Below are 72,089 nucleotides of genomic sequence, written 5' to 3'. Positions count from 1 at the left end.
TGTAAAGTTTCATGCACTTTGGACTGAATTGAAGCATGTTTACAGCACGTTTAAGCACGTTTAATGCAACTTCCTGTTTCATGGCGCGTCAAAAAAACTTTGAGGGGCCAGCAGACCCACGCCACATCGACGAAAAGTCAACAAAAAATATGCTCATGTTCATCAAGTGTTCAACTACCTAATTCCATAGTTTTTGAAGTCTATCTGATAGGTTTAATTCATCAAGTGTTCAACTACCTAATTCCATAGTTTTTGAAGTCTATCTGATAGGTTTAATGCCTTAAAAAAAAATGATGATTAATTCCAATTTTCTCCAATTTTCTCCAATTTTCACACTTTTAATCAAAATAGCAGACTTCCTGTTGGGTTTAGAATATGGCTCCAAGAGACTTTTTTGTGCGTCCTGGGATGTTACATATACGTGACATATTTCCAGATTTTTAGACGCAACGGGCTTCGGGGGCTGGTCCGTAGAAAATCCGTAGGTGGCGCTATAGAGCCATTTTGCCACGCCCATGCTCGAGGCCCTGATACATTTAAGTTTTCGGGCGAACGAATCTTTCCGCCAATTGTCAGGACTTTTCGTGCATGTTTAGACACCGAAACGATTTTTTAAAAATCCAAAGAATAATAATAATAATAATAATAATAATAAACAGTACGAAAACAATAGGGTCCTTGCACTTCGTGCTCGGGCCCTAATTAAAGCTGCAAGCAGCGTTGAACGGGCCCTCGCAATCCACGCCAGTCGGCGTCCGGCAAGGACGGGGTCGCCGCAGATCTCAGGGGAAACAGTGGAGTAACAGTGCACCGTGGCACGATAGCTAACAGTTTTCCAAAGCAGTGTGAACATGTAGACCGCAGTGGTGCGTTTCTTTGTATTGATATATGGAGACTTGGAGTTGTAGTCCAGCTGCATAGTTGTTGACTGGCTCTGTAAAGAGATAAAAGAAGAAGAGGTTTAAGTAAGTGTGTAGTTGTGAATAGATATATCAGTTACTGTACTGAAAGTGGGCAGAGGGAAATGGTGATGGCTGTATAGTGTTGTGAGAGGATGGGAAACCTGGGTATGGATATGAAGATGTTCTGTAGAGCAGCGTCTTGAATGCAGCAGTACCTGTAGTGAGCAGGAGAGTTAAGTAAGCGAGAATGTAGCTTAAATCTAACAAGTACAGAAGACAAGACATGTGATGAAGGACATTGTCATGAAAGGTAAAGTGATATTGTCAGTTGTTATGGATAAGGAGGGGCAGGTAGTGGCAGTGTTGGACGTACCTTGCAAAGTGTTATAGTGCTTGGCAGGATCAGGAGACATGAGCATGTTGATAGTTGCAGTCGTGTCTTGAATCTGTAAGAGTATCATAGAGTACAGTAGAGTAATGGAGATCACAGTACAATATATGTTAAGGCAGGTATAATTGTAAAGTACTGGTGTAGAATAAAGTGTAGAGATTAAGTTAGTTGTTGGTAGATGTATGAATCGCTCTTAGTCTGGCCCCTCCCCTGGTTGCAATGTGCCATGCTATACCCCTACAGGGGTGTATGGTTTTGACAACACAGCTTTCAGGTTCACAAGGGCACGCAAACCCCTCCACCACGGTAAGGTGGCGATTCTGGGAGGGGAGCATGCAAGAAATTGAAAGTCGGTTAGTAATATTAAGCGTAGTGGAAAAAGAAGTGTTGACACAAGGGTTTAATGGGCATGCAAAGCTGTTAGGTGAAGTGTTGTTTGTTAGGTAGGTCAGGCAGTGAGTAAAGTCTGTGTAGGACACAGTAGTTAGAAGAGCAGATGTGCTAATATGTTACATGATTGTATAGGTAAGTATTCAGTTTACAAGGGCATAGGAGCAAAAGCACAATGTATAGATTGAGACTGTGGAAACTTGTTAGAGTGGATGAGTTATGTAGCGTGCCTGAAACAGAAAGACAGGGTTAGTGCATACAATGGGATAGGTGTGAAATATGTGAAATCATGCAGTGTAGTTTTGTATGTGATTGCAGCGTTTTTGCGTGCCAGCGATGGAACACTGCACGAACTGTACGTATCAGAGCACGCGTTACGGTTGTTTCCAACTCGCCTTGTGCCTCAGATGAAAAAGTACAGCAGGACCAAAACGCATAAGCTGTTGGTGTAGTGGATCAGCAGGTGGTGTTCAGCAGTGCAAGAGATGCAGCAGTAGTGAGTGTGCGTGGTGTTGGAACTTGAAGCGTTTTTACGTGCCAGCGATGGAACACTGCACGAGCTGTAAGTATCAGAGCACGCGTCACGGTTGTTTCCAACTCGCCTTGTGCCTCAGATGAAACAGTACAGCAGGACCAAAACGCATAAGCTGTTGGTTTAGTGGTTCAACAGGTGGTGTTCAGCAGTGCCAGAGATGCAGCAGTAGTGAATGTGCGTGGTGTTGGAACTTGAAGCGTTTTTACGTGCCAGCGATGGAACACTGCACGAGCTGTAAGTATCAGAGCACGCGTTACGGTTGTTTCCAACTCGCCTTGTGCCTCAGATGAAACAGTACAGCAGGACCAAAACGCATAAGCTGTAGGTGTAGTGGTTCAACAGGTGGTGTTCAGCAGTGCCAGAGATGCAGCAGTAGTGAATGTGTGTGGTGTTGGAACTTGAAGCGTTGTTACGTGCCAGCGATGGAACACTGCACGAGCTGTAAGTATCAGAGCACGCGTCACGGTTGTTTCCAACTCGCCTTGTGCCTCAGATGAAACAGTACAGCAGGACCAAAACGCATAAGCTGTTGGTTTAGTGGTTCAACAGGTGGTGTTCAGCAGTGCCAGAGATGCAGCAGTAGTGAATGTGCGTGGTGTTGGAACTTGAAGCGTTTTTACGTGCCAGCGATGGAACACTGCACGAGCTGTAAGTATCAGAGCACGCGTTACGGTTGTTTCCAACTCGCCTTGTGCCTCAGATGAAACAGTACAGCAGGACCAAAACGCATAAGCTGTAGGTGTAGTGGTTCAACAGGTGGTGTTCAGCAGTGCCAGAGATGCAGCAGTAGTGAATGTGTGTGGTGTTGGAACTTGAAGCGTTTTTACGTGCCAGCGATGGAACACTGCACGAGCTGTAAGTATCAGAGCACGCGTCACGGTTGTTTCCAACTCGCCTTGTGCCTCAGATGAAACAGTACAGCAGGACCAAAACGCATTTGTTGTCGGTGTAGTGGTTCAACAGGTGGTGGTTGGCATTGCGTGACATACAGCAGCAGTAGTGAGTGTGTTTGGTTTTGGAACCTGAAAGTTTTACGTGCTAGGGATGAAACATTGCATGAGCTGTAAGTAGCAGGGCACCTGTTGTGGTGTGTTTAAAGTAGCCTTGTGCCTCAGATAACATTGTACAGAAGGTTCAAAGCGCGTTTGAGAATTCATAGTGAAAGCTTTGTCAATCCCTAAAGGGCAATTCAGTTTCTACAGTACAAGATGTAAATATACAAGCATAAACACAACAATAGTTCATAGCAGGAGTAGCATGATATGGCCTGGGTGTCCAAGTACAATTAATAAGTAAAAATCAATAGAAGCGAAATAAATAATGATAAAAATAATACAAATAAGTGCTTGTGCTGATAAAGAATAAAGTAGGATAAAAATATGATATAAATAAGATATAAATAGCTGCCAATAGTAAAAGGTAATGCGTGCTTATTAAAAACACAATAATAATTTTAAAATAAATTGCTAAAAAAAGTCATAAAAACAGTGGTGGCACTTCGAAAAATGCAGCAGTAGTGAGTGTGTGTGGTGTTGGAACTTGAAGCGTTTTTACGTGCCAGCGATGGAACACTGCACGAGCTGTAAGTATCAGAGCACGCGTCACGGTTGTTTCCAACTCGCCTTGTGCCTCAGATGAAAAAGTACAGCAGGACCGAAACGCATAATCTGTTGGGGGAGTGGTTCAGCAGGTGGTGTTCAGCAGTGCAAGAGATGCAGCAGTGGTGTTGGAACTTGAAGCGTTTTTACGTGCCAGCGATGGAACACTGCACGAGCTGTAAGTATCAGAGCACGCGTCACGGTTGTTTCCAACTCGCCTTGTGCCTCAGATGAAAAAGTACAGCAGGACCAAAACGCATAATCTGTTGGTGGAGTGGTTCAGCAGGTGGTGTTCAGCAGCGCCAGAGATGCAGCAGTGGTGTTGGAACTTGAAGCGTTTTTACGTGCCAGCGATGGAACACTGCACGAGCTGTAAGTATCAGAGCACGCGTCACGGTTGTTTCCAACTCGCCTTGTGCCTCAGATGAAAAAGTACAGCAGGACCAAAACGCATAATCTGTTGGTGGAGTGGTTCAGCAGGTGGTGTTCAGCAGCGCCAGAGATGCAGCAGTGGTGTTGGAACTTGAAGCGTTTTTACGTGCCAGCGATGGAACACTGCACGAGCTGTAAGTATCAGAGCACGCGTCACGGTTGTTTCCAACTCGCCTTGTGCCTCAGATGAAAAAGTACAGCAGGACCAAAACGCATAATCTGTTCGTGGAGTGGTTCAGCAGGTGGTGTTCAGCAGCGCCAGAGATGCAGCAGTTGTGTTGGAACTTGAAGCGTTTTTATGTGCCAGCGATGGAACACTGCACGAGCTGTAAGTATCAGAGCACGCGTCACGGTTGTTTCCAACTCGCCTTGTGCCTCAGATGAAAAAGTACAGCAGGACCGAAACGCATAATCTGTTGGTGGAGTGGTTCAGCAGGTGGTCTTCAGCACTGCAAGAGATGCAGCAGTGGTGTTGGAACTTGAAGCGTTTTTACGTGCCAGCGATGGAACACTGCACGAGCTGTAAGTATCAGAGCACGCGTCACGGTTGTTTCCAACTCGCCTTGTGCCTCAGATGAAAAAGTACAGCAGGACCGAAACGCATAATCTGTTGGTGGAGTGGTTCAGCAGGTGGTGTTCAGCAGTGCCAGAGATGCAGCAGTGGTGTTGGAACTTGAAGCGTTTTTACGTGCCAGCGATGGAACACTGCACGAGCTGTAAGTATCAGAGCACGCGTCACGGTTGTTTCCAACTCGCCTTGTGCCTCAGATGAAACAGTACAGCAGGACCGAAACGCATAAGCTGTTGGTGGAGTGGTTCAGCAGGTGGTGTTCAGCAGTGCAAGAGATGCAGCAGTGGTGTTGGAACTTGAAGCGTTTTTACGTGCCAGCGATGGAACACTGCACGAGCTGTAAGTATCAGAGCACGCGTTACGGTTGTTTCCAACTCGCCTTGTGCCTCAGATGAAACAGTACAGCAGGACCAAAACGCTCTAGTTTTGTAAGGGCTGTGTTAGTCTGTGATATTGGAAAAAGTACATAAGATGCTATAGTGGTCAGTGAAGTATGTAGCGCGAACGACAGTGGCCACTCGGTGAATAGAGCTTCTGACGTATACATGGTCGATGAGTGTGCCGGAATCTGTGGTCGGGTCAGTCACGTGCTGAGTGAAGCCACGGCCAGCCATGAAGGTGGGAATGGAAGATGTTTTGAGGATGTCCTCGTTGAAATCTCCCATGATGGCGATAGTAGGTGTCCGGTTTTCCAGGAAAGTCAGAAGTCTGTCAAGGTTCTGCTTGAACAAAGACATGGGGTAGGCAGGTGGGCGATAAATGGCAGCCAACACAATGTTGTGGTACGGATTGTGGCGAATAATGCACTCCATGTTAATGTTTGGAAACTCTACGTCATGAAAAGAAACAGAGTCTGTGCAGTAGATGGCAACGCCGCCATGTTGTTGTTGTTGAATTTCCTGCAGCGTGGGGTTGTTGCTACTGTAAGCCTGACTCCGAGCAAGATGGTGCAAGGTGTATCCCTTGAGTTGTACGGAGTCAAGCATGGAAGCTGCAGACAGCCATGTCTCAGTGATTGCAATGCAATGTGGTTGCAGCGGCTGTGTGCACAAATCCAAGTCTTGTGAATGCGCGTGCAAGCCTTGGGCATTCAATAAATAGATGGTGAAAGCATTTGAAGGGCAGGCAAGACAGGAGGTATCTTCCAGGGGGAAGCGAGACATGCCAGTCAGTGCCTCTTGGATGCTGTCCTTGCAGTAAACGGCTTTCTCAGCAAAGTTTTGAATGACCAAGCCAGACAAGCTGCTAACACGGCTTAGTGCAACGTAGGCTTGCCCAGGTGCAAAGATCCTAGACAGGCATACTACTGCTTTGTCAACAGTCATTCCCTGAACTTTGTGGACAGTGCACGCCCAAGCCAGTTTTAAGGGGAACTGTCTGCGTCGGCCACCTGTACCTGTCACTGTTTCCTCTGCGGGGTCAATGCCTGTTGACGTGGTAGCAGGAGGGTAAGGATGCCGCTTGCGTTGTTGTGTGCCAATGCGGTGGTCATCAAAGAGGACATAGACTGTTTTCGGGAAGGCAGAAGAGGTTGGTGCATGGACAATGTCAGTCACAGTGCCGCAAACCCCGTTGACCAAGCCGTCACAGATGTCCACATTTTTGCAAAGCATGACGCGGGCACCCTGTCCTAAGAGCAGCTCTTCTTCCAAAGTGGTATTGTGCGTGTTAGAATGGTGGCCACGCATCAATTGCAGGTTACCAGTTGTCTTGTTGGAAATGAAGTCCTGGGCTGGCACGCGAGTGAAGTCTGGGCAGGTGGCAGTGAGGCGAAGGATGTTGTGCGTTGAAACCTGTTTGTTTGTGGGAAAAATGTGCAGCGCAGAGCTGTCTTCCCCAGTTTCGCATGCTTGGAGGACTTTGAGGTCGTCAATCAGTAAATGGGAGCCTTTAGAATGTTTTCTGAGGCGGTTTAACAGAGATGCAAATGCAACGTCCTTCTGGCGCATGATGCTGGTCAGCTCCACAGTTTGAAAGGTGCCAGTCCACAGATCAGCGCCCACGTTCTGGACGTACAGTGGTTTGCCTCTCACAGGGGGCAGCTGAAAAAAGTCACCCACAGCAATGACTGTGATGTTTCCAAACAGGGAGGTGTCGCCAGATTGTTTTATTTGACGAAGGCGTCCATGGATGTATGCCAGCAGGTTGTGGTTGACCATGGAAATTTCGTCAATGATCAGTATTTTTAAGCTGGCATATTTGACGCGCAAAGTATTTAGTTTGTCCTCACCCAACGGCGTGTAGGGAAGGCGGACGTTCTTTCCGATGCTAAATGTTGTGTGGATTGTTGAAGCGTGCAGGTTGTAGGCGGCGATGCCTGTGGGCGCTGTAAGCAAGACAGTGATGTCGTCAGGGTGCTGAGCCACCGGTGCCAGTAACCGTTCAGCTTCATATTGGATGGCTTTGATGAGGTGGCTCTTACCAGTGCCTGCACCTCCAGTAATGAAAAGATGAACGGGTGGTGGCTTTTCTCCGCAAAGTACACGGACACACCACTGTCTGATATGAAAGAAAATGCTCTGCTGCGTTGGGTTCAGGGTGCGTAGTAGTGTCAAGCCGTCAGCCCTGCTCAGAGCACTTCTTTTTTTCTCTAATTCATGAGTGCGGGTTGTGGCAAGGTCAGGGATGGCGGCAAGGGGCTCGTTGTCAATGTTCTGTGTGTTGCTGGCAAGCTCTGCGCACTCCATGCGGTCCAGTTGTTGTTCAGGACACATCTCGCACCAAGCGTCCTCAAGGACACCCTGCTGGTCGATGGAGTTGTGGATGTTGTCTAAAGTGTCAGCATCCTTCTCAAAGTGACAGCGATTGTTGTCAACGACGGACTTAACAGAATGTAGCAGACCGTCCGCTGACTTAACAGTGCCAGATGAGTGGAAGAGCTCGTAGGTAGGGAAAGTAGCAGGCTTCAAGTCTACGTCGCAGCGATATGGCATGAAAAGTTCCAAGATGCTGCGGTAAAACTGCTCAGGCTGTTGGTTTTCTGAAAAACGAGCGTAGCGGATGACGGCAGGTTGTGTGCGTGTGCGTTTGACTATGAAGCCATTGTCGTGTTCCAGTGCAATCTTGTTCCACGTGGGTTCGTGTTTAGACACAATGCGATATTGTGACGCAAATGTGGCCATACACATTTCGTCAAAGGGGGCGTGGTGTGGGCGACTCTTGTACCGGTCCACAAGACTAGTCATCCACATGTCATCTGTGATGAGTTGTGTTGCAGCGGCTTTCTGCCTAAGCACGCTCAAGGGCAGGCTCATCTTGATAACGTTATCCCCAGTTGGAACAAAGACGACCTTTCGTGAACACTCCTTTAAGTGACTGTTTGTCAATCTGTATACGGCTTCTTGAGCACAGACATCCCTGTTGTGCAAGTAGACGCTTCCCAGGTTCTTCATTGCGTCTTTAGCGCTGGTGTTGGCTTCTTTGCTGGCCTCGCGGTGGGCATTTTGGAGAAGAAGACCCATCTCTCTTTCAGCCTTTGAAATGTATGATATGATGTACACAACACAAGCATACGCGTCGACCACATACTGGATGTCAATGTTAGCATTCCAGCATTTTAACAGTGGTTTGCTGTATTGATTGATCCATACCTCGTCAGCTTGACGCTTTAAGATCACTTGGGTTTTGCGAGCGCAGCATGTGTAGGCTTCCTCAAAGAGGCTCTGGGTGATGCTCAAGTGACTGAATAACTGATCCACGGTGGTGAAGTTGCTGTTGGTATCCGAAAGAGCAGCTTTAATTTTGCTCACGATCTTACCTGCCTCCTCTTTTGTCATACCAGTAGCAGCTTCACAAGAGCAAGCTGCTGGCTGCGTTTGCAGGTTGGTTTGACAGTCACACGTGGCCACGTCATCAGAGGTCTGGCGACAAATGAAAGTGCGAGCAGAAGGGGGTCTGGGAAAGTTGAAACGACAGATTGTTTTGTGTTTTTTGCAGGTTTTGGAGTGGCGGCGTGAATGCTGTTGCACTGAGGTCACAGTCTCGAGTAAACTTTGGTCATGCGTTGGCAACTCACAAGTCACGTATTTGTCGATAAACTTTGTGACTTCTTCGTCTGTGTTCTTGTTGATGAGTGGCGCGTCCTCAATCCAAAACAGACAGTGAACATGCGGCGAGCCGCGCTGCTGGAATTCCACGCGGTAATAGTAATCCCGGATCTTGCCAATGGGATTAGCTGGGGACATGAGAACCTCCTTTAAGAAGACATGCCAGCGAAAATCAAACATGCGAGCAGCCGTGACAGGATTACGCCGCAGAAGCTCGCATCTCTGTGCCCAGTCCAAATCGTCGGCAGTTTGTGCGCGGCCTTCCTGCTTCAGGATCGTCTGCAGAAGATTTGCCCATCGCATGTCTGCTGAGGAAAAGGAACAGAACCAGGTAGGGATACCAAGCTGTCGTATACAGGCCATCAGGTCACGCTGCGCCACTTGCCAGAAAGCTGGAGTGCCACGGATAGGCTTAAGAAAACGGTATCCTTGGTCAAAATCAAGCAGTTTCTTAAAGGACTCCTCTGTACTAAGTGTGTCATTTCCAAGCACCTGTGAAGCAGAGTGTGTGTGGCCTTTGCGCAAGGCTATGGACACACTGGATAGCACTTGCTGAACCTCACACATGTACTGCGCAAAGAAAATGTACTCCACATTCCTACTGAATCTGTTGTCTGCATTCATAATCCTGTTGTTGAAGTAACGCGACAGGGTGAGGTGATGCGGCCTGCTGTCGTGGTATGTAGGGCTGCCTTGTGGGAAAAGAACTGGAAAGCACTTAGCCTCATTACTTGAATCTGATAACAGTCTAACTGGAGAGTTACCTTCAGCAGGAGCAATGTTCAAAGTATGGTCAAAGTACTGGTCAAGAGCCTCTTGTCCAATATCGACCGGCATGAGACAGGTGTCTTGGTACATACAATGTGTCTGTCGATCATGCAGTAGCTCCTCCTGAGCATGTTCATCTACAACTGGACTACCAGAGTCAGCAGCCTGCAGTGGTTGCTCACTAGCAGAATCAGGACAGTACTCATTAACCCATGTGTTGTTAAAAGTTACATCTTTGTAATGCGTGTTGCTTGTTTTCAGATAGTGCAAGGCTTCTCTGATGTTACCTGTATTTACGTACTGGTATTCATAATGCCCTTTGTAAGTCAACTTGCGCTTCAGCTTAACAGGCAACAGGGATCCTTTGTCGTCTGTACGTGGCAGCAAGTTGGTGGTCTGTACAATGTTTGCTGGGACACAAGTCACTGGCCCATGAGCCCCGTTTTGGCCGCCTTTGGGCAAAGCTAACATTTTCATGAATGGTATGTTTAAAGCAATGAGATGCTGTTCTAAAGAATTTAATGATGACAATTCCTGAGGGATAGGGTGCAGTGCCAAGTTGTTCTCTGAGCTCTCAGGTGGCATATGACCTTGGCGAATTTTCCTGTGACAGGTAAAACATATCCACTGCTTACCCCTGGCAGAATTTGCCAGGACACACGGGTTATTGCAAGCGGAACCACAGCTATGAACATACGTGTCTGTAATGCATTGGTTTGCGATTAGAGCAGTGATGCGACTTTTCCTGTACACGTCTTTCTTACACAACAGCACCTGCCGTTTAAATAGGAGGCGGTGACACACACAACACACAAACTCTGGGCCGTCTTTCACCATTTCCATAAACTTTGTCATAGCAACGTCAAACTTTTCACTCTGTTGCCTCTGTTGCTGGCGTTTCAACAAAATGTGTGCAATGAGCCGTTTTCTCAATTCTGGATTGCTGTGATAACGTTCTTTACTCTGGCCTTTCACTGTCTGCCTGTGTTTTGGATTTAGTTGATATTTGTTAGTGCTGTGTTTTTTAACCCTGTTTCTATGAGCAACATTGGTGAGATATTTATTTACACTTAATACCTTGACTCTGGCTCTATGCACAGTATTGGTCCTGTATTTAGTTTTGCTCATAAGCTTCACCTTTTCCCTATGCTGTCTATTTTGCATGTATTTAGTTTTGCTGTATGTCCTCACATATTCTCTGTGGTTGGCATTTTGTTGGTATTTTCTTCGGCTCATGTTTTTAACACTTTCCCTGTGGCATTCATCTTGTAGATATTTTGATCGGTTCATGTTTTTAACTCTTTCCCTGTGGCATAGATTTTGATGATATTTTGTTTGGCTCATGTCTTTCACTTTTTCCCTGTGACATTGATTTTTCTGGTATTTTGTACGGCTCCTGTCTTTAAGTGTGTCCCTGTGGCTTTGATCTTTTCGATATTTTTTTTGGCTCATGTCCTTAAGTCTGTCCCTGTAGCATTCATTAGTTTGATAAGACATTTTGGCTTGCTGTTTTTTTTTCTTTTTCAAATGTTTAGATAATGCATTACTGTGCCGGGCAGTGTACGTGGTGTCAGTATTGTCTGTTTCTTTGTGCAATGCTCTCCTAGTCATATATTGTGCGTCAGCGTTTCTATGAATTGTGCATATGTTCAGACAACGTGTCTGATCAACACTGTGCACGCAAACAACAGGCTCAAAGTGGGCTACTTCCAGCTGTTCTAAGTATATGCTGCCACTGGTTACTTTGGCAAACATAGAGGTGTACTTGTGCCACATTTGAGCTGTACATATATGTATGTCCACTCCTAAAGCATCAGCTGTTGCCTGAATTTCAACATCTGATGAACATGTGTCAACATATCGCATGCGTGAAGCCGTAATGTACTGACTAACAGACGAATAGTTCTCTCCAATGATTTTGTCGTAATTGCTGCTGTGAACTTCCATATGCTTTACAACTGCAAGCCTAATGTTGCGATGGTTTTTTTGGGAACCACTGACACAATGTGCAATAGCTTTAAAAAAGCTACTGCTGCCCTTCAACACCTTTTCAGTCAAACAAACAGCACCTAGAAAATCAGACACATGTGATATGTTTGTATCCTGCTTTTCATAATCCATGTTATACGTACTGCAAATTGCCCTGCCCATGTCATTTGATAGTGGTGTAAATTTGTATGACATGGGACTTGGTTCTCGATCAACGTCTTTAAAGGTAGTGTCACTGCAGGGAATGTCATGAACAATATCAATGTCAGTATTTGTGGTATTTGCAGAAATGCTTGATTCCACAAAGGGGGTTACATATACAGCAGGTGGCAGTGTCTGCGACTTAGCTGTGGTGTGTGATTTGGTCTGCCCACGTCGTGTTTGCACACCACACGACGTAGAAGACTCCTGATGGGTACACAGACCATAACAGCTACTGCCATGTTGATGGGCAACACAAATGACAGTTTCAAAGTGGTTGTTGCAGTTTTCTAAATAGATAGCTTGATTTGATACTAGCTTCTCCTTGCTACTATATTTCAGCCACTTTTGGTCATAGTATGTACACACATGTACACCAAGATAATCAGCTAATGCTTGAATTTCCAACTCTGTTGCCCAACTATGAAGTTTGTGCATGTTAGACTGTTTAATGTATTCTGGGACTGATGTGTATTCAGGTCTCAAATAAGTAGCGTAATGTTGTGCATTGCTTTTTAGTTGTTTAACAACAGCAAGACGAATTTTCCTGTGATTCTTTTGTGTGCCACTCACAGCCTGAGATACAGCCCGGAAAAAACAATTACCATCTGGCACGATACTGTGCTTTTTGCATGGTTTTCCCAACACACCACTTACTGTAAGAACTGCCATGTCTTTATGCTCAAATTCAACATGCATGTGCTTACATAAAACTTGAGCAGTGTCTCTATCAAGAGGGGCAAACTGAAAATTCTCACTGGATACAGTGCCAACCACCTTAATTTCAGATCTAGCTTCTTCAACATTGTGCCTGCTGACAACATCATGTGTCTCACAACTCTTGCGCTTAATGCCTGTTTTCCTGAGTTCAGCAATTTTCTGACATGGAACACTTTTGCAAACATCAACATCTGGGTACGTCTCCTTGACAAGTGTTGGACACATAGGGTTTGAGTTGATTTTTTGTGTGTCTGCATAAGTAACTGTTACACCAGCTATCTCAAATGCATTTGTCTCACTGCCAAGTGATAAAGCCAACGTGCAGATATACTTATGTAAATCTGTAAGACTATGCAGAACCACAACTACACTCTTGCCATCAACATCCACAATGCCAGCCTCACTGCGGGCATGAGAATCAAACACAGCAAAGTTATTGTCATGGCAAACAATTGCATTGCTGGCACTGCCAACAGTCAGTAAACACGTGTCATACATTCTAAACATGTACTTCAAACCTTGGCTGAGAGAAACGTGAACACCAGCTCTGATAAGGTCACCATCAACTACATCAACTTGTCCACACACATGCTGGCCATAGTTAAAAAGGACTAACTGTTCATCAAAGACAAGCTGTGTGGGTAGATCAGGAACACACAGCAAGTTGCTGTTACCTGATATCGTGCCATTACTCATCAAACTATGATACAATTTGTCTCCTAAAACTAGCACTTCATCTAAGTGTGATGTGTTCCATGAGCACATTGGCAGAATGGAGTGTTTGGCAATACTCACTAACGCAATGGCCATACACTGAACACCTGGCGTAGCAAATCGTTCATCTCCCTGATGAAAAGATCCTTGCACGCTCCTCAGGATTTGCACACAATTGTCACGTTCTGGTTGAAGAGCAGTATCCATCCCTCGTTTCTGCAATCTCTCCATTATTTATAGTGGGGAAGTTCTCCTTGACGTAATCACACAAGATGAGCTAAAATAGAGATACAATGTATAAGTATATGTGGCAATAACAACAAAAAATAGGTGCTTAAAAGGAAACTACTGTTTTTTTACAACCTGAACTGTATTTCTAGCATAAAATACAGTGGTATAAGTTTTGTGTAATTTGCGCTTGTTTAGGAAATAACTCAACCAACGTATATCCATATAGCATCTGCTGCAAACGTCCTTCGTTTTGCAAATAGTTTTTTATGATATGCTAATGCTATTTTCTGCTAGCATCCTATGGGGACTGTAGATTGACCAACAAACCTCAGATAATGTCTTCTGTTCTGAACTATGTCATGTGACTTGCAACGGTCAACTTGTGTACTTGTGATTTGCTACTGCTAGTTTTTTGCAAAATGACTGAATATTGTTATGATTCTGCGTCGCACTGCTGTGCCACTCCTACTATATGGATATACATTGATGTTATTTCCTCAACGACTGCACATGACACAAAAGTAATTGGATGATGCTGATTAAATTATCTCCTGACCAAGTGCAAATGAAACAAAAGTGATATTGGTGAGCAAACGAATGTATTCTGTGCTAGAAATAAGGTTCGGGTTCTTAAATGCAGTAGTAAGCCTTTAACTTGGCTTAGCAAGAAGGTAACAAAGTACCAAAAAGTTGCATGTGTTGATTAATTCATAAAAGGAATTTAAACTGAACATAACCACATACATACAAAAGTAGAGGTGAAAATTACTATGAAATGCTTGGCCTGGCAGCCTTAGTGTATTCTATACAAAAGCTTCAACTGCAAAGATGTTGTGTATGCAGTGCACTACTACAAACTCCATAACCCTATCAAAGATGACAGAAAATGACGGCGTTTATGCAAAGAGCACAGAATGATTAACAGCATATGGTACTGATGTGTCAACATACAAAACATGGTGTATATGATATCTTGGTTGTCACAGTGCATGTATGTTCACACAACATATATAGAATAATGTAACACTGCCGCACATATAGAAAAGTGTGTTTAAGCTTTCTACAACTACTGACAGAAAAACTCTCTCTGGATTGTCCATTGATCACACAATCCATGTAAAATCTGATATTAAACAAGACATTGTTCCGACCAAATGATCTCATTGGGCACTGTTTAGCATGTGCTCAAACCAGCATGACAGCACACCTTACTCATCACGAGTAATATTACTGCACCATTTATATTGTACTGTTTTGGTGATAGACACATATATATAGATGTTGCTTGACTGCTGTACTGTATGTCACTGTCAACAACATTTTAGAGGATGCAACTCTGTCACAAACTAATAGGAGTCCACGGAATGCACTTTAGTAAGCACCTTTATTAAGTGTTATGAGTTCATGGTTCTTATTTACCCAGACACACATGAACATATATATTCATACCTGATTAGAACCAACAACAACATCTGCAACATTTTCTGATGACTATGAACATTAACTACCCCTTCTGTGTTGAGTGTACATGTGGCCACCAAACCACTGGATGTATTTCTATAATGTTTCCTATAGTGTTTACAGCTGTTACTGTGATGATACATGACATTTAAATATGGAATCTGTTTTTATAATACCCAGACCTAAAGTCCTCAACAAAATCTATATATCTATATCTGTATATCTGTATCTATATATGCAGAAGAAACTATGTCACTATTTAATAAGTGAATGAAACAAGTGAATGAAATGATAAATACATTTGTTTTACATCAAATTTAAGAGTACAGTTTAGACCTGCTCAATGCAAAAGCCAGTCAGGCAGTTGCAGTGTGTAATTATGGTTTGCTGTCTTTGTTACTGTTCTTGTCCCTGTGATTGTGAATACTAGTTGTTACAATCACTGGATATAAAAACGATTAATCAGAGTCAGTAACATGTAACGCTGGGGCTGTTACTTAAAAGTCTCATTTGCATGCCAGGATCTGCTTTTTGTAGACACAGATTGAATATTTTACTGTCAAGTACCATCACAGTAACAGCATGACCTACACTAGCAGCCGTAAACTCTCGTGAAAACATTATATAATACTACATTCAGTGGTTTGGTGGCAACCAAAGGAAGGAGTAGTTCACATAGTTTGTGTGTAGGCAGTACAAACTGTTCACATGTAGTTCACGGTCCTTGTATTGTTTGTTCCTGGGGAACGTACATTAGAATGTTGCTGTAGCAACGCGGCCCACTTCTACACACAGGTAATTGCAATCAAACTAACGGTCTTAGACAATGATTCAACCGGTAACTCCGGTTACTTGAGCACATTGTTTGGCTATTATAACTGCGTGTTTTCTTGTTTAGTGTAAACATTCCTGTGATGAGCAATGATAGAGGCCTAACATAAGCACGAACAGAATCAATAGCCTGCCGCACAAATAAACTTGGCTCTTTGTTGCGATACGTCACCGACGCCATATTGGAAGAGGCAGCTCTGTCCCGCGAACTAATACGAGTCAACGGAGCGAACTTTATTAAACGTTTTCTACAAAGTGTAATAGCCTACTTCAAATCATCCAAAAACCTTACAGACGTAGTTTTTGGTTCCTATCGATTTCTTAAATATACGTTCGTGTGTGCTTGTGTAAGTGAGACGAATAACCGTATTACACTTTGTAGAAAACGTTTAATAAAGTTCGCTCCGTTGACTCGTATTAGTTCGCGGGACAGAGCTGCTTCTTCCAATATGGCGTCGGCGTCGGTGACGTATCGCAACAAAGAGCCAAGTTTATTTGTGCGGCAGGCTATTGATTCTGTTCGTGCTTATGTTAGGCCTCTATCATTGCTCATCACAAGAATGTTTACACTGTTCGGTGCGTGTTCGCCCCCCCCCCCCCCCCCCCTTAATATAATACTAAATAATATATATATATATATATATTTATATATATATATATATGGGAGTATTTGGCCGCTATTCGCGGAGAATTTAGTAAGTCAATGATTCTGATAAGCTCAGGCCGGTCGCGTTCGCCTCGCGGCCGCTCAATTTGTGATCCGCTGCGTAAATCCTTCGGCCGGCCGACCGGGAAACTTTTCCCGGCCACTTCGCCCCTGCGTCAGACGCTATCAGTGTTAGGGCAAACAGTTCTGTCCACGGTTCTGAATCAACCGCTTTTAGGCTTACCAACTCAGTGAGAAGTTCAAGTGGTGACGTAAACGTGGTGATTTGAGTGCAGCGCCGCCACGCATGGATGGTCACAACAGGAGACACAGCATTGCATTTATTAGTGGAGACAGATGTTCGGAAATAGTAATGTAATGAGCGAATAAACACACAACATTGACACATTTTACTATTATTATTTATTTCAGGAACCTTAATGTACAGAAAATCAAAATCTATATGCGACACAAAAATGGAGAGTTTTTTAGAGCTCCCCCTAACTGTCTCAAAGTAGGCTTTCAGGGGAGCCCAGGTCCTTTTCAGGGGAGCCGAGCTCCCCTTAGCTCCCCCGTAATTCGAACCCTGGTCACTGCCATTTCTTATGAACGCATGTTGGTTTCTTTTATTTTTCATCGCAAGAGGTCTCCCTTTAACCACCATTATAGCCATTATAACGATTTCTTCTTCTCATGGCCCTGTACCATACCTGTAGTAATCATACATATTTCTCTGTAATTCCGTAAACAACGCAAAACTGTTGGACGTTGTAAAAAGGATGCCACATGTACCAATACTCTGTCAAAGGTGACCGCCATCACATCTACATAAATAAATAGGCTACAGTATGCGCCAAATGTAGACAGTGTACATGTAGTTAACGTTACATTTTCTTTTACTTGTTTCAGTAGCCTATATGGTTACAAAGACTTTGCTAACATACACAGACAAGGCATATAGCTTACGTGGCTTGGAGGAGCATATTTAAGATGATACTTTTAATACACACGCATGTCCAAAATACACACTATTTATACCAGCTCTGTTGATGCCATCACTGTACAAAAACAACCTACCATTTTCCGTACTTGCACATGCTACAATTCACACAACCTTTGCCTCATCCTGTTTGTCACACACACACACATTCAGCAATTCCATTGGCTGTACCTGTTACATTATTTCTATTTACTCTTTTTAATCGTTTTAAGGACTTTTTCTATATACCTCGACATTTACAATTTCTAAGCATCAGTAAGGGCTGTGACATCCCACGCACTTGTTTCCCTACCTTTAATGTCAATCAACTCATTCACTATTATAACCTCTTCCTACACTGGCTTTCCTCTTGACTTCATCCTCATTCCAATAATAATTTAAAAACAATATATAACATAACATTTGTTTATGTAAATAAATACAAAACAGGAAACGTCTGTCTGTTTGTCAGTGGGCGTGGTCTCAGGTGTGGACGGGTAACGCTGCCGATCGCCTCCATCCTCTTCATCAGTCTGTCAGATGTCATCTGCTACATTCAACTGTCCTTAGAAAAGTTGTTTTTGTGCTTTTTTACGCTACACTGCTCTTTCTCTGCTGCGTCACTTCTAATCAATAGCCTATATGAAAAGGAAGGCACATCCTACAAAAACACATGGACTTCATAAACATGTTTATACTTTATTAGTTTACACAGAACCTGCTACTTCTGTGTATTAAATGTTATGTATGGTAAATGGTAAATGGCCTTGCTTTTATACAGCGCTTTTCTACCTCAAAGCGCTTTACAGTCATAGACGCATCTACCCATTCGCTCACACAAGCACACACTGGAGGTTCAGTGTCTTGTTCAAGGACACTTCGACATGTGGCACATTCCGGGGATCGAACCGCTAACCCTCTGTTTCGTGGACAACCCGCTCTACCTACGGAGCCACATGCTTTGTCTTCAGTTGCTTGTCTTGAAAGTTCCCTTGAACTGATGCACACGTGCAGACATCACAACATCACTAACGCCACTTTGATTACACATACTCATTTACAATACAATACCTGATCTTAACTAGCACCTCCAGTCAGAGACATCCAGTCTGTACCCATTTCTCACTAAACATCCATCCTCTCAATACACTATGTACACATTGACCAATTAATTATCATGTCTGCCCTGAACTAACACAATGCTACTGCTCCATTCAAACATTTATACACTTCGTTTTCCCCTTACAGCACCAGAAACTCAGCATGGCACTAAAAAAGGTGCTTGCATTAACACTTAACTTTCAATGCAACATAAAAAATGTGTTACACCCAGGGGTGTAGATCCGATGTCAGGATTGGGGGGGACACATAAGTGATTTTTGTTTTTTGTCGGTATGCAACTCATACCATGGCACCATACCAATCATTTCTTTTTAGATGTGAATCTAAAATGTGAAGAATGTGAAGTCTGAAAATACATTTGTTCAATTTTGAATAATTTTTATTGGGGGGGACAATTCATGTTTTTCACAAATTAGGGGGGACATGTCCCCCCCATCCCCCCCGGGATCTGCACCCATGGTTACACCTAAACACACTCTTAACAAAACATTACATTTCTCAATACTAATACTTTGCTAATATTTCACACATCATACAGATTCCATACTAGAGCTCATAACAACATATACGACGGATAATCTCCGCTAGCTTAATGCTAATGTATAATGCGAAACACCATAGACAGGCTAACGGAACTAGCATCGCCATAGCGGCGGCCACATCAAACGACCGCGACCTTATAAAACAGCTGTTACACCAACACACATGACTACGCATTTATAATACTCACAGACGTATGTTCTCTTAAGTCCTGAAAGATCGGTAAGGCTGAAGTTTAGCTGCAAAACGACTTCTTCTCTTGAAACTACTACAATTGCAATCGCCACACTGCCACCCTCAGGTGGAGACGTGCATGCCAGAAGCGGCAGCCCAGATAGTCTCGGCTCTGATGTAGTCTATATTTTTATTTTTATTTTATTGTATTTCTCTATCGGTGTACATTACACTTATATTGCTTACCTTGTGTGTACTGTTTACTGTAGTAGTACTTATATATATATTTTTTTTTAACTACTGGCTGTAGGTACAACAATACATTTCACTGTGCATTGTACTATGTATAACTGTGCATGGGACAAATAAAACCTACCTATCTACCTATCTATTTACCTATCTATCTATCTACCTATCTATCTATCTATCTATCTATCTATCTATCTATCTATCTATCTACATATCTATCTATCTCTATCTATCTATCTACCTACATATCCATCTATCCATCCATCCATCTATCTATCTCTATCTATAACAACGATGAATAAACTCCGCTAGCTTAATGCTAACGTACAATGCGAAACACCATAGACAGGCTAACGGAACTAGCATCGCCATAGCGGCGGCAACACCAAACTCTTTTGAATGTATTCTCTCTGTGGCATCAACAAACAGTTGTATAATTATTCTCTCTGTGTCATCAAAGTATGTTAAAACAGCCTCACCAATCATTAGAAGTTTAACCAACACACACACACACACTGACATTCAGCCAGCAGAGAGAAATGATTTGGCTCCATCTGCTGGACAAAGTAGCGAACTACGTGTGCACTGATGATGAAATGAGGGAGAAAGAGCAACTTTTCACTTTCACTACCATAACAGGCCCTAAAGTTTAACGAAAACTCACAATCTTCGCAGGGAGTGACCATGAAGATCATAAGTATGTCGTGATAACATCTGAAGACAATAAAAATCATCCCGACAGGAATGGCAGCTCATACAACAGACTCTATTTAAATCAGCCCACAATAGGTGGCGCTACAACAATTGCATGAATATTGACATATGGATGTGTTCAGTTAGGGACCAGTAACAATACTGTAAAGTTTCATGCACTTTGGACTGAATTGAAGCATGTTTACAGCACGTTTAAGCACGTTTAATGCAACTTCCTGTTTCATGGCGCGTCAAAAAAAATTTGAGGGGCCAGCAGACCCACGCCACATCGACGAAAAGTCAAAAAGAAAATATGCTCATGTTCATCAAGGGTTCAACTACCTAATTCCATAGTTTTTAAAGTCAATCTGATAGGTTTAATGCCTTAAAAAAAATGGATGATTAATTCCAATTTTCTCCAATTTTCTCCAATTTTCACACTTTTAATCAAAATAGCAGACTTCCTGTTGGGTTTAGAATATGGCTCCAAGAGACTTTTTTGTGCGTCCTGGGATGTTACATATACGTGACATGTTTCCAGATTTTTAGACGCAACGGGCTTCAGGGGCTGGTCCGTAGAAAATCCGTAGGTGGCGCTATAGAGCCATTTTGCCACGCCCATGCTCGAGGCCCTGATACATTTAAGTTTTCGGGCGAACGAATCTTTCTGCAAATTTTCAGGACTTTTCGTGCATGTTTAGACACCGAAAGGATTTTTTTAAAAATCCAAAGAATAATAATAATAATAATTAAAGCTGCAAGCAGCGTTGAACGGGCCCTCGCAATCCACGCTTGTCGGCGTCCGGCAAGGACGGGGTCACTGCATTTCTCAGGGGATACAGTGGAGTAACAGTGCACCGTGGCACGATAGCTAACAGTTCTCCAATGACAGGCAAAGTCTTCTTGCTTCAAGGATTTATTTTGTCACTCCTAATTTAAGTTTAATATAAATAAAACCCATCTATCCATCTATCTATCTACCTACACATCTATCTATCTATCTACCTACCTATACATCTATCTATCTATCTATCTATCTACCTACATATCTATCTATCTATCTATCTACCTGTACATCTATCTACCTATCTACCTGTACATCTATCTATCTATCTATCTATCTATAACAACGAAGGATAATAATCTCCGCTAGCTTAATGCTAATCTACAATGGGAAACACCATAGACAGGCTAACGGAACTAGCATCGCCATAGCGGCGGCAACACCAAACTCTTTTGAATGTATTCTCTCTGTGGCATCAACAAACAGATGTATAATTATTCTCTCTGTGTCATCAAAGTATGTTAAAACAGCCTCACCAATCATTAGAAGTTAAACCAACACACACACACACTCTGACATTCAGCCAGCAGAGAGAAATGATTTGGCTCCATCTGCTGGACAAAGTAGCGAACTACGTGTGCACTGATGATGAAATGAGGGAGAAAGAGCAACTTTTCACTTTCACTACCATAAAAGGCCCTAAAGTTTAACGAAAACTCACAATCTTCGCAGGGAGTGACCATGAAGATCATAAGTATGTCGTGATAACATCTGAAGACAATAAAAATCATCCCGACAGGAATGGCAGCTCATACAACAGACTCTATTTAAATCAGCCCACAATAGGTGGCGCTACAACAATTGCATGAATATTGACATATGGATGTGTTCAGTTAGGGACCAGTAACAATACTGTAAAGTTTCATGCACTTTGGACTGAATTGAAGCATGTTTACAGCACGTTTAAGCACGTTTAATGCAACTTCCTGTTTCATGGCGCGTCAAAAAAACTTTGAGGGGCCAGCAGACCCACGCCACATCGACGAAAAGTCAAAAAGAAAATATGCTCATGTTCATCAAGGGTTCAACTACCTAATTCCATAGTTTTTAAAGTCAATCTGATAGGTTTAATGCCTTAAAAAAAATGGATGATTAATTCCAATTTTCTCCAATTTTCTCCAATTTTCACACTTTTAATCAAAATAGCAGACTTCCTGTTGGGTTTAGAATATGGCTCCAAGACTTTTTTGTGCGTGCTGGGATGTTACATATACGTGACATATTTCCAGATTTTTAGACGCAACGGGCTTCGGGGGCTGGTCCGTAGAAAATCCGTAGGTGGCGCTATAGAGCCATTTTGCCACGCCCATGCTCGAGGCCCTGATACATTTAAGTTTTCGGGCGAACGAATCTTTCCGCAAATTTTCAGGACTTTTCGTGCATGTTTAGACACCGAAAGGATTTTTTAAAAATCCAAAGAATAATAATAATAATAATAATAATAATAAACAGTACGGAAACAATAGGGTCCTTGCACTTCGTGCTCGGGCCCTAATTAAAGCTGCAAGCAGCGTTGAACGGGCCCTCGCAATCCACGCCAGTCGGCGTCCGGCAAGGACGGGGTCACCGCAGGTCTCAGGGGAAACAGAGGAGTAACAATGCACCGTGGCACGATAGCTAACAGTTCTCCAATGAGAGGCAAAGTCTTCTTCCTTCAAGGATTTATTTTGTCACTCCCAATTGAAGTTTGTCGTAAAACTGAAATACATACAACAAAAGATGATGAAATATAAAATTAAGAATACATCTTAAGTATCTCTAAGTGTCTCTTACTTCCCTTTACATCTAGTAAAGACTGACAAATACTGTAAATTTATGTACATATACAACTATCCCCCCCTTTAATTTTACCAGTCTAAATTTTTATTTTTATTTCATTTTATTTCTCTATCGGTGTACATTACACTTATATTGCTTACCTTGTGTGCAAACTACTGTTTACTGTAGTAGTTATATATTTTTTTTTTAGTACTGACTGCAGGTACAACAATACATTTCACTGTGCATTGTACTATGTATAACTGTGCATGTGATAAATAAAACCTACCTATCTACCTATCTATCTATCTACCTACATATCTACCTATCTATCTACCTACCTACCTACCTATACATCTATCTATTTATCTATCTACCTACACATACATCTATCTATCTATCCAGCTCTCTCTCTATCTATCTATAACAACGAAGAATAAAGTCCGCTAGCTTAATGCTAACGTACAATGCGAAACACCATAGACAGGCTAACGGAACTAGCATCGCCATAGCGGCGGCAACACCAAACTCTTTTGAATGTATTCTCTCCGTGGCATCAACAAACAGTTGTATATCTGTGAAGTCCAGTTGCCTTTTTAAACCATTTTTAGATAAACAGTTGTATAATACAATAGGGTCCTTGCAACTCCGTTGCATGGCCCAAAATAAACTCCGCTAGCTTAATGCTAATGTACAATGCGAAACACCATAGACAGGCTAACGGAACTAGCATCGCCGTAGCGGCGGCAACATCAACCGACCGCGACCTTATATACGCAGGTTACAGCAACACACATGACTACGCATTTATAATACTCACAGACAAATGTTCTCTTAACTCCTGAACGATAGGTAGACTGAAGTTTAGCTGCAAAACGACTTCTTCTCTTGAAACTACTACTATTGCAATCGCCACACTGCCACCCTCAGGTGGAGACGTGCATGCTAGAAGCGGCAGCACAGATAGTCTCGGCTCTTTTGACTGTATTCTCTCTGTGGCATCAACAAACAGTTGTATAATTATTCTCTCTGTGTCATCAAAGTATGTTAAAACAGCTAAAATCATCATTACACGTTTAAACAACACACACACACACACACTGAAAGCCAGCCACCAGAATGAAATACTTTGGCTCCATCTGCTGGACAAAGTAGCGAACTACGTGCAATCATTATGGAATGAGGGAGATGGTGACACTCTTCACTTTGAGTAAAAATAAAAGGCACTAAAGTTTAACGAAAAGTCCCAGTTTTCGCAGGGAGTGATCATTAAAGACACAAGTATGACCTGACACAATCCAAACATCCTGACAGGAACAGCAGCTCATACAACAGACACCTGAAAAAATCAGACATTTTCTGTACACAATAGGTGGCGCTACAATAATTGCATGAATATTGACATACACATGTGTTCAGTTAGGGACCAGTAACAATACTGTAAAGTTTCATGCACTTTGGACTGAATTAAAGCACGTTTAAAGCACGTTTAATGCAACTTCCTGTTTCATGGCGCGTCAAGAAAACTTTGAGGGGCCAGCAGACCCACGCCACTTCGACGAAAAGTATATGCGCCTTTTTAGTTTTTGTTCATCTAGCCTCCAACTACCTAATTCCATAGTTTTGAAGTCAATCTGATAAGGTTTAATACCTGCTTTTACAAACTCTAAAAACACCACGTTTTTGTCCAATTTTCACACTTTTAATCAAAATAGCAGACTTCCTGTTGGGTTTAGAATATGGCTCCAAAAGACTTTTTTGTGCGTCCTGGGATGTTACATATACGTGACATATTTCCAGATTTTTAGACGCAACGGGCTTCAGGGGCTGGTCCGTAGAAAATCCGTAGGTGGCGCTATAGAGCCATTTTGCCACGCCCATGCTCGAGTCCCTGATACATTAAAGTTTTCGGGCGAACGAATCTTTCTGCAAATTTTCAGGACTTTTCGTGGATGTTTAGACACCGAAAGGATTTTTTAAAAATCCAAATAAGAATAATAATAATAATAATTAAAGCTGCAAGCAGCGTTGAACGGGCCCTCGCAATCCACGCCAGTCGGCGTCCGGCAAGGACGGGGTCACCGCAGATCTCAGGGGAAACAAAGGAGTAACAATGCACCGTGGCACGATAGCTAACAGTTCTCCAATGAGAGGCAAAGTCTTCTTGCGTCAAGGATTTATTTTGTCACTCCCAATTGAAGTTTTCCGTAAAACTAAAACACATACAACAAAAGATGATTAAATATAAAATTAAGAATATATCTTAAGTATCTCTAAGTATCTCTTACTTCTCTTTACATCTAGTAAAGACTGACAAATAGGCCGACTGTAAATGTATACATATACAACTACTCCCCCTTTAAGTTTACTAGTCTATATTTTTATTTTTATTTTATGTTATTTCTCTACCAGTTACACTTATAGGCTATTGCTTACCTTGTGTGCAAACTACTGTTTAATGTAGTACTTATATATTTTTTTTTACTACTGGCTGCAGGTACAACAATACATTACACTGTGCATTGCACTATGTATAACTGTGCATGGGACAAATAAAACCTATCTATCTATCTATCTATCTATCTATCTATAACAACGAAGAATAAACTCCGCTAGCTTAATGCTAATGTACAATGCGAAACACCATAGACAGGCTAACGGAACTAGCATCGCCGTAGCGGCGGCAACATCAAACGACCGCGACCTTATATAAGCAGGTTACACCAACACACGACTACGCATTTATAATACTCACAGACAAATGTTCTCTTAACTCCTGAACGATCATTAAGGCTGAAGTTTAGCTGCAAAACGACTTCTTCTCTTGAAACTACTACAATTGCAATCGCCACACTGCCACCCTCAGGTGGAGACGTGCATGCCAGAAGCGGCAGCACAGAGAGTCTCGGCTCTGATTTAGTCTATATTTTTATTTTTATTTTATTGTATTTCTCTATCGGTGTACATTACACTTATAGGCTATTGCTTACCTTGTGTGCAAACTACTGTTTACTGTAGTACTATATATTTTTTACTACTGGCTGAGGGTACAACAATACATTACACTGTGCATTGTACTATGTATAACTGTGCATGGGACAAATAAAACCTACCTATCTACCTATCTATCTATCTATCTATCTATCTATCTATCTACCTACATATCCATCTATCCATCCATCTATCTATCTATCTCTATCTATAACAACGATGAATAAACTCCGCTAGCTTAATGCTAACGTACAATGCGAAACACCATAGACAGGCTAACGGAACTAGCATCGCCATAGCGGCGGCAACACCAAACTCTTTTGAATGTATTCTCTCCGTGGCATCAACAAACAGTTGTATAATTATTCTCTCTGTGTCATCAAAGTATGTTAAAACAGCCTCACCAATCATTAGAAGTTTAACCAACACACACACACACACACACACACTGACATTCAGCCAGCAGAGAGAAATACTTTGGCTCCATCTGCTGGACAAAGCAGCGAACTACGTGTGCACTGATGATGAAATGAGGGAGAAAGAGCAACTTTTCACTTTCACTACCATAAAAGGCCCTAAAGTTTAACGAAAACTCACAATCTTCGCAGGGAGTGATCATGAAAATCATAAGTATGTCCTGATAACATCTGAAGACAATAAAAATCATCCCGACAGGAATGGCAGCTCATACAACAGACCCTATTTAAATCAGACATTTCCTGCCCACAATAGGTGGCGCTACAATAATTGCATGAATATTGACATATGGATGTGTTCAGTTAGGGACCAGTAACAATGCTGTAAAGTTTCATGCACTTTGGACTGAATTAAAGCATGCTTAAAGCACGTTTAATGCAACTTCCTGTTTCATGGCGGGTCAAAAAAACTGTCAGGGGCCATTAGACCCACGCCACTTCGACGAAAAGTATATGCGCCTATTTTAGTTTTTGTTCATCGAGATTCCAACTACCTAATTCCATAGTTTTGAAGTCAATCTGATAAAATTTAATACCTCATTTACAATCTCTAAGAAACGCTGTTTTTGTCCAATTTTCACAAATTTTCACACTTTTAATCAAAATAGCAGACTTCCTGTTGGGTTTAGAATATGGCTCCAAGAGACTTTTTTGTGCGTCCCGGGATGTTACATATATGTGACATATTTCCAGATTTTTAGACGCAACGGGCTTCAGGGGCTGGTCCGTAGAAATTTTGTAGGTGGCGCTACTGAGCCATTTTGCCACGCCCGAGCTCGAGGCCCTGATACATTACAATTTTCGGGCAAACGAATCTTTCTGCCAATTTTCAGGACTTTTCGTGCATGTTTAAGCGGCGTAGGATTTTCCAAAGTTCCTGACAAAGAATAATAATAATAATTAAAGCTGCAAGCAGCGTTGAACGGGCCCTCGCAATCCACGCCAGTCGGCGTCCGGCAAGGACGGGGTCACCGCAGGTCTCAGGGGAAACAGAGGAGTAACAATGCACCGTGGCACGATAGCTAACAGTTCTCCAATGAGAGGCTAAGTCTTCTTGCTTCAAGGATTTATTTTGTCACTCCCAATTGAAGTTTACCGTAAAACTGAAATACATACAACAAAAGATGATGAAATATAAAATTAAGAATACATCTTAAGTATCTCTAAGTATCTCTTACTTCCCTTTACATCTAGTAAAGACTGACAAATACTATAAATTTATGTACATATACAACTATCCCCCCCTTTAAGTTTACCAGTCTATATTTTTATTTTTATTTCATTTTATTTCTCTAACGGTGTACATTACACTTATAAGTATGCTTATAAGTATTGCTTACCTTGTGTGCAAACTACTGTTTACTGTAGTACTTATATATTTTTTACTACTGGCTGCAGGTACAACAATACATTACACTGTGCATTGTACTATGTATAACTGTGCATGGGACAAATAAAACCTATCCATCTATCTATCTATCTCTATCTATAACAACGATGAATAAACTCCGCTAGCTTAATGCTAACGTACAATGCGAAACACCATAGACAGGCTAACGGAACTAGCATCGCCATAGCGGCGGCAACACCAAACTCTTTTGAATGTATTCTCTCTGTGGCATCAACAAACAGATGTATAATTATTCTCTCTGTGTCATCAAAGTATGTTAAAACAGCCTCACCAATCATTAGAAGTTAAACCAACACACACACACACTCTGACATTCAGCCAGCAGAGAGAAATGATTTGGCTCCATCTGCTGGACAAAGTAGCGAACTACGTGTGCACAGATGATGAAATGAGGGAGAAAGAGCAACTTTTCACTTTCACTACCATAAAAGGCCCTAAAGTTTAACGAAAACTCACAATCCTCGCAGGGAGTGATCATGAAAATCATAAGTATGTCCTGATAACATCAGAAGACAATAAAAATCATCCCGACAGGAATGGCAGCTCATACAACAGACTCTATTTAAATCAGCCCACAATAGGTGGCGCTACAACAATTGCATGAATATTGACATATGGATGTGTTCAGTTAGGGACCAGTAACAATACTGTAAAGTTTCATGCACTTTGGACTGAATTGACGCATGTTTACAGCACGTTTAAGCACGTTTAATGCAACTTCCTGTTTCATGGCGCATCAAAAAAACTTTGAGGGGCCAGCAGAGCCACGCCACATAGACGAAAAGTCAAAAAGAAAATATGCTCATGTTCATCAAGGGTTCAACTACCTAATTCCATAGTTTTTGAAGTCTATCTGATAGGTTTAATGCCTTAAAAAAAAATGATGATTAATTCCAATTTTCTCCAATTTTCTCCAATTTTCACACTTTTAATCAAAATAGCAGACTTCCTGTTGGGTTTAGAATATCGCTCCAAGAGACTTTTTTGTGCGTCCTGGGATGTTACATATACGTGACATATTTCCAGATTTTTAGACGCAACGGGCTTCAGGGGCTGGTCCGTACAAGGTCCGTAGGTGGCGCTACTGAGCCATTTTGCCACGCCCATGCTCGAGGCCCTGATACATTGCAATTTTGGGGCAAACGAATGTTTCTGCCAATTTTCAGGAGTTTTCGTGCATGTTTAGGCATGCGTACGATTTTCCAAAGTTCCTGACAAATAATAATAATAATAATAATAATAATTAAAGCTGCAAGCAGCGTTGAACGGGCCCTCGCAATCCACGCCAGTCGGCGTCCGGCAAGGACGGGGTCACTGCAGGTCTCAGGGGAAACAGAGGAGTAACAATGCACCGTGGCACGATAGCTAACAGTTCTCCAATGAGAGGCTAAGTCTTCTTGCTTCAAGGATTTGTCACTCCCAATTGAAGTTTACCGTAAAACTGAAATACATACAACAAAAGATGATGAAATATAAAATTAAGAATACATCTTAGGTATCTCTAAGTATCTCTTACTTCCCTTTACATCTAGTAAAGACTGACAAATACTATAAATTTATGTACATATACAACTATCCCCCCCTTTAAGTTTACCAGTCTATATTTTTATTTTTATTTCATTTTATTTCTCTAACGGTGTACATTACACTTATAAGTATGCTTATAAGTATTGCTTACCTTGTGTGCAAACTACTGTTTACTGTAGTACTTATATATTTTATATATTTTTTACTACTGGCTGCAGGTACAACAATACATTACACTGTGCATTGTACTATGTATAACTGTGCATGGGACAAATAAAACCTATCTATCTATCTATCTATCTATCTAACGACGGACAATCTCCGCTAGCTTAATGCTAACGTACAATGCGAAACACCATAGACAGGCTAACGGAACTAGCATCGCCATAGCGGCGGCTACACCAACTCTTTTGAATGTATTGTCTCCGTGGCATCAACAAACAGTTGTATAATTATTCTCTCTGTGTCATCAAAGTATGTGGCTGCAGGTACAACAATACATTTCACTGTGCATTGTACTATGTATAACTGTGCATGAGACAAATGCAACCTGTCTATCTACCTATCTATCGATAACAACGAAAAATAATCTCCGCTAGCTTAATGCTAACGTACAATGCGAAACACCATAGACAGGCTAACGGAACTAGCATCGCCATAGCGGCGGCAACATCAAACGACCGCGACCTTATATAAGCAGGTTACAGCAACACACATGACTACGCATTTATAATACTCACAGACAAATGTTCTCTTAACTCCTGAACGATCATTAAGGCTGAAGTTTAGCTGCAAAACGACTTCTTCTCTTGAAACTACTACAATTGCAATCGCCACACTGCCACCCTCAGGTGGAGACGTGCATGCCAGAAGCGGCAGCACAGATAGTCTCGGCTCTTTTGACTGTATAAACAGTTGTATAATTATTCTCTCTGTGTCATCAAAGTATGTTAAAACAGCTAAAATCATCATTACACGTTTAAACAACACACACACACACACTAAAAGCCAGCCAGCAGAGAGAAATACTTTGGCTCCATCTGCTGGACAAAGTAGCGAACTACGTGTGCACTGATGATGAAATGAGGGAGAAAGAGCAACTTTTCACTTTCACGACCATAAAAGGCCCTAAAGTTTAACGAAAACTCACAATCTTCGCAGGGAGTGACCATGAAGATCATAAGTATGTCGTGATAACATCTGAAAACAATAAAAATCAGCCCGACAGGAATGGCAGCTCATACAACAGACTCTATTTAAAATCAGACATTTCCTGCCCACAATAGGTGGCGCTACAATAATTGCATGAATATTGACATATGGATGTGTTCAGTTAGAGACCAGTAACAATACTGTAAAGTTTCATGCACTTTGGACTGAATTAAAGCACGTTTAAAGCACGTTTAATGCAACTTCCTGTTTCATGGCGCGTCAAAAAAACTTTGAGGGGCCAGCAGACCCACGCCACTTCGACGAAAAGTATATGCGCCTTTTTAGTTTTTGTTCATCGAGATTCCAACTACCTAATTCCATAGTTTTGAAGTCAATCTGATAAAATTTAATACCTCATTTACAATCTCTAAGAAACGCTGTTTTTGTCCAATTTTCACAAATTTTCAAACTTTTAATCCAAATAGCAGACTTCCTGTTGGGTTTAGAATATGGCTTCAAGAGACTTTTTTGTGCGTCCTGGGATGTTACATATATGTGACATGTTTCCAGATTTTTAGACGCAACGGGCTTCAGGGGCTGGTCCGTAGAAGGTCCATAGGTGGCGCTACTGAGCCATTTTGCCACGCCCATGCTCGAGACCCTGATACATTACAATTTTCGGGCAAACGGATCTTTCTGCAAATTTTCAGGACTTTTCGTGCATGATTGAAGCCGTTAGAATTTTTAAAAGACGCTGAAAAGAATAATAATAATAAAAAGAAACAGTACGAAAACAATAGGGTCCTTGCACTTCGTGCTCGGGCCCTAATTAAAGCTGCAAGCAGCGTTGAACGGGCCCTCGCAATCCACGCTTGTCGGCGTCCGGCAAGGATGGGGTCACTGCATTTCTCAGGGGATACAGTGGAGTAACAGTGCACCGTGGCACGATAGCTAACAGTTCTCCAATGACAGGCAAAGTCTTCCTGCTTCAAGGATTTATTTTGTCACTCCTAATTTAAGTTTAATATAAATAAAACCCATCTATCCATCTATCCATCTATCTATCTATCTATCTACCTACCTACACATCTATCTATCTATCTATCTATCTACCTACCTATCTATCTATCTATCTATCTACCTACCCATCTACCTACCTACCTACCTATACATCTATCTATCTATCTATCTACCTACCTACATATCCATCTATCCATCCATCTATCTATCTATCTCTATCTATAACAACGACGAATAAACTCCGCTAGCTTAATGCTAACGTACAATGGGAAACACCATAGACAGGCTAACGGAACTAGCATCGCCATATCGGCGGCAACATCAAACTCTTTTGACTGTATTCTCTCTGTGGCATCAACAAACAGTTGTATAATTATTCTCTCTGTGTCATCAAAGTATGTTAAAACAGCCTCACCAATCATTAGAAGTTTAACCAACACACACACACACTCTGACATTCAGCCAGCAGAGAGAAATACTTTGGCTCCATCTGCTGGACAAAGTAGCGAACTACGTGTGCACTGATGATGAAATGAGGGAGAAAGAGCAACTTTTCACTTTCACTACCATAAAAGGCCCTAAAGTTTAACGAAAACTCACAATCTTCGCAGGGAGTGACCATGAAGATCATAAGTATGTCGTGATAACATCTGAAAACAATAAAAATCATCCCGACAGGAATGGCAGCTCATACAACAGACTCTATTTAAAATCAGACATTTCCTGCCCACAATAGGTGGCGCTACAATAATTGCATGAATATTGACATATGGATGTGTTCAGTTAGGGACCAGTAACAATACTGTAAAGTTTCATGCACTTTGGACTGAATTAAAGCACGTTTAAAGCACGTTTAATGCAACTTCCTGTTTCATGGCGCGTCAAAAAAACTTTCAGGGGCCAGCAGACCCACGCCACATCGACGAAAAGTCAACAAAAAATATGCTTATGTTCATCAAGTGTTCAACTACCTAATTCCATAGTTTTTAAAGTCAATCTGATAGCTTTAATGCCTGAAAAAAAAATGATGATTAATTCCAATTTTCTCCAATTTTCACATGTTTAATCAAAATAGCAGACTTCCTGTTGGGTTTAGAATATGGCTCCAAGAGACTTTTTTGTGCGTCCTGGGATGTTACATATACGTGACATATTTCCAGATTTTTAGACGCAACGGGCTTCAGGGGCTGGTCCGTAGAAGGTCCGTAGGGTCCGTAGGTGGCGCTACAGAGCCATTTTGCCACGCCCGTGCTCGAGGCGCTGATACATTACAATTTTCGGGCAAACGAATCTTTCTGCCAATTTCCAGGACTTTTCGTGCATGTTTAGGCATGCGTAGAATGTTCCAAAGTTCCTGGAAAATAATAATAATAATAATTAAAGCTGCAAGCAGCGTTGAACGGGCCCTCGCAATCCACGCCAGTCGGCGTCCGGCAAGGACGGGGTCACCGCAGATCTCAGGGGAAACAAAGGAGTAACAATGCACCGTGGCACGATAGCTAACAGTTCTCCAATGAGAGGCAAAGTCTTCTTGCTTCAAGGATTTATTTTGTCACTCCCAATTGAAGTTTACCGTAAAACTGAAATACATACAACAAAAGATGATGAAATATAAAATTAAGAATACATCTTAAGTATCTCTAAGTGTCTCTTACTTCCCTTTACATCTAGTAAAGACTGACAAATACTGTAAATTTATGTACATATACAACTATCCCCCCCTTTAATTTTACCAGTCTATATTTTTATTTTTATTTCATTTTATTTCTCTATCGGTGTACATTACACTTATATTGCTTACCTTGTGTGCAAACCACTGTTTACTGTAGTACTTATATATATATTTTTTTAGTACTGACTGCAGGTACAACAATACATTTCACTGTGCATTGTACTATGTATAACTGTGCATGGGACAAATAAAACCTATCTATCTATCTATCTTTCACAACGAAGAATAAACTCCGCTAGCTTAATGCTAACGTACAATGCAAAACACCATAGACAGGCTAACGGAACTAGCATCGCCATAGCGGCGGCAACACCAAACTCTTTTGAATGTATTCTCTCTATCTATCTATCTATCTATCTGTCTACCTACCTACATCTAGTAAAGACTGACAAATACTGTAAAGTTATGTACATATACAACTACCCCCCCTCTGAGTTTACCAGTCTATATTTTTATTTTTATTTCATTTTATTTCTCTATCGGTGTACATTAAACTTATATTGCTTACCTTGTGTGCAAACTACTGTTTACTGTGGTAGTTATATTTTTTTTACTACTGGCTGCAGGTACAACAACACATACTGTGCATTGTACTATGTATAACTGTGGATGTGACAAATAAAACCTATCTATCTATCTATCTATCTATCTATAACAACGGAAAATAATCTCCGCTAGCTTAATGCTAATGTACAATGCGAAACACCATAGACAGGCTAACGGAACTAGCATCGCCATAGCGGCGGCAACACCAAACTCTTTTGAATGTATTCTCTCTGTGTCATCAAAGTATGTGGCTGTAGGTACAACAATACATTTCACTGTGCATTGTACTATGTATAACTGTGCATGGGACAAATGCAACCTATCTACCTACCTATCTATAACAACGACGGATAATCTCCGCTAGCTTAATGCTAATGTACAATGGGAAACACCATAGACAGGCTAACGGAACTAGCATCGCCATAGCGGCGGCAACACCAAACTCTTTTGAATGTATTCTCTCTGTGGCATCAACAAACAGTTGTATAATTATTCTCTCTGTGTCATCAAAGTATGTTAAAACAGCCTCACCAATCATTAGAAGTTTAACCAACACACACACACACTCTGACATTCAGCCAGCAGAGAGAAATGATTTGGCTCCATCTGCTGGACAAAGTAGCGAACTACGTGTGCACTGATGATGAAATGAGGGAGAAAGAGCAACTTTTCACTTTCACTACCATAAAAGGCCCTAAAGTTTAACGAAAACTCACAATCTTCGCAGGGAGTGACCATGAAGATCATAAGTATGTCGTGATAACATCTGAAAACAATAAAAATCATCCCGACAGGAATGGCAGCTCATACAACAGACTCTATTTAAAATCAGACATTTCCTGCCCACAATAGGTGGCGCTACAATAATTGCATGAATATTGACATATGGATGTGTTCAGTTAGGGACCAGTAACAATACTGTAAAGTTTCATGCACTTTGGACTGAATTGAAGCATGTTTACAGCACGTTTAAGCACGTTTAATGCAACTTCCTGTTTCATGGCGCATCAAAAAAACTTTGAGGGGCCAGCAGACCCACGCCACATAGACGAAAAGTCAAAAAGAAAATATGCTCATGTTCATCAAGGGTTCAACTACCTAATTCCATAGTTTTTGAAGTCTATCTGATAGGTTTAATGCCTTAAAAAAAAATGATGATTAATTCCAATTTTCTCCAATCTTCTCCAATTTTCACACTTTTAATCAAAATAGCAGACTTCCTGTTGGGTTTAGAATATGGCTCCAAGAGACTTTTTTGTGCGTCCTGGGATGTTACATATACGTGACATATTTCCAGATTTTTAGACGCAACGGGCTTCAGGGGCTGGTCCGTACAAGGTCCGTAGGTGGCGCTACTGAGCCATTTTGCCACGCCCATGCTCGAGGCCCTGATACATTGCAATTTTCGGGCAAACGAATCTTTCTGCAAATTTTCAGGACTTTTCGTGCATATTTGAAGTCGTGAGAATTTTTTAAAGACCCAGAAAAGAATAATAATAATAATAATTAAAGCTGCAAGCAGCGTTGAACGGGCCCTCGCAATCCACGCCAGTCGGCGTCCGGCAAGGACGGGGTCACTGCAGGTCTCAGGGGAAACAGAGGAGTAACAATGCACCGTGGCACGATAGCTAACAGTTCTCCAATGAGAGGCTAAGTCTTCTTGCTTCAAGGATTTGTCACTCCCAATTGAAGTTTACCGTAAAACTGAAATACATACAACAAAAGATGATGAAATATAAAATTAAGAATACATCTTAGGTATCTCTAAGTATCTCTTACTTCCCTTTACATCTAGTAAAGACTGACAAATACTATAAATTTATGTACATATACAACTATCCCCCCCTTTAAGTTTACCAGTCTATATTTTTATTTTTATTTCATTTTATTTCTCTAACGGTGTACATTACACTTATAAGTATGCTTATAAGTATTGCTTACCTTGTGTGCAAACTACTGTTTACTGTAGTACTTATATATTTTATATATTTTTTACTACTGGCTGCAGGTACAACAATACATTACACTGTGCATTGTACTATGTATAACTGTGCATGGGACAAATAAAACCTATCTATCTATCTATCTATCTATCTAACGACGGACAATCTCCGCTAGCTTAATGCTAACGTACAATGCGAAACACCATAGACAGGCTAACGGAACTAGCATCGCCATAGCGGCGGCTACACCAACTCTTTTGAATGTATTGTCTCCGTGGCATCAACAAACAGTTGTATAATTATTCTCTCTGTGTCATCAAAGTATGTGGCTGCAGGTACAACAATACATTTCACTGTGCATTGTACTATGTATAACTGTGCATGAGACAAATGCAACCTGTCTATCTACCTATCTATCGATAACAACGAAAAATAATCTCCGCTAGCTTAATGCTAACGTACAATGCGAAACACCATAGACAGGCTAACGGAACTAGCATCGCCATAGCGGCGGCAACATCAAACGACCGCGACCTTATATAAGCAGGTTACAGCAACACACATGACTACGCATTTATAATACTCACAGACAAATGTTCTCTTAACTCCTGAACGATCATTAAGGCTGAAGTTTAGCTGCAAAACGACTTCTTCTCTTGAAACTACTACAATTGCAATCGCCACACTGCCACCCTCAGGTGGAGACGTGCATGCCAGAAGCGGCAGCACAGATAGTCTCGGCTCTTTTGACTGTATAAACAGTTGTATAATTATTCTCTCTGTGTCATCAAAGTATGTTAAAACAGCTAAAATCATCATTACACGTTTAAACAACACACACACACACACTAAAAGCCAGCCAGCAGAGAGAAATACTTTGGCTCCATCTGCTGGACAAAGTAGCGAACTACGTGTGCACTGATGATGAAATGAGGGAGAAAGAGCAACTTTTCACTTTCACGACCATAAAAGGCCCTAAAGTTTAACGAAAACTCACAATCTTCGCAGGGAGTGACCATGAAGATCATAAGTATGTCGTGATAACATCTGAAAACAATAAAAATCAGCCCGACAGGAATGGCAGCTCATACAACAGACTCTATTTAAAATCAGACATTTCCTGCCCACAATAGGTGGCGCTACAATAATTGCATGAATATTGACATATGGATGTGTTCAGTTAGAGACCAGTAACAATACTGTAAAGTTTCATGCACTTTGGACTGAATTAAAGCACGTTTAAAGCACGTTTAATGCAACTTCCTGTTTCATGGCGCGTCAAAAAAACTTTGAGGGGCCAGCAGACCCACGCCACTTCGACGAAAAGTATATGCGCCTTTTTAGTTTTTGTTCATCGAGATTCCAACTACCTAATTCCATAGTTTTGAAGTCAATCTGATAAAATTTAATACCTCATTTACAATCTCTAAGAAACGCTGTTTTTGTCCAATTTTCACAAATTTTCAAACTTTTAATCCAAATAGCAGACTTCCTGTTGGGTTTAGAATATGGCTTCAAGAGACTTTTTTGTGCGTCCTGGGATGTTACATATATGTGACATGTTTCCAGATTTTTAGACGCAACGGGCTTCAGGGGCTGGTCCGTAGAAGGTCCATAGGTGGCGCTACTGAGCCATTTTGCCACGCCCATGCTCGAGACCCTGATACATTACAATTTTCGGGCAAACGGATCTTTCTGCAAATTTTCAGGACTTTTCGTGCATGATTGAAGCCGTTAGAATTTTTAAAAGACGCTGAAAAGAATAATAATAATAAAAAGAAACAGTACGAAAACAATAGGGTCCTTGCACTTCGTGCTCGGGCCCTAATTAAAGCTGCAAGCAGCGTTGAACGGGCCCTCGCAATCCACGCCAGTCGGCGTCCGGCAAGGACGGGGTCACTGCAGATCTCAGGGGAAACAGAGGAGTAACAATGCACCGTGGCACGACAGCTAACAGTTCTCCAATGACAGGCAAAGTCTTTTTGCGTCAAGGATTCATTTTGTCACTCCCAATTGAAGTTTACCGTAAAACTGAAATACATACAACAAAAGATGATTAAATATAAAATTAAGAATATATCTTAAGTATATATAAGTATCTCTTCTCTTTACATCTAGTAAAGACTGACAAATACTGTTAATTTATGTACATATACAACTACCCTCCCTCTAAGTCTGTATTTTTATTCAGTCTATATTTTTATTTTTATTTTTTTTTATTTCTCTATCGGTGTACATTACACTTATATTGCTTACCTTGTGTGCAAACTGCTGTTTACTGTAGTACTTATATATATTTTTTTTTTACTACTGGCTGCAGGTACAACAATACATTACACTGTGCATTGTACTATGTATAACTATGCATGGGACAAATAAAACCTATCCATCTATCTATCTATCTACCTATCTATCTACCTATAAGAACGAAGAATAAACTCCGCTAGCTTAATGCTAATGTACAATGGGAAACACCATAGACAGGCTAACGGAACTAGCATCGCCGTAGCGGCGGCAACATCAACCGACCGCGACCTTATATACGCAGGTTACAGCAACACACATGACTACGCATTTATAATACTCACAGACAAATGTTCTCTTAACTCCTGAACGATAGGTAGACTGAAGTTTAGCTGCAAAACGACTTCTTCTCTTGAAACTACTACAATCGCAATCGCCACACTGCCACCCTCAGGTGGAGACGTGCATGCCAGAAGCGGCAGCACAGATAGTCTCGGCTCTTTTGACTGTATTCTCTCTGTGGCATCAACAAACAGTTGTATAATTATTCTCTCTGTGTCATCAAAGTATGTTAAAACAGCTAAAATCATCATTACACGTTTAAACAACACACACACACACACACTGAAAGCCAGCCACCAGAATGAAATACTTTGGCTCCATCTGCTGGACAAAGTAGCGAACTACGTGCAATCATTATGGAATGAGGGAGATGGTGACACTCTTCACTTTGAGTAAAAATAAAAGGCACTAAAGTTTAACGAAAAGTCCCAGTTTTCGCAGGGAGTGATCATTAAAGACACAAGTATGACATGACACAATCCAAACATCCTGACAGGAACAGCAGCTCATACAACAGACACCTGAAAAAATCAGACATTTTTTGTACACAATAGGTGGCGCTACAATAATTGCATGAATATTGACATACACATGTGTTCAGTTAGGGACCAGTAACAATACTGTAAAGTTTCATGCACTTTGGACTGAATTAAAGCATGTTTAAAGCACGTTTAATGCAACTTCCTGTTTCATGGCGCGTCAAGAAAACTTTGAGGGGCCAGCAGACCCACGCCACTTCGACGAAAAGTATATGCGCCTTTTTAGTTTTTGTTCATCTAGCCTCCAACTACCTAATTCCATAGTTTTGAAGTCAATCTGATAAGGTTTAATACCTGCTTTTACAAACTCTAAAAACACCACGTTTTTGTCCAATTTTCACACTTTTAATCAAAATAGCAGACTTCCTGTTGGGTTTAGAATATGGCTCCAAGAGACTTTTTTGTGCGTCCTGGGATGTTACATATACGTGACATATTTCCAGATTTTTAGACGCAACGGGCTTCAGGGGCTGGTCCGTAGAAAATCCGTAGGTGGCGCTAGAGAGCCATTTTGCCACGCCCATGCTCGAGTCCCTGATACATTAAAGTTTTCGGGCGAACGAATCTTTCTGCAAATTTTCAGGACTTTTCGTGCATGTTTAGACACCGAAAGGATTTTTTAAAAATCCAAATAAGAATAATAATAATAATAATAATAATAATAATAATAATAATAATAATAAACAGTACGAAAACAATAGGGTCCTTGCACTTCGTGCTCGGGCCCTAATTAAAGCTGCAAGCAGCGTTGAACGGGCCCTCGCAATCCACGCTTGTCGGCGACCGGCAAGGACGGGGTCACTGCATTTCTGAGGGGATACAGTGGAGTAACAGTGCACCGTGGCACGATAGCTAACAGTTCTCCAATGACAGGCAAAGTCTTCTTGCTTCAAGGATTTATTTTGTCACTCCCAATTGAAGTTTACCGTAAAACTGAAATGCATACAACAAAAGATGATGAAATATAAAATTAAGAATACATCTTAAGTATCTCTAAGTGTCTCTTACTTCCCTTTACATCTAGTAAAGACTGACAAATACTGTAAATTTATGTACATATACAACTATCCCCCCCTCTGAGTTTACCAGTCTATATTTGTATTTTTATTTCATTTTATTTCTGTATCGGTGTACATTACACTTATATTGCTTACCTTGTGTGCAAACTACTGTTTACTGTAGTACTTATATATATATATTTTTACTACTGGCTGCAGGTACAACAAAACATTTCAGTGTGCATTGTACTATGTATAACTGTGCATGTGATAAATAAAACCCATCTATCCATCTATCTATCTACCTACCTATCTATCCATCCATCTATCTATCTATCCATCCATCTATCTATCCATCTATCTATCTATCTATCTATCTACCTACCTATACATCTATCCATCTATCTATCTACCTACCTACCTATACATCTATCCATCTATCTATCTATCTACCTACCTATACATCTATCTATCTACCTACCTACCTACATATCCATCTATCCATCCATCTATCTATCTATCTCTATCTATAACAACGATGAATAAACTCCGCTAGCTTAATGCTAACGTACAATGCGAAACACCATAGACAGGCTAACGGAACTAGCATCGCCATAGCGGCGGCAACACCAAACTCTTTTGAATGTATTCTCTCCGTGGCATCAACAAACAGTTGTATAATTATTCTCTCTGTGTCATCAAAGTATGTTAAAACAGCCTCACCAATCATTAGAAGTTTAACCAACACACACACACACACACACTGACATTCAGCCAGCAGAGAGAAATGATTTGGCTCCATCTGCTGGACAAAGTAGCGAACTACGTGTGCACTGATGATGAAATGAGGGAGAAAGAGCAACTTTTCACTTTCACTACCATAAAAGGCCCTAAAGTTGAACGAAAACTCACAATCTTCGCAGGGAGTGAACATGAAGATCATAAGTATGTCCTGATAACATCTGAAGACAATAAAAATCAGCCCGACAGGAATGGCAGCTCATACAACAGACTCTATTTAAAATCAGACATTTCCTGCCCACAATAGGTGGCGCTACAATAATTGCATGAATATTGACATATGGATGTGTTCAGTTAGGGACCAGTAACAATACTGTAAAGTTTCATGCACTTTGGACTGAAATAAAGCACGTTTAAAGCACGTTTAATGCAACTTCCTGTTTCATGGCGGGTCAAAAAAACTGTCAGGGGCCAGCAGACCCACGCCACTTCGACGAAAAGTATATGCGCCTATTTTAGTTTTTGTTCATCGAGATTCCACCTACCTAATTCCATAGTTTTGAAGTCAATCTGATAAAATTTAATACCTCATTTACAATCTCTAAGAAACGCTGTTTTTGTCCAATTTTCTCCAATTTTCACACTTTTAATCAAAATAGCACACTTCCTGTTGGGTTTAGAATATGGCTCCAAGAGACTTTTTTGTGCGTCCTGGGATGTTACATATATGTGACATGTTTCCAGATTTTTAGATGCAACGGGCTTCAGGGGCTGGTCCGTAGAAGGTCCATAGGTGGCGCTACTGAGCCATTTTGCCACGCCCGTGCTCGAGGCCCTGATACATTACAATTTTCGGGCAAACGGATCTTTCTGCAAATTTTCAGGACTTTTCGTGCATGTTTGAAGCCGTTAGAATTTTTAAAAGACGCTGAAAAGAATAATAATAATAAAAAGAAACAGTACGAAAACAATAGGGTCCTTGCACTTCGTGCTCGGGCCCTAATTAAAGCTGCAAGCAGCGTTGAACGGGCCCTCGCAATCCACGCCAGTCGGCGTCCGGCAAGGACGGGGTCACTGCAGGTCTCAGGGGAAACAGAGGAGTAACAATGCACCGTGGCACGATAGCTAACAGTTCTCCAATGAGAGGCTAAGTCTTCTTGCTTCAAGGATTTGTCACTCCCAATTGAAGTTTACCGTAAAACTGAAATACATACAACAAAAGATGATGAAATATAAAATTAAGAATACATCTTAGGTATCTCTAAGTATCTCTTACTTCCCTTTACATCTAGTAAAGACTGACAAATACTATAAATTTATGTACATATACAACTATCCCCCCCTTTAAGTTTACCAGTCTATATTTTTATTTTTATTTCATTTTATTTCTCTAACGGTGTACATTACACTTATAAGTATGCTTATAAGTATTGCTTACCTTGTGTGCAAACTACTGTTTACTGTAGTACTTATATATTTTATATATTTTTTACTACTGGCTGCAGGTACAACAATACATTACACTGTGCATTGTACTATGTATAACTGTGCATGGGACAAATAAAACCTATCTATCTATCTATCTATCTATCTAACGACGGACAATCTCCGCTAGCTTAATGCTAACGTACAATGCGAAACACCATAGACAGGCTAACGGAACTAGCATCGCCATAGCGGCGGCTACACCAACTCTTTTGAATGTATTGTCTCCGTGGCATCAACAAACAGTTGTATAATTATTCTCTCTGTGTCATCAAAGTATGTGGCTGCAGGTACAACAATACATTTCACTGTGCATTGTACTATGTATAACTGTGCATGAGACAAATGCAACCTGTCTATCTACCTATCTATCGATAACAACGAAAAATAATCTCCGCTAGCTTAATGCTAACGTACAATGCGAAACACCATAGACAGGCTAACGGAACTAGCATCGCCATAGCGGCGGCAACATCAAACGACCGCGACCTTATATAAGCAGGTTACAGCAACACACATGACTACGCATTTATAATACTCACAGACAAATGTTCTCTTAACTCCTGAACGATCATTAAGGCTGAAGTTTAGCTGCAAAACGACTTCTTCTCTTGAAACTACTACAATTGCAATCGCCACACTGCCACCCTCAGGTGGAGACGTGCATGCCAGAAGCGGCAGCACAGATAGTCTCGGCTCTTTTGACTGTATAAACAGTTGTATAATTATTCTCTCTGTGTCATCAAAGTATGTTAAAACAGCTAAAATCATCATTACACGTTTAAACAACACACACACACACACTAAAAGCCAGCCAGCAGAGAGAAATACTTTGGCTCCATCTGCTGGACAAAGTAGCGAACTACGTGTGCACTGATGATGAAATGAGGGAGAAAGAGCAACTTTTCACTTTCACGACCATAAAAGGCCCTAAAGTTTAACGAAAACTCACAATCTTCGCAGGGAGTGACCATGAAGATCATAAGTATGTCGTGATAACATCTGAAAACAATAAAAATCAGCCCGACAGGAATGGCAGCTCATACAACAGACTCTATTTAAAATCAGACATTTCCTGCCCACAATAGGTGGCGCTACAATAATTGCATGAATATTGACATATGGATGTGTTCAGTTAGAGACCAGTAACAATACTGTAAAGTTTCATGCACTTTGGACTGAATTAAAGCACGTTTAAAGCACGTTTAATGCAACTTCCTGTTTCATGGCGCGTCAAAAAAACTTTGAGGGGCCAGCAGACCCACGCCACTTCGACGAAAAGTATATGCGCCTTTTTAGTTTTTGTTCATCGAGATTCCAACTACCTAATTCCATAGTTTTGAAGTCAATCTGATAAAATTTAATACCTCATTTACAATCTCTAAGAAACGCTGTTTTTGTCCAATTTTCACAAATTTTCAAACTTTTAATCCAAATAGCAGACTTCCTGTTGGGTTTAGAATATGGCTTCAAGAGACTTTTTTGTGCGTCCTGGGATGTTACATATATGTGACATGTTTCCAGATTTTTAGACGCAACGGGCTTCAGGGGCTGGTCCGTAGAAGGTCCATAGGTGGCGCTACTGAGCCATTTTGCCACGCCCATGCTCGAGACCCTGATACATTACAATTTTCGGGCAAACGGATCTTTCTGCAAATTTTCAGGACTTTTCGTGCATGATTGAAGCCGTTAGAATTTTTAAAAGACGCTGAAAAGAATAATAATAATAAAAAGAAACAGTACGAAAACAATAGGGTCCTTGCACTTCGTGCTCGGGCCCTAATAATAATAATAATAATAATAATAATAAACAGTACGAAAACAATAGGGTCCTTGCACTTCGTGCTCGGGCCCTAATAATAATAATAAACAGTACGAAAACAATAGGGTCCTTGCACTTCGTGCTCGGGCCCTAATAAAAAGAAACAGTACGAAAACAATAGGGTCCTTGCACTTCGTGCTCGGGCCCTAATAATAATAAACAGTACGAAAACAATAGGGTCCTTGCACTTCGTGCTCGGGCCCTAATAATAATAATAAACAGTACGAAAACAATAGGGTCCTTGCACTTCGTGCTCGGGCCCTAATAATAAACAGTACGAAAACAATAGGGTCCTTGCACTTCGTGCTCGGGCCCTAATAATAATAATAAACAGTACGAAAACAATAGGGTCCTTGCACTTCGTGCTCGGGCCCTAATAATAAACAGTACGAAAACAATAGGGTCCTTGCACTTCGTGCTCGGGCCCTAATAATAATAATAAACAGTACGAAAACAATAGGGTCCTTGCACTTCGTGCTCGGGCCCTAATAATAATAATAATAATAAACAGTACGAAAACAATAGGGTCCTTGCACTTCGTGCTCGGGCCCTAATAATAAACAGTACGAAAACAATAGGGTCCTTGCACTTCGTGCTCGGGCCCTAATAAGAAACAGTACGAAAACAATAGGGTCCTTGCAACTCCGTTGCATGGCCCCGTTGGGCCCCTGCACTTCGTTGCTCGGGCCCTAATAATAATAATAATAAACAGTACGAAAACAATAGGGTCCCTGCACTTCGTGCTCGGGCCCTAATAATAAACAGTACGAAAACAATAGGGTCCTTGCACTTCGTGCTCGGGCCCTAAAAAGAAACAGTACGAAAACAATAGGGTCCTTGCACTTCGTGCTCGGGCCCTAATAATAATAATAACTGTCATTTTGCACAAATAAATCTGCCTTTTTGCACAAACCACTACCTCACCAACTTATATTTTTCCTAAAGTTTTAGCAATCTATTTATTTGTAAATTTTTTATTCCACCGCAACAGTGTATATACAGAATGTCTTTATATTTGTTGTTATTTTTTTGTATATATTTTTCCAATCAATACTTGTGTTTTTTGTTCCCCCGGTAATTTTTAAGTCGTCACTGTTTTTGTATATATTTTTGACAAATTCTGTGCTATTGTGACAAGTTAATTTCCCATACGTGGGATCAATAAACATGTCTTATCTTATCTTCACAAGGTTTTATCTTCAAGTGGACTTGATTTAGTTATTGGTTACAAATCAAACCAAGATGCGGATCAATTAAAATGAAAGTGTTAATATTTGAATGGGCTCCGGATCACTTTGTACTGGGAAAATTGGGCCCCGAGGTCAAAAAGGTTAAGAACTCCTGCTTTATAGCCTGCTATATAACCCGTTCAGGCCTCCAGCGGACTCTTTTGGCTGAACACCTGAGAAGACAGCAGAGGTAAGAAGGAACATTTAACATAAGATTTCAAAATATTCAAAATACTCTAGTGATGGCTAGATGAAGCTCCATGAAGCCTTGGAACTTTCCATCCAGCTGGTTAAAAAAAAAAGGTAAAGTTCACGAGGCTTCATCTATATAAAACAAAACTTACTACACAATCTTTTAAACAAATTTCTCTTCACAGGACAGGTTCTCATCAGTAGCAGATGAGAGGCCCCATCAAGAAAAACACACAATAAAATACATTCAATATTTCAGCTTTTTGTATCTGTGAGTTATTAATTTCATCTTATCTGGTTGAATTGCTAAAACCCATTATCAATATCCAATGAAGAGGACCCTCGCCACACTGTGTCTTTAACTTTAACATGTGTTATGAAAACCTTTGAAAGAGCCACAAAGTGACTGAGAAGATCTCTAATGTAGGTGAACCAGGACCAGGCAAATAACACTGGCAGCTGAGGTTTTTTTATTGAAACAAAAACAAAGTTATTTTTTCAAGCACCTTATTTTTTATTTTGTATTCTATTTATTTTGTATAAATTTGTTATTTTTCCTATTTCTATTCTCATTATATGCTTTAACTACATGTTTTAATTTCACAAGCTGAAAGCATTTTATCTATATTGTTCATTTTTTATCCTATTTTACAGTTTTAGTTTTAGTCCCTCAGTTTTTAGCAGTTCTTAGTTTTTAGCAGTTTTTATCATTTCCTTTTCTATTTTTGTTTTAATTATATGTTTTAACTACATGTCTTAATTTTACGAGCTGAAAGCATTTTATCTACATTGGTCATTTTTATCCTACTTTACAGTTTTAGTCCCTCAGTTTTTAGCCCCAGTGTTTCCTCATGGGGGGGGGGGGGGGGGGGGGGCTACCACACTGGGAGTTGCTGCTGGTCTACTGACGGGGGTGCTGTCCTGTGGGCGGCTCTGGCCCTGGTGGCTGGAGGGCTCTGCACCTTGGTGTAGGGCCTCCTGTCTGCCCGGGTCGGGGCTGTCTCGATGGCGGTGCTCCCTGTAGTCGTGGGCTGGAGGCCCTCTCAGTGTGGTCGGCCCCGAAAGGAGGCTTTTTCCTTGCTCCAGGTCTCGGTGCCAGCCATGTCTCTCTCTAGTGTGTACAGTGACTGTGAGCCTGTGTGTGTGTGTCTCTGTATCTCTCCGTGTCTCTCTGTGTTTTTATTTTTGGTTTTTTTTTACGGGGGTGGGAGGGTTGGGTTTTGTCCTTGCTGTTTTTAGCCTCTGTGAGGCACTTTGTATTGCTTTTAAAGTATGAAAGGTGACATATAAATAAAATTTGATTTGATTTTGATTTGATTTGACAACGATGGGCTCAATTCCTGACAAGATGTGAGTGTTTACTCAGAAATGATAAAAAGGTCACAGTTATACATCTGACTGATACACTCCCATCAACCTTCATCCACCAGGTGGCAGCAGAACACTAGGGGTAAGTCCTTCAGCCATCAGCTGACCATCAGCTGCTCTGACTAAGAAGAGGAAAATGAGTCTGTATCAGAGATTTGAAACCCTCCGTTCACTCAGTGACGTCAGACCTGTAAAATCAAACCTGACAGTGAGCAAAGATCAACAGGATGTCTCACTCTGTCAGCCGCAAAAAACCACACGTACAACTACAAATACTTTCCATCTGATGACACAGGTCTTTATTTACTCTGCAGTGACTCCAGCTCAATAAGGGGGTACAGAAGATGAATGAATGAATGAATGAATGAATGACTGAATGAATGACTCCAGCTCAGCTACAAAGAAGACAGAAAAGAAGAAGTCAAGATAACATCATCAGAGACGCAGAAGAGATGCTCAGTGGTGGCTGCCACAACGTCATCAAAGTGGTCACTCTGCTCCGCCTAGGTGGATGGTGATGTGGTTGTAGGTTTCTCTGTAGAGAGAATCTCACCTGGTCAGGTGAACATGTGGATGAAATAAGAGTTGAAATCAAAGTGAAGCTCCTCACCTGTGACAGTGATCCAGCTGGATGGAGACTCTCCATGACTGATGATGTGACACTTGTAGAGGCCTTCATCAGACCTGGTAACATGGTGGATGGTCATGTGACCTGTAGACTCAGTCCTGATCAAGGAGCCATCTTTATAGAAATCAGCTGAGAGGATGGAGGGAGTGGTCTCTGTTTTACAGAGCAGAGTGACGTCATCTCCCTCCATCACAGGGAGGACAGGACTCTGCAGGATCACTGGTCCACCTCAACACAGAGACAAACTACAGCATTTCATCCATTTCCACACAGCTTCATCAATACTAACTCCACAGTCTGAGCTTACCAGAGACAGTGAGGTTGATGCTGTTACTGGTTGCTCCCTCTCTGGACTCACACCAGTAAACTCCACTGTCCCTGGTGATGATGCCGCTGATTTCACAGGAAGAACCAGTTTGTTCTCCCCACCCAGCTCCACACTGAATCCTCTGTCGTTTGGTGGTGTTTCTCCTCAGAGTCCATCCAGCAGAGCTGTCGTCCTCCTCACAGCTCAGAGACACAAAGTCTCTTTTAAAGACCTGAGAGCTGCTGGGAGTCACAGTCAGACGAGCTGGGAGGAAGAGGAAAGGATTTACTGTATGTTAACATTTTCAATAAAATCTGACAAATATTGAGATAATAATTTGAGTTAACGAACCAAATGCATTCAGCTCAGTTCAGTCTTCTTTATATAGCATCAATAGCAATTAACATCTTAAGATGCCACCACTCAGAGCGTGAAAGCCCCAGAGCAGCACTAAGACAACAGTGGAAAGAAAAGCTCTTTTGAATAGAAAAAAAACCTTGAACATCCCCCCAGCAGCCTAGGTCCATAGCAGCATAACTAAGGGATGGATCTGAGTCACAGAGGTAGACCTAATTATATGATTTGTTAAAAAGGAAGGTTGTAAGGCTAACCTTAGAGAAGGTGTCTGCCTCCTGAACTCAAACTGTGAGCTGGTTCCACAGGAGAGGAGCCTGATAGCTGAAAGCTCTACCTCCCATTCTACTTTTAGAAATTCTAGGAACCACAAGTAGGCCTGCACTTTCAGACCGAAGTGATCTGTTGGGATGATATGGTACAATGAGGTCTTTAAGATACGATGGAGCTAGGCCTTTAAGGGCCTTGTATGTAAGGAGGAGGATTTTAAATTCTATTCTGGACTTTAAAGGGAGCCAATGAAGAGAAGCTAAAACTGGAGTAATATGATCTCTCTGGTTAATTTCTGCAGTATTTTAAAGAGTATTTGGAGCCAGACAGTAATGAATTACAGTAATCCAGCCTGGAAGACACTAATGCATCAACTAGTTTTTCAGCATCACTCTGACACAGGATGTTACTGATGTTGACCTATCTGATGCAGCTGACCCCTCACAACCCCTACACAATCTGTTTAGACTCCTCCCCTGATGCCAGCATTACAGAGCACTGTACGCCAAAACCACCACCAAAAAGATAGTTTTTGGTGGTGGCAGGCTGTCCACATGAACAACAACAATAACTATGCATTAGTTGTATATATTCACTGTACAAATTCCTGGATCATTGTATATATGATATGTGCTTTTATCCTTTTTTCTTTTTGAATTTTTCAATTTATTTTTTTAGTTTTTGTGTACAGATTGAGATTTATTGTTTACAGTTATTTAAGTTTTGTGTGTTTTTACACAAGAGAGCAAAAGTTACCAAGTCAAATTCCCTGTATGTGGACACATACTTGGCCAATAAAGCTGATTCTGATTCTGAATGTGAAGACTATTGCTCCTAGCATTGTTGATCTCCATGACTAATTGTCATTGAAATGAACAATTTGGATCTGATCTAGTCTAATGCAGTTCTTTTAATCCCAACAATACATTTCTATCTTTTGTAGTGAAATATTAATTCTGTTGTTCAGTCACTCAAAAAGTCATTCAGCTTTAAAGTGTGACAGAAGAAGTTGACTGACCTTGGTTTGTTGTGCTGAACAGCAGAGAGATCAGAACTAAAGAGAAATGACACTCAGGTTAGTTTGAGATTTCACCTTCCAGAAGAAAACACTGTAGAGAACTTACAGAGCAGACACAGTAGAGATGTTTCCTCCATCCTGCAGCTTGGTCATATTATATCAACACTCTGAGCTCTGAGGTCATAGTCACACCAAGTAAATCCCTCCTCCCTCGTCTGACTGTCAGTGCTGTGGTTTCCTTTCTATGGTTCTCAGAAATGTTTGTTATTTTCAGTGAAACAAAGCAGAGACGTGACATTTTAAAATGAGGTCATGGACCATAACATGGAGTAAAGACAGACTGCAGCAAAAGACACACCTGATAAGAACATCTGACAGAACATCTGTATGTGAGTGTGATGCCTTCACTGACAGTGGAGTAACTAGAGCAGAGATTATAAATGATATGACTGACTAGTGCATCAATAGACTGATCTCATCAATCATGTTGCACGTTGATAGATTCTGCAGGAGGCAGCGGTTGAACTGAGAGGAAGTGAGCTGCAGGCTGTTTGTTGCTCTCTCTGCTTTAACCACTGAAATGTGGTGAGAAACACAATGAACAAAGTGAAGGGCATGGTGCTGACTCCTCTGGTTGTTGGTTCAGACTTATAGACTGAATGATACATTATGTGACAGTTTCTTTACACTTTAAATCAGTCTGTTGATGAAGACTTATGAACAAGACAATGAAGGAATGAAAGGACTTAAATGATTCATTCTGGATAATATCCAAACATATAACCATTGATTTAACCTAATCACAGACTACGTCTCAAGATTAAAAAATTCAAAGAGTTTATAGTCATGTGCACAGTGATAAAACCAGACCTGAATTATGTTTCAGGTGAATGAACTGATGAGTTTTACTCAAAGTCCCTGTGTCATACTGTGGAAGTAAAGCTTGTCATGGGGGCAGTTGTCCACGAACCAGAGGGTTAGGGGTTCGACCCCCGGAATGTGCCACATGCTGAAGTGTCCTTGAGCAAGACACTGAACCCCAAGTTGCTTCCAGTGCATGGCACTGGTGTAAATGTGTGAGTGCTTGTGTCTTTTCTTAACAGATCATTGTTTACCTTTAGTTTTTCGTATTTTTCCTTGATTGTCTGAGACTTTGTTATTTTACTTTACATTACTTTTTTCCTCAAGAGTGATTTTGTGTTACCTTAGACATTGATTTTCTTATCATGTTTTTGCCTTTTCAAGTGATTTTTAGTTATTCTCAGAAATAAACACTGACTGAATTCAAACGCCTTGTCTGAGTTGTGCATTTGTGTTCAAGCCTTGAACAGTCATGACACCATGATAATCTAGAATAAAAGGTCAGCAGACTGTAGAGTAAAACCACCTGCAGTCAGACTCTGTCCTCTCAGGAATGAGTCTGAACAATAACTAAGCTGACACAGAAATAGAAAGAAAGAAGAAAGCAGTAGAAAGTTGTAATGTCCTCAGTTTCTCTGAAGTCACGTGATTTAGTAGAAAGGCTGCAGCAGAACAGACGCATGCGCACTCTCCTCTGAAGACTAGTCGGTCCTGTTAGTCTGGACATGTTTGATTTGTGCTAGAGACGTCATGTGACAGAAACTTGGAACATGTTTCCTCCTTCATCCAGTGTTGGAGTTTAATCATTAATATACTAATGTCAAATATACACTTTACATGCTCTTCATTCATTTGGAAGCTCTCTACGTGATGGTAGACAATGATGGACAGGTGAGATATGTTGTTATCGTTGTCATGGAGATCATTATCAGTGACACTCAGAGCGTCTCTTTACTTTCTGTTTGTAGTGACTCAGTTCTTTATGGTTTGGTTATCGCCCATCCCTCCATTGCTCCACTTCCTGGTTTATAGAGCGCTAGCGGCTGAAAGACAGACGAGTCGTCAGCGCCAGAGACTTTCGGCTTTGTTTCAGGTTTATTTCAGGTTTATTTCAGCTTTATTTCAGGTTTATTTCAGGTTTATTTCAGCTTTACTTCAACCTTCCACTGAATGTGATCTAGTCAGGTTGATAGACTGAAGTCAGGGAAACAGAGGAGGAAGAAGAAGACAAGATGGCTGCTGGAACATCTGCGTGTCTCTGCATGACTTTACTGAGCGTCGTCCTGTCTGTCTCTGCTGGTGAGTTGAAACCAAAGCGTCTTTAGCTCTGACATGTTCAGGAGACAACGTAGAGTCTGACTGGATCTAGAAGATCTGATCAACCACATGTTCTACAGCAGGCAGCTGTCTGTGTGTGTGGGTGTGTGTGTGTATTTCTGTGTGTGTTTTCATGTGACCACTCAGACAGTGGTTTTCAATTATCCCCACTCCTTGAATTTAAATAGCTAGCCCACTATTGAGAAGCTGGTAATATTTATTTATTTATCTGTATGAGTTGCTGGCACCAGCATTATGCATCCAATCAGCTGATTATTATGTGAGTTTTTTTGCACTTTGCGATGTGTTGGGCAGCTTTGTACGAGGCTTTTTATTTACTGATGCCACGCTCACAAAATGAGCGGCCTGTTAGCGATACCCTCTGTCACCTCTGTATCTGGTGTTTAGTGGTGAGCGGATTGATCCAAATATTGATACTGATCGATACCAATGTAATGAGATGGATCCTTGAGTTTCAGTTTCTCTCTTGTTTCATTAAAGAAGAGACCTGACTGTTTATCTAAATGATGCTGCTGTCACAGGAGGGGGAGACATGTTGTCTTCTTTTTGTATTGTATTTCCTAAACATACATGCTACTTGAAAAAAGGGAATTTAATTTACATTATTAATAATATTTGTTGTGGAGTGGTAATTTTGTACACTTAGTTGATTTACGAAGAAGTCCAGAAAGAAGAATGAAGGGAGAGATTTAGTTTAATAACTGTATTGTAGTTTCTGAACACTCTTTTTATTTGTCCTGATAATTTTGTGTTGTTTCTGAACAAAAACTTTTATTGTGATAAAGTATTTTAATCCAGACAATTAATAATCAAAGGGCTATTCACAAAAACATTTAAAGGTCACGAAAATGAATTCAGATTTAAAATGATGATCCATATTAATTATTAAAAAGTATCAATATCAGTATTGGTATCAGCCACACTGACCCTGTATTTACTTGGTATTGGATCGATACCTAAACTAGTGGTAATCTATTGATTAATCTGTTGATTAGTTTGAGTTCTGCTGCCACCTAGTGACTGGAGGCTTGTTTATAGTTCAAGCATCAATAAAGACAGTAATTCTGAAAGTCCCCCGCTGCCGCTCACACTCCCCTGACCCACCTCAAGTCAGTCAGTATTTGAAAAGTACTGACTTAGACTGATCTTGAGCTCCTGATCCAGATGCAGCAGAAGGAGACAGATCAGAAACCTTTAGTCCATCACAGATCAACCAACACTGATCCTCACCACAACACTTCATCTACTGCTCACTTCCTGGACTCTAATGTCTCTTCTTTGGTGACATGAACAGTTGATAGTCCTCAGACTGCTCTAGACAGATGTTGAAACCATCAGTCATCTAGAACTGATTGTTACTGGCTCTATTCTTGAAGCTCATCAACAGTTAGGTCCATCTACGTCTTCATCTGGACACATTCAGGTTACTGTTCTACAACCAACTCAAGACACACTGACTTTTTATAGGAACTTCTTATTTAAATGTCTCTCCAGTGTCCTCTGCTGTCCTCTGGTGTCCTCTGGTGTCCTCTGGTCCAGTCCATCAGAGACCAGTGTCCTCTCTTTGGTAGCTCCTCCCACTGACTGACTGCTGCATGTTGACCTTTAACCTCTCTGCTCTGTCTTGTTTCCTTCAGGACAGACAAACATCCCAGCTGAACCTGGACAGACTGTCTCTCTACCATGTAAAGCTCTGAACAAGGATCCTGTCACAGTTGTAGAGTGGAGAAGAACTGACCTGAAGGAAGATGAATATGTTCTTTTATATCGTGATAAGAGATTTGTTGATGTCAACCAGCATCCATCTTATAAGAACCGAGTGGATCTACAGGACAGACAGATGAAGGATGGAGACGTGTCTCTGATTCTGAAGAATGTGACGATAGAGGACAGAGGAACGTACGAGTGTCGTGCTGTTCACAATAAAACAACCCGCAGGAAGAGAGATACTGGTCCCACCGTCATCAAATTGACCGTTGTTCCAGGTGAGTGAGTAGAGTTGAGTTTGTGTCTTTGTCTCTGATCAGAGTTGAAGCTTCTTCCTGGTTGTTGATGTGAGAGAGAAAGATCTCAGATCAGATGTTTGACTTTTAGAAAGATGTTGTTGATGAGACTTTGTATAAATCAACAAACTATTCTTCTTTTATTCCGTATCCAGCTAATACCTGATTTCAGGGACAGGCTTAGGTCACAGAGACATGAGCAGCATGTTGTTAGCAGTGAAGACAAAGATCAGATGTGTTTCATCTGTGTGAAGGTTTTCTATCGTCTGGACACTGTGACCCATTAATGTGATATGACTTTAATATAGTAGGAGGTGTGGATGGGGGCAGGTTGGTCTCAGCAGACCTCTACAGTAGACTAGTCCGTATTTAAGATGACTCCATGATGAATGAATTCATTCCACTGTTAACATAGACCCATCACTTCATACACCATGTTCTGTTCTGTGTTAAATAATAACTCAGTAGCAGTGTGTACTCCATCAAGGTGAACTGGTTTAGTCCTGACTCCTGAATGACTGAGTTAGTCCAAGGACCTGGATCAGAAACATGGTTCAATGTTTGGGTTTCTCTCTATTTAATTCACTTATTCTGGAAATATATATAGTGTCCCCTGGTGTCCCCTGGTCCAGTCCTGCAGAGACCAGTGTCCTCTCTTTGGTAGCTCCTCCCACTGACTGACTGCTGCATGTTGACCTTTAACCTCTCTGCTCTGTCTTGTTTCCTTCAGAAAAGAGAAACATCCCAGCTGATCCTGGACAGACTGTCTCTCTACCATGTAAAGCTCTGAACAATGATCCTGTCATATATGTAGAGTGGAGAAGAACTGACCTGAAGGAAGATGAATATGTTCTTTTATATCGTGATAATCAGTTAGATCCAGAGAACCAGCATCCATCTTATAAGAACCGAGTGGATCTACAGGACAGACAGATGAAGGATGGAGACGTGTCTCTGATTCTGAACAATGTGACGATAGAGGACAGAGGAACATACGAGTGTTACATCAACCAAAGAGAAAAAAACATCATCAAGAAATTCGTTGATCCCATCAGCATCATCACCGTCATCAGACTGGAAGTAGATTCAGGTGAGTGAGTAGAGTTGAGTTTGTGTCTTTGTCTCTGATCAGAGTTGAAGCTGCTTCCTGGTTGTTGATGTGAGAGAGAAAGATCTCAGATCAGATGTTTGACTTTTAGAAAGATGTTGTTGATGAGACTTTCTAGAAAACAGCTGGTCTGAGTGATGTGATCAGAGTGCAGTAGATAATGTCTGACAGCAGTTTGTTCTTCACTCATCACCTACCTCACACCTCACACCTGCTTCTGTTGTTTCTGTCTGCAGGTCACACAGCTGGACACCAGGAGGACGGAGGAGACAAGCAGGGAGGAGACAAGGATGGATCTGTTGGTCTGATAGTTGGTCTGATAGTTGGTGGTGTTCTTGTTGGTTCTGTTGTTGGTTTTCTGATCTACAGAAGATATAGACATCGATACCATCCTCCTCCTGAACAATCAGCTGATCCTCAGCAGCTTTAAATGTCTCAGATCAGTTTCCAGCTGAACTCTGAGTGTCCTGCTGCTGTTTCTTGAGGACAGACAGGAGTTAACAATGCTGGACATCCAGCAGACATGAGCAACCCACTGTAGCAGCTGACCTCCAACACTCAGCAAACAGCAGGACTGTATCCACAGAGGAAGGACTCAGTGGAAGCTCAAGTCATAGAAACAATCAATCTTCACTAAGAAATCTTTCATTCCTTTTTAATAGTAATCCAGAATTCTTCAAACATCTCGTTTCAAACTTCTTTCTGTTAAACAGAAACTCTACAAAGATCTCTCTCTACGAAGATCTACCAGTGACCCAAAGTGTCCTGAGAAGTCTTGGAGGTTTTATTCATTTCTAGTTTTATAAACTTTTTCTGTAATTTTTGTAAAAATCCACTGTGATATATGTAAAGTTATCTCGCCTCGTATAGTTATTTACCTTCCGGCTTTTGTCGTAGTCACAGTGAACCTCCTCCGCCAGACGCTCTTCCATGTTGTCCATTCTCAAAGACCAACCAAACTGAAGACTTTTTAAAAATGGCGGTGTTTATGAGTGGAAACCGGAAAAGCGGTCTCCAGCGGATGTAGTTAGCGGACCAATCACAGCCAATGCCGCTGCGTTGCTGTTGCGTCGCCTCGACGCGCGTCGAGGATTTTTGGGAGGTGCACGTCTGGCCCTTGCGTAGGACGCACGGGGGTCCGCAAGGACGCAATAGGTCCGTACGCCCCCTCACGCTGTGTCAACGCGGAAGCATAACTTGGGCTTTAGTCTTTAGTGATAATGATGCTTGTGTAGTTTTCTGAGCTGAATGTAGAAGCTGCTCCATCACAAACTGTCTGACCTGTTGAAGCAGTTGAAGCAGCTCTAATCTGATCTGGAATCAGTCCAACAAAGCTCAGGGAGCAGGAGTGGAGTCTGAACCAACCTCCTACATTCACTCTGACTCTATCTGGGATTGACAGACTATAACTTGTGTACCTTATCATTTGGTTTACTTGTTTGTATATGTGTTGCTGCTGTCTGTCTATATATCTAGAAACATTATATATTGTATATTACACTTTAATGATTTTATTGTTCCTTTGATTGTCTTCATTTATGTCTCAGGGAGGGATAAAGGTAATTGTTATTTAACCATCTATATGATGACAAGATGTTCTTCTAATAGTCAAACCTGTGTCTTAGTTGACATGCTGGATGTCTGTCTGTCAGCTTCTTTAGATTGATCTCTGTTGCTTGTGTTCTTCCTTTTAATTAGTGATGGCGAGATGAAGCCTCATGAGGCATCGAACCACTTGAGCCAACTGGTTCGAGAAAGGGTTCATTTCTCGAAGCTTCATGTGCACATGAAACCACCTACTGGCGAGGTGTATAACCACATAATGTGTGATGCATTGATTTTTTGTGTCTGTAATTAGTGATGGGCAATCGAGGTTTTGTTGAAGCCTCGACACGTGATTAAAAAAAGGTTCATTACTCGAAGCTTCAGTGACTCCGTACTCTATTTTTTGTATCTAGTGGACAATAAAATGTAGTGCAATGGAGACGTGTCTTACTGGTTCATGCTTGTGTGGTACTTGATTGGCCATGCACATTCCTATTCGACTACGTTACATGGATATGTGGTTTAAAGTTAATTATAAGAAAATTATATACATATAACAATAAAAAATAAAAAAGAACCAACGGGAATCGATCCCTTGCTTCAATAACGAAAGACCGGTGATTTCACAGTGTGCCACTAATCCCGTTAATGGCGTCCAATTGTCGTTGGACCATTTTGATTACGTCACTACTACACTCTGTGGACCGTCGCTAATTTGCATTAATGTTTATGTTTCAGCTCTTACGTCAACTATTTTCTTTTGCTCTTGGTATCATGGTTTAGTAGTGTGACTATATATAGTCAGAAGTGCGTGTATAGTTTTGGGCTATAGTTTTATATTAGATATATATCTATATCTTATCTGTATCTCTCTCTCTCTGTCTTATCTATATAACGCTATTTAGGACTATCTATGTAACTATGTCTATCTATCAGTACGGTGTTATCTAACTATGTAACTAATTTATCTATTTCTCTCTGAATCTTACGATCTATCTCCACAAAATACGCAACTAACTCCAACTACAGCAACGAACCAACCTACTCTGCAAAGAAACATTCAAATGAGCACCACTAAATAGGGATAGGATATCCGAGATATCCCTGAACACACGATCCGCCAAGTGATTCACATGACAAACCGAACCCCTCAGGTGATTCGTTTGCTGCTGAAGCGTCTGAAGCACTTGAGTGACGTCTGAAGCAGTTCAAGTGCTTCGGACGTCACTCAGCTGCTTCGAACGAACCACGCCTCGGCACAGTGGTTCGGTACAATTGCTTCATGAGCTACGGCGCATGTGTCGGAGCCTCGGGTGTCAGAGGGCCATCACTATCTGTAATGGCTCTTGGGAATGACTATGAATTACAAAAAAATGTATGACCAAATAATTTCTCTAGCCTACTTAAATTATCACAGGTGTATGATATTTTTTGAATAAAACACACAATATATGTAACTTTTCCCAAAATGGTAGTATGATATGATATGGCAGGTTGTGTGTTTTTCCGTCACTTTAGGCAAATGGCATGGGCTTAAACAGGCAGAGGAAAGTGAAAGTGCTTGTGGAACTAGGAAGAGGGCACTCATTATGTCTCTTCCTAGCTGGCTCCATCCTCTTACCTATCTTTCTCTCCTCACTCTCCTAAATCTTCAAACTATATCTCTCTTTTTAAACTCTCCAAACTATCTCCAAATTATATAAACTCTATCCAAACTCCGCAACTTGACACTCTATCAAAAACCCCGAGGGGTTTATAGTGCTGTCAAACCTCGCGGCAAAATCCGAACCACTTTCTGAATCAGTCACGTGGTACAGCCGGGCAGCGAGGCTTCGGACGTCATTTTTTTGGCCCCTCCCCTAAATGAAGCAAGCCTCGATACGCGCTTCGCGGAAACCCCGCCTCCATTCTCGACACACGCTTCGAAGCCTCGGCACGTCTCGTAACATCACTACTTTTAATACGAGTCATTGTAACAGAGAGACAACAGCGCCACTGTCAGGACAAAGTGAAACACTACAGTCTGTGATATGTTGCTCTAATGTTGTTTAATCCTCAATAACAACAATAAAAGTCTTTCAGCTGAAACTGTGGATTCATGTTTTAGTTTCTTTCAGTTTCAGTTGGATGTAGAAAAGAAGAGGAGGATCAGTGACTTAGTTTCAATTCAATTTCAATTTTATTTATATAGCGTCAATAACAATACAAATCGTCTCAAGACGCTTTACAAACAAAAAACAGTTTGATGACAAGAAGATGAGGAAGATGATTTTCATGTCAGAATAAAAAAACAGTGAAGACCTTCCAGATGTGTTGCTCCTGTTGGAGATTCAGATTCACTTTATTTGTCCCGGGGGGCAATTCAAGGCACAAGTGAGCAGCATAAGGAGCAAGTCTAAGTCTAAGTCTAAGTACAGACATTTTAAGAAGAAAAAAACAAAAATGGAACAAATACAAAGTATATACAAGTTACCATACCATAAATGTTATGACTATCCAAAATGTCCATGGAGAATGTAAACAGACTGTATTAGTAAAGTGACTAAAGTGCAGATGTAAACAGTAGTTACAGGGAATATGTATTTACAAGTTATAGCCGAGGTAGAATTGGTAATAAATAAACCAAGAGTCTCTGGTATGTATATGTATATTTGGTGATTTTATCTGATGAGTGTCTGTTGGCCATGAATGTGTGACAGAGTTCTACTGACGTTCAGTTCCAGGCGTGAGCTGTCGCACCACTCTATGAACTCCTGAAGAGCTGGTCCATCAGAGAAAGACGGAGACGACAAGAGGACAAAGAAGACAGATGAGGAGGTTGAATGTCAAGCAGCTTTAATGTGATTAACTGCAGCTCTTCTTCTACATGTGTGTAAATGCTAAGAATCCTTTGGAAGATGAATCCTAAACAACAAAGCTGGACTGAGTCAGGTGACATGAGAATGTGTCTGTGATTGGTTAGTAGTTTGGAACTCTCTACGGTTTGTCTGATCAGTTCATGAAAAGTATTTGTTTTTTATTTAATGTGATTACCGTATTTTCCGGACTATAACCGGAACGTAAAGTAAATATTAATTCAGATTGCAAACATTGAGTTCTGCTCAGCCAACAGAAAGAAGGCAGAGGCCCGAAAAACGGGTGGAGGGCCACCTCCACCACCTCTGACAGAGGCTGAGGAGCTGGCTCTCAGCCAAAACAGGGGTCGCCCTGTGGCTGAAGGCATCCCCGGGGGAAGCTCATCTGAGCCTGTCACCCCCCAGGACACAAGTGCCTACATCAGATGCAAGTATACACTTATGTCTTTTTTAAAAATAAAACTTACATATATATATATATATATATATATATATATATATAGCCTACTTTTTAACAAATATATATCCACCCACCCAACAGTTGTGGATGGTGTCATCTGCCTGGTTCAGCCTCCGACTGAAACAATCGTTAACCCTGCAGCTGTAAGTATTCCATACTCAGATGGTAGTTCAAAGTATTCTGAAACAGTATCTTTTCCTGCATCACAGGAGGAGGAGGAGGAGGAGGAGGAGGAGGAGGTGGAGGAGGATGATGATGATGAGGAAACGCTGTCTGCTGCCACAGGGAGAGATCCGGAGGGGCCTACTGAAGTGTGTCTTAATATTATGTATAGCTACTGGCAGTGCTCTACCCATTCATATTCATTTACATTCTTGAGTGGAATTTGGAGTTTGACATGTACACTGAAGTGATGAGCATAGATAATGGACAAACTAGCACATTCTTGTCCTTCAACAGAACATGGCTGGGCATCACCAAGAGGAGGGTCCATCAACTTCTAGAGCACAGCTTGACACAGTGAGATTTTCGGTCAATACCATGTTAAATCTGTATGTAGAACTGCAGGAATTAAATGTCGTCCATATGTTTCCCAGTTGCCGGTAAAAGAGTTGTACAGGGTGCACCTAATGAAAACCATTAAAAAAAACCGAAAAAGAAATGGTGTACCTGGACCGGCAAATCAGAAAAACAGACTTGGAAATTCTATTACTTGAACGCCAGTTGAGGTGGGTGCATTGTCATGGTGAAACAGGTAAATATGTGAAATATGTTAATGGTTGGAACTATATTACAAATCGTGACTGTTGCTTTTGTACTTTTAGGGAATAAAGAAGAACCAAATCACATGTGAATTTGTCTTTTATTTTTAATCAAAAGTGGTTTCGGGCGATGAGGTCCCTTACAGCCCTTCCATCCTGAACATCTGCAGGGATGGGATGGTCATCCTCAGCGTCGTTGATTTGTACGGCAGGGTGTTGCTCTCCTCTAATAATTGCAATATTATGGAGAACAACACATGCCACAATGATGTCACATGCCCTCTCTGGGGTGACCCTGAGCTTACGCAGGCACTGGAACCGGGATTTGAGTATGCCTATGGTCATCTCAACCCGGGCTCTAGTCCTGCAGTGGGCCACATTAAAACGTTGTTGGGGCCCCGGCTCAGGGTCAGGGTAAGGGGTCAACAGAGAGGGCTGGCATGGATAGCCTCGATCCCCCAGCAGGTAGCCATCAAGCTCTCCTGTAATTACAGAGGACACATTTGAGTGCATTTAGAAAGGGAGACAAAGAACATTTGTACAAAGCTTTAGCTTCCTTACCACGTGCAAATCTGTTGCTCAGACTACACTCCCGGTAGATCCGGGAGTCATGAACTGAGCCAGGCCACTTAGCTTCTACATTTGTAATAAGAGAAGCTGCATCACATATGATCTTTACAGTGTAGAGAATGACATGAGTTAGTTGTATTGTAATGTATAGATTTTCATGTACATATTTTTTAAGATGGTAGGTCACATACCTTGACATTGATGCTGTGAAAGGATTTTCGATTCACATAGTGCCCTTCATTTTGTGTAGGCGCGGTAATAGGGATCTGTGTCCCATCTATGCATCCTATCACATTTGGAAGGCCTGCAAAATGACAGCTAATTAAGCTACTGACCCCACTCGGCCGCAGCAGAATGTAGGCCTATATCATAATTTAAAATAACAGAATATATGATTTCTACATCAGTCACAACCTGCAATCCTGTGGAATTCCTCTTTGATGGTGCGAACAGGTTTGTGTCCGGGGAACACCACCATCACTGGTAACAGGCGTGTCAGTGCGAGGGTTACCTTCCTCACAGTTCTACACACTGTTGCCTTTCCGTAATGCTCTGCATCCCCGATGTTATAAAGAAAACTGCCGTTTGCAAGAAAACGTAGCGCTATGCATAAAGTTTGCTCTGATGTGAGTGCTCGTTCGCGGTGTGTGAGGTTGGTGATATATGGCCGGAGAAGGTTATTGAGATAAATGATACTGTTGGATGAAAAGCGGTAGCGTTCAAAAAGAAAATCCTCGGGAAATGATAAAACGTCTAATCTGGGTCGGAAGATTCTCTCACGACGTAATGCATTTCTAATCAATACGGCTTCGATGTCGATTGGATTTCTAATGAATGGGCAATCCATGTCTAACTGCTTTCTTCGTGTGGGAGGAGACGGGTAGAACCTGCCAGCGAGCAGGTTATGTTCACAGAGTAAGTTACCGCAGTAACAGACCCAGAGTTTAAGTTACCTCTCTTTCTGGAACGGATAACTCAGAGTTTCCCTCATCTCAGGGTTAACAAACTCAGAGTTTTCACATAACCCGCTTTCTGGAATACCCCCCAGGTCTCCACGTCGTTTTAACGTTTGTTCAACGTCGAGATGTTATCTGTTCAAACTGACTGATTAACTGTAAAAACAATTAGTGTTTACATATAGATAATACATTTAATGAATAATAAATGATATTATAAATATTTTTTGCTATAAATTAACACATTTATATAAATACATTGTATTAACAGAACCTACCTTTGGGGGAAATTATAAGTTTGACAACACAAAAGTGCAATTTCTTTAAAGTTTTATTACACAAACAATCAGAACACTTGAAAAACTAAAAAATAATGAGACCAACATGATTCTTACACATACAGCTCTGGAAAAAGTTAAGAGACCACTTCAAAATGATCAGTTCCTCTGGTTTTACTATTCATAGCTATGTGTTTGAGTAGAATGAACACTTTTGTTTCATTCTATAACCTACTGACAATATTTCTCCCAAATTGGAAATAAAAATATTGTCATTTAGAACATGTATTTGCAGAAAATGGCAACAGGTCAAAATGACAAAACAATTCTGGTGTTTTCAGACGTTGTATAATGCAAAGAAAACAGGTTCATATTCATTTTAGAACACAACACTACTTTTCAAACTTAGGAGGAGTTTAGAAATCAACATTGGTGGAATAATCCCAATTTAATCGCAGCAGTGGTCTCTTTATTTTTAGCTGTATGAGCAATAAACATAAAAAAAAATGAGACCAAAACTGTTAACACCTTGTAAACACCAACACAGTTGAAAAACACTTTGTAGGCGATCACGATCTCCTCTGGCCCCCTCTCCCTCCTATCAATGGCTCCTTCACCTGGAGTGGAGATCCTCACTCTGTCATGTGAAGCTGGAAAAACATTTGAAGTATATTACTTAACAATTCTTAAACACATCTTGGGAAATTGTACACCGTTTTACCATCTAATTCACCTACGTACATACTACATACATCACATGAATGTTAAGTCATGAAACAGACATAAATTGCTTTTTGGTTATATTTACATAGGCCAAAAAGTCCCAGATAATGATAAAATAAAAACATTACCTGATTTTAAATATTAAAAGCATTGTTGATTAACAAAGCAGACAATTAGGCATTGCATTGGGAGTCAAATTTTTATATTCACAAAAATTCCGTGGGGAAAGTCTTGGCCTCAGCCAGTAAATTCTTGGAGTTCCCATCTGTGACTTGGCGTCCCGACAGAATCCATTGAATATTAACATTTTAACAGCTAATCAATAGATTAGGCTACCATTGTTTTTTTATGAAGATAAATTAACATTTTCAAATTATCTTGGGGAAAAAAATGCATTTTCTGGACACCTCCATGTCAGCTGGTCTGTATAAGTGCTTCACTGATTTATGTCTGGATTTCTAAACTCCAATAGTCCAAAAATATCAGAATATTAGACAGAAAGCACACTGAAGAGCCCTGTTTATGTTAGCCGAGTGAGCAGCTAGCTTGAAATCCACTCGACAGTTAAACACATAACGCACGGTCGGTCAATGCCACTATTTAAAACACAGAAAGTTGCATATGAACCTACAGTCTATGATATGAACACATATAAACCGTCTCTAATGTTTTATGTCAACGAACTTACCGAAAAAACTGTTCGGTACGTGCCGTGCTTGCTTCTCTGCAGTCGTGTTCTGCTGCCAGGTTTGAAGTAGAAGGTCCCGCCCTTTTCGCCTCTGATTGGCTAGAAGGGCTCTCACACGATTGGTTGTATAATTTAATTTTTTCATCTCGTTGGTTTGTGGTCGAGGTGCAACCTAGACCTACATTTATTTTTTTTCATCTAGTTGGTTTGTGGTCGAAGCGCGACCTAGCCTGGGTGTTCCCATACTGCTTTGCGCGCGATTTCATTCTCACTGCAAAAGCAGTCTGGAAACCATCGCCCTTATTTTCTCCTGAGATAGGGAACCAATCACAGAACGGGGGGGGGGCAGCAAGACGATGACGACGTCTATGCGCGACACCGAAGCTTGTAGTGTGTTAATCCAACATGGACCTAACGTTACCGTTTGATGCAGCCTTAGTGTTTTAAGTAGCTTAGAACGCAAGTTTATTTTAAAAAAGAGCAACGTTTGGCGTTGAAAGACTTCATTGCCAAGAAGGATGTGTTTGCTCTGCTACCAACAGGCTTTGGCTATGAATCGCGCGCAAGGCAGCATGGGAATTACCAGGCGCATTTGATAGACATTCGTAGCGCCCAATAAACGGCTCTAGGCATTTGTAAAACCACGCCTCAAATACGAGAAAATAAACACGTAGTTTCCAGACCAGCATCTCATTGAGATGTGCAGTCGCGTCAGCCAGGCTAAGCGCGACCTAGACCTATTTTAAACTCGTTTCACGCTAGAGGTCGCCCCTTAGACCTACCGTCAACCCCCAGGTTGATGAAATGTTTGCAGGGAAGTCGCTCCGGAGTATAAGTCGCACCAGCTAAAAAATGCATAATGAAGAAGAAAAAAACATATATAAGTCGCACTGGACTATAAGTCGCATTTTTGGGGGAAATTTATTTGATAAAATCGGAGACCAAGAACACATTTCATCTTGAAAGGCAAGTTATAGTACTAACAATAGAACAACGGGCTGAATAGGCCCTGCAAACATTTCGACGTCTAATAAAGGTTGAAACGACGTCTAAACGTACACGTCGCCAGGAGGTCTAAAAGTAATGCTGAAATGCAAATTGAAACGACGTCGCGTTGCAACCTCGACGTCTTTTTAACTGTCGTAAACAACGTCTCCACAACGTCACGTTGTAACACAGATGTCTTCTAAACGCGCATTATTCACCTTTTAAAAACGATCCAGTAAATATTCTGATATATATATTTTTACAGCTGTATGTGTCGAGTTTTAGATGTTGTTTCTGCAGTGAAGTGGAGTTAAAAAGAGGTTGACAAATGCAGGTAGAGAAGATGTTGACGTTGCGATCTGACGTCTTTTCAACCTTCATTTCAGCATTACTTTTAAAGCCCCTGGCTGCGTCTAGGTCTCGACGTCGTTTTAACGTTTGTTCAACGTCGAAATGTTATCTGTTCAAATTGACTGACTAACTGTAAAAACAATTAGTGTTTACATATAGATAATACATTTAATGAATAATAAATTATATTATAAATATTTTTTGCTATAAATTAACACATTTATATAAATACAATGTATTAACAGAACCTACCTTTGGGGGGAAATTATAAGTTTGACAACACAAAAGTGCAATTTCTTTAAAGTTTTATTACACAAACATAATCAGAACACTTTTGAAAAACTAAAAAAATAATAAAATAATGAGACCAACATGATTCTTACACATACAGCTCTGGAAAAAGCTAAGAGACCACTTGAAAATGATCAGTTCCCCTGGTTTTACTATTCATAGCTATGTGTTTGAGTAGAATGAACACTTTTGTTTCATTCTATAACCTACTGACAAAATTTCTCCGAAATTGGAAATAAAAATATTGTCATTTAGAACATGTATTTGCAGAAAATGGCAACAGGTCAAAATGACAAAACAATTCTGGTGTTTTCAGACGTTGTATAATGCAAAGAAAACAGGTTCATATTCATTTTAGAACACAACACTACTTTTCAAACTTAGGAAGAGAATAATCCCAATTTAATCGCAGCAGTGGTCTCTTTATTTTTAGCTGTATGTGCAATAAACATAAAAACACCAACACAGTTGAAAAACACTTTGTAGGCGATCACGATCTCCTCTGGCCCCCTCTCCCTCCTATCAATGGCTTCTTCACCTGGAGTGGAGATCCTCACTCTGTCATGTGAAGCTGGAAAAACATTTGAAGTATATTACTTAACAATTCTTAAACACATCTTGGGAAATTGTACACCGTTTTACCAATCTAATTCACCTAGGTACATACTACAATCACATCACATGAATGTTAAGTCATGAAACAGACATAAATTGCTTTTTGGTTATATTTACATAGGCCAAAAAGTCCCAGATAATGATAAAATAAAAACATTACATGATTTTAAATAGAAGAAGCATTGTTGATTAACAAAGCAGACAATTAGGCATTGCATTGGGAGTCAAATTTTTATGTTCACAATCCACTGAATGTTAACATTTTAGCAGCTAATCAATAGATTAGGCTACCATTGTTTTTTTTATGAAGATAAATTAACATTTTCAAATTATCTTGGGGAAAAAATGCATTTTCTGGACACCTCCATGTCAGCTCGTCTGTATAAGTGCTTCACTGATTTATGTCTGGATTTCTAAACTCCAAAAGTCCAAAAATATCAGAATATTAGACAGAAAGCACACTGCAGAGCCCTGTTTCATGTTAGCCGAGTGAGCAGCTACCTTGAAATCCACTCGACAGTTAAACACATAACGCACGGTCGGTCAATGCCACTTTTCAAAACACAGAAAGTTGCATATGAACCTACAGTCTATGATATGAACACATATAAACCGTCTCTAATGTTTTATGTCAACGAACTTACCGAAAAAACTGTTCCATACGTGCTGTGCTTGCTTCTCTGCAGTCGTGTTCCACTGCCAGGTTTGAAGTAGAAGGTCCCGCCCTTTTCGCCTCTGATTGGCTAGAAGGGCTCTCACCCGATTGGTTGTATAATTAAAATTTTTCATCTAGTTGGTCTGTGGTCGAGGTGCAACCTAGACCTACATTTATTTTTTTCATCTAGTTGGTTTGTGGTCGAAGTGCGACCTGGACCTATTTTAAACTCGTTTCACGCTAGAGGTCGCCCCTTAGACCTACCGTCAACCCCCAGGTTGATGAAATGTTTGCAGGGGGTGTTTGGTATGTTAACAGCTATTCAGATAACTATAGCATAAACAACATAACATAACAAGTTTACCAAACTCTCGATCTCACTCCAAGTCACTGAATCCATTGAATTCTTCATCCTCTCCCTGCAAACATTTCATCAACCTGGGGGTTGACGGCAGGTCTAAGGGGCGACCTCTAGCGTGAAACGAGTTTAAAATAGGTCTAGGTCGCGCTTCGACCACAAACCAACTTGATGAAAAAAAATAAATGTAGGTCTAGGTTGCACCTCGACCACAAACCAACTAGATGAAAAAATTAAATTATACAACCAATCGTGTGAGAGCCCTTCTAGCCAATCAGATGCGAAAAGGGCGGGACCTTCTACTTCAAACCTGGCAGCAGAACACGACTGCATAGAAGCAAGTACGGCACGTACCGAACAGTTTTTTCGGTAAGTTCGTTGACATAAAACATTAGAGACGGTTTATATGTGTTCATATCATAGACTGTAGGTTACGGAAGCCGAGAACGGCCATGCATTCATACATTTTATTTACTCCGTTTTCCCGTGATAACGAGTTAATTTCCTCCGGTTCATATGCAGCTTTCTGTGTTTTAAAAAGTGGCATTGACCGACCGTGCGTTATGTGTTTAACTGTCGAGTGGATTTCAAGCTAGCTGCTCACTCGGCTAACATGAAACAGGGCTCTGCAATGTGCTTTCTGTCTAATATTCTGATATTTTTGGACTATTGGAGTTTAGAAATCCAGACATAAATCAGTGAAGCACTTATACAGACCAGCTGACATGGAGGTGTCCAGAAAATGCATTTTTTCCCCAAGATAATTTGAAAATGTGAATTTATCTTCATAAAAAAACAATGGTAGCCTAATCTATTGATTAGCTGTTAAAATGTTAATATTCAACGGATTGTGAATATAAAAATTTGACTCCCAATGCAATGCCTAATTGTCTGCTTTGTTAATCAACAATGCTTTTAATATTTAAAATCAGGTAATGTTTTTATTTGATCATTATCTGGGACTTTTTGGCCTATGTAAATATAACCAAAAAGCAATTTATGTCTGTTTCATGACTTAACATTCATGTGATGTATGTAGTATGTACGTAGATGAATTAGATGGTAAAACGGTGTACAATTTCCCAAGATGTGTTTAAGAATTGTTAAGTAATATACTTCAAATGTTTTTCCAGCTTCACATGACAGAGTGAGGATCTCCACTCCAGGTGAAGGAGCCATTGATAGGAGGGAGAGGGGGCCAGAGGAGATCGTGATCGCCTACAAAGTGTTTTTCAACTGTGTTGGTGTTTACAAGGTGTTAACAGTTTTGGTCTCATTTTTTTTTATGTTTATTGCACATACAGCTAAAAATAAAGAGACCACTGCTGCGATTAAAAATTGGGATTATTCCACCAATGTTGATTTCTAAACTCCTCCTAAGTTTGAAAAGTAGTGTTGTGTTCTAAAATGAATATGAACCTGTTTTCTTTGCATTATACAACGTCTGAAAACACCAGAATTGTTTTGTCATTTTGACCTGTTGCCATTTTCTGCAAATACATGTTCTAAATGACAATATTTTTATTTCCAATTTGGGAGACATTTGGTCAGTAGGTTATAGAATGAAACAAAAGTGTTCATTCTACTCAAACACATAGCTATGAATAGTAAAACCAGAGGAACTGATCATTTTGAAGTGGTCTCTTAACTTTTTCCAGAGCTGTATGTGTAAGAATCATGTTGGTCTCATTGTTTTTTAGTTTTTCAAAAGTGTTCTGATTGTGTAATAAAACTTTAAAGAAATTGCACTTTTGTGTTGTCAAACTTATAATTTCCCCCCAAAGGTAGGTTCTGTTAATACATTGTATTTATATAAATGTGTTAATTTATAGCAAAAAATATTTATAATATCATTTATTATTCATTAAATGTATTATCTATATATAAACACTGTAATTGTTTTTACAGTTAATCAGTCAGTTTGAACAGATAACATTTCGACGTTGAACAAACGCTAAAACGACGTCGAGACCTAGACGCAGCCAGGGGCTTTAAAAGTAATGCTGAAATGAAGGTTGAAAAGACGTCAGATCGCAACGTCAACATCTTCTCTACCTGCATTTGTCAACCTCTTTTTAACTCCACTGTAGAAACAACATCTAAAACTCGACACATACAGCTGTAAAAAAAAAAAAAAAAATATATATATATCCCACATAGCAGAGACATGTGGGCCAGATCTGGCTTGAAGCCGGCACAGGTGGCGTTCACTCGGCACTGGCATACGGCATGTGAGCCGGACATGGCCCAGATGCGGCAAAGGCGGCCCTGTCTTGACTCCGGCAGACAGATGTGGGCCACTTGTGGAGTGCCGAATTCGGCCCACATACCAGTTTAGACCTCTGGGCCACATATGTGAGGCCGGACTCATGCCACCCTTAAAGTTATTTTTCGATATTTTTGAGTGAGTTGTTGTTTAACATCACAGATTTAATTAAAATAAATAAGTAAATTAAATATTATTATGATATATTGTCGATGTCAATCAATGTCAACTATCACAATATCGTTCTTGTCGAAACAGGACAGATGTCTCAGTTGATCTGAAAATTTAAAGTTAAATCTTGCAAAAGCGGCCTTTCAACGGTCAGCCAGCTATCCACTTTTTAAATTCATCAGCCAATCAACGGAAGTGACGTAACCGTCCAGGTGACTGACGCGACCGACGTCACTGTGGACGGAGCTGATGGCTGCTCGTGCACTCCGGTGAGACGGACAACAAAGACGTGGTGAGTGAAATGCATCAGTTTTATGTTTACGATAACGTTTGTTTTTGAGACAATGCGCTAGCCGTTGGTATACAAAGACAATGACTGTCTAGAGTCTAGCCTGAATGTTAACAAGGGGCGCTAACGTTTAGCTATGTGGCTAACGGTTAGCTATGTGGCTAACGCGTGGTTAGCGTTAGCTAACGATTACCGTTAGCCTAAAATGCGGCTCAGGAAAGGATGGGCTGCACTGTTTTGCTGTTAAACTATCATATTCGTTTTGAATAAATTGTATAGACGAACTTAACACAGCAGATGTTTTGCCGAAGGGGTCGTTTTCTTTTTTTTTTCACGTTTTTTCCGGCTAGTTAAACATTAGTGCTACTACCATAGCTTCTGCTAGCTGACCGTTGGCGTGTTTTTTCCGCTGGCAATTGCAGATATATCGTGCTTCAATACAAAAATAGCGTTTAAAAAGGCAACTGTGGACTTGTAGAGTTTTATTTATGTATGTGTTATGTGTTTTTATTTTATTTTTTTGAGAAGACGCTTCACAACTCCTCCGAGTAGCTTCTTCAGTTCTAGGGGACTGGTGTGAAGTTTAAGGTTTAGGAACTTATACTGAAACTATTGTTTGTAAACTACCATAAAACGGGTCGGTTTGAATGTTGTTTACAAACCTACAGACTCTATTTTCAAGAATCTTAGAGTTATTTTTATTGATTACATATTGATACTGACTACTCACAGTTTGTGTAACACTAAGTCCTTGTTTTGTACATAAATTAAACCAAGCAGATGTAGGGAAAACACTTATCTGACACCAGAATATTGTCATCACTATCGGTTTTAATATAATTACTGTAGCCATATTACCTAATGATACATAAATGTTAATTTCCAATCATTTGTGCTTTGTGTGTATGTTTCAGCTGCTGTTGGCGTAACTGACTAACATCTGGGGCCACAGACCAGGAAATAGACTGGACCATCAAAAGATGTTTACATCTCTCTCCAGGTAGAGATGGTGGCAGACTGAAGAGGATGAAGAGAAAGCAGGAAATGGACAGCACCATATCTAAAACTCGTGCTGAGAGTCTCTACTGCCATCAGGTTGTGTTTCCGATGCCTGAGGACAAAGACTGAAAGGCTGAAGAACAGTTTCTATCCAAATGCCATCCGCCTGCTCAACTCTGAACCGTAACCAGACTTATACCACTGCACTTTACTCACATCTCTGCTCAATACCGTAAATGTGTGTATATATACAAGTTTACACTTGAGTTTTACCATCTATATTTTATTCTGTATTACAGTCTATATTTTATTCTATTTTTATCGGTGTACATTTACACTTGTATTGTTTACCTTGTGTGTTAAGGAATTTACAATTACTACTGTTTTACTGTAGTACTCATTTTTTTTTACTACTGGCTGCAGGTACAAGAATACATTTCACTGTGCATTGTACTATATATAACTGTGTATGTGACAAATACAATCTTAAACCTTTATGGACATGTCTAGAATCATAGATGTACAGTTTTTAAATTTGTTAAATGTACTGCGTTGACATGACTAAAAAAAATAAACATTTGCTTATAATACTGTACTTGTTTTTATATATATATATATATATATATATATATGAATAAATATGGCACATAAATATAGTGGCTGAGTTAAGGCTGACATCAGGAACCACTTCTGAAAATGGTTTGGCCCACCTTAGGGCCACATTAGGGCCAGCTCTGGTTGAAGTGTGGCTGAGATGTGGGCCTTATCTGGCACACATGTTGGATGCCGGATGTGGCCCACATAAGGGCCGGAATTCTTTCAGGCATGTGGGCCGAGTGCAAGTGGGAGGTGTGGCCCAGAGGTGGGCCACACCAGTTTTGCTATGTGGGATATATATCAGAATATTTACACTGGATCGTTTTTAGAAGGTGAATAATGCGCGTTTAGAAGACATCTGTGTTACAACGTGACGTTGTGGAGACGTTGTTTACGACCGTTAAAAAGACGTCGAGGTTGCAAGACGTCGTTTCAATTTGCATTTCAGCATTACTTTTAGACCTCCTGGCGACGTGTACGTTTAGACGTCGTTTCAACGTTTATTAGACGTCGAAATGTTTGCAGGGGTGAAGCACTTATACAGACGAGCTGACATGGAGGTGTCCAGAAAATGCTTTTTTTTCCCCAAGATAATTTGAAAATGTTAATTTATCTTCATAAAAAAACAATGGTAGCCTAATCTATTGATTAGCTGTTGAAATGTTAATATTCAGTGGATTCTGTCGGGACGCCAAGTCACAGATGGGAACTCCAAGAATTTACTGGCTGAGGCCAAGACTTTCCCCACTGATGGAATTTTTGTGAATATAAAAATTTGACTCCCAATGCAATGCCTAATTGTCTGCTTTGTTAATCAACAATGCTTTTAATATTTAAAATCAGGTAATGTTTTTATTTTATCATTATCTGGGACTTTTTGGCCTATGTAAATATAACCAAAAAGCAATTTATGTCTGTTTCATGACTTAACATTCATGTGATGTATGTAGTATGTACGTAGGTGAATTAGATGGTAAAACGGTGTACAATTTCCCAAGATGTGTTTAAGAATTGTTAAGTAATATACTTCAAATGTTTATCCAGCTTCACATGACAGAGTGAGGATCTCCACTCCAGGTGAAGGAGCCATTGATAGGAGGGAGAGGGGGCCAGAGGAGACCGTGATCGCCTACAAAGTGTTTTTCAACTGTGTTGGTGTTTACAAGGTGTTAACAGTTTTGGTCTCATTTTTTTTTATGTTTATTGCACATACAGCTAAAAATAAAGAGACCACTGCTGCCATT

At 40.8% G+C, this 72,089-nt stretch overlaps 2 protein-coding genes across 3 annotated transcripts; one reads left to right on the top strand and one right to left on the bottom strand.

The window, feature by feature from the left end:
* Positions 1–46,841: 46,841 nt before the first annotated feature.
* Positions 46,842–49,257, bottom strand: LOC311493240 (Fc receptor-like protein 5; the record flags this gene model as incomplete). Of its 2 annotated transcripts, XM_084551800.1 has the most annotated exons (5): positions 46,842–47,078; positions 47,154–47,399; positions 47,479–47,742; positions 49,121–49,156; positions 49,227–49,257. In XM_084551800.1, the coding sequence occupies 5 exons, from the start codon at positions 49,255–49,257 to the stop codon at positions 47,047–47,049; spliced, it is 609 nt and encodes a 202-aa protein (XP_084407926.1). In that variant the 3' UTR covers positions 46,842–47,046. The 2 variants fall into 2 exon arrangements, with proteins under 2 accessions (XP_084407926.1, XP_084407925.1); XM_084551799.1 differs by having other exon boundaries at positions 46,842–47,399.
* Positions 49,258–50,949: 1,692 nt separating this feature from the next.
* Positions 50,950–56,414, top strand: LOC311497750 (coxsackievirus and adenovirus receptor homolog). The gene is made up of 4 exons (XM_084558122.1): positions 50,950–51,280; positions 52,957–53,304; positions 54,053–54,412; positions 54,667–56,414. Exons 1-4 carry the CDS (start codon positions 51,214–51,216, stop codon positions 54,858–54,860), a joined length of 969 nt encoding a protein of 322 aa, XP_084414248.1. The 5' UTR covers positions 50,950–51,213; the 3' UTR covers positions 54,861–56,414.
* Positions 56,415–72,089: the final 15,675 nt, after the last annotated feature.

This window comes from Chelon labrosus (genome assembly GCF_963514085.1).
Source record: "Chelon labrosus genome assembly, chromosome: 1".
NCBI classification, from domain to species: domain Eukaryota; kingdom Metazoa; phylum Chordata; class Actinopteri; order Mugiliformes; family Mugilidae; genus Chelon; species Chelon labrosus.
Note: the sequence above shows the minus strand (reverse complement) of the source record. Positions and strands in the feature narration are given on the sequence as shown.

Excerpts from the sequence above, each read along its gene's own strand:
- LOC311497750 (XM_084558122.1), top strand. The coding sequence starts at position 51,214 with ATGGCTGCTGGAACATCTGCGTGTCTCTGCATGACTTTACTGAGCGTC. Across the intron at positions 51,281-52,956 it reads CGTCCTGTCTGTCTCTGCTG|GACAGACAAACATCCCAGCT; the intron begins GTGAGTTGAAAC and ends TGTTTCCTTCAG. Across the intron at positions 54,413-54,666 it reads CAGACTGGAAGTAGATTCAG|GTCACACAGCTGGACACCAG; the intron begins GTGAGTGAGTAG and ends TTCTGTCTGCAG.